The sequence below is a fragment of the Hydra vulgaris genome, chromosome 02 (assembly GCF_038396675.1).
Source record: "Hydra vulgaris chromosome 02, alternate assembly HydraT2T_AEP".
Lineage (NCBI taxonomy): Eukaryota > Metazoa > Cnidaria > Hydrozoa > Anthoathecata > Hydridae > Hydra > Hydra vulgaris.
This window is the reverse complement of record NC_088921.1, coordinates 37,534,656-37,606,744: the sequence shown is the minus strand read 5'-3', so window position 1 is coordinate 37,606,744 and position 72,089 is coordinate 37,534,656. Positions and strand designations below refer to the sequence as shown.

The 72,089-nt window shown below is 26.2% G+C and overlaps 2 protein-coding genes and 2 long non-coding RNA genes across 4 annotated transcripts; 2 read left to right on the top strand and 2 right to left on the bottom strand.

Moving 5' to 3' along the window:
• The first annotated feature begins 17,513 nt into the window (after nucleotides 1–17,513).
• LOC136076509 (uncharacterized) lies at nucleotides 17,514–28,596 on the top strand. The gene is made up of 3 exons (XR_010636327.1): nucleotides 17,514–17,613; nucleotides 26,297–26,414; nucleotides 28,161–28,596. It is a non-coding gene; the product is annotated as an uncharacterized LOC136076509 (long non-coding RNA).
• Nucleotides 28,597–32,222: 3,626 nt separating this feature from the next.
• On the bottom strand, nucleotides 32,223–40,362 carry LOC136076915 (uncharacterized). The gene is given in 6 exon segments (XM_065790778.1): nucleotides 32,223–32,465; nucleotides 35,537–35,641; nucleotides 35,825–35,890; nucleotides 36,012–36,080; nucleotides 38,215–38,344; nucleotides 38,347–40,362. Coding segments are annotated over 6 exon segments (2,010 nt in total). The 5' UTR covers nucleotides 39,856–40,362; the 3' UTR covers nucleotides 32,223–32,334.
• A 2,605-nt stretch (nucleotides 40,363–42,967) lies between these two features.
• Nucleotides 42,968–58,151, top strand: LOC136076914 (uncharacterized). Its single transcript, XR_010636683.1, has 3 exons — nucleotides 42,968–43,104; nucleotides 47,071–47,139; nucleotides 57,837–58,151. It is a non-coding gene; the product is annotated as an uncharacterized LOC136076914 (long non-coding RNA).
• Nucleotides 46,710–53,131, bottom strand: LOC136076913 (N-lysine methyltransferase KMT5A-like). Its single transcript, XM_065790777.1, has 9 exons — nucleotides 52,846–53,131; nucleotides 52,309–52,359; nucleotides 51,007–51,103; nucleotides 50,342–50,507; nucleotides 50,070–50,261; nucleotides 48,981–49,042; nucleotides 48,634–48,691; nucleotides 48,070–48,134; nucleotides 46,710–46,762 (listed from the first exon to the last, which is right to left on the bottom strand). The coding sequence occupies exons 1-5, from the start codon at nucleotides 52,852–52,854 to the stop codon at nucleotides 50,240–50,242; spliced, it is 345 nt and encodes a 114-aa protein (XP_065646849.1). The 5' UTR covers nucleotides 52,855–53,131; the 3' UTR covers nucleotides 46,710–46,762; nucleotides 48,070–48,134; nucleotides 48,634–48,691; nucleotides 48,981–49,042; nucleotides 50,070–50,239.
• Nucleotides 58,152–72,089: the final 13,938 nt, after the last annotated feature.

The window sequence follows — 72,089 nt, the reverse complement described above, 5'->3', positions numbered from 1 at the left end:
TTACATCTAATACATCGTCAAATGTTAAATTGTTCGTTTTTTCTTTTTTTCTTTTTATCTTTGCAGCTTTTTTTTCAATGGTTTTAAAAAAGTGTCAACATATTCGTTAAAGTTTTTATAGTAAATATCTTTATCTTCTTCGTTAATAGGAAATAAATCTTCTTGCTTTACTTTGTATGTCGTATTTAAATCGTCTACTAGTCCAACTTTATAAATATAAACGGGTAAGTAACCTTCTACTAAAGGGCTGGAGCGTTTGGAGACTTTCGTAATAATTACTTTTTTTGTATCGTCTCAATACAGATAATTGCGAACAGTCAATTTGCTAAAGGTGTCTTTGACATCTATTTTATATATTTTCAAATAACATTCAGTTCCAATAGATAAAGGTTTATATATTTTTAGTTTTTTATTTTTGTATTCTTTTTCTACACGGTGTAACATGTTGGAAGAAAATCGTGTCCTCGTCTTTTGGCGTTGCGGTATTGATCGATTAAACGAATAGCTTTACGTTTTGCGTTGTCAGCGTCCAAATCTTCAGGACTGATTCCACTGGTTGTTTTTCTTTTTTGTTTAATTCTTGTTCAATATCTTCGATAAAAAAACTCTAATTTTTTTTGAAGCGCGTTTTGCTTACTTAATTTTTGATAAAGTAATTTTAAACGACTAATCGCTGATTCAGCCAAATAAGCTTTTCCATAATTTTTAGAATGAAAATGATAAATTTTTGTTCTTCACACTACTGGTCCATTTTACGATTAAAAAATTCACCACCTTGATCTGTTTGTAGGTAAATACTTAGTTTCTCCGCGCAGCGGCCTTGAAAAAAAAATTTTTATCGTCTCTTTTAAAATCTTAGAGGTCTCAAAACGTAAGAGGTGTCAAAACGTAAGAGGTGTCAAAACGTAAACTTTTTTATGAGGAGATTGAATTGTGTTTAAAGTGGCAGCGGGGGGTAAGGCGTTTAATGTAGATTGAATAGACGAAAGAGGTGTTGTATATCGAGTATTATCTTGAATAGGGAATTTTTTGAAATTTCTTATTATTCTTAATGATTCGCTTTTATTTCTTTGATCTACTTGATTGTTAAATTCGCTTTTTTTATTTAAATTTACAATGGTTTTAAAAGTATGAGTCACCTCTAACATTGAGGTATGTTTTCCTATTTTCTTGATCGCTTCTTAAACTAGTAGCCAAATCACTGTTAAACAAAATGTCTAGAAATAGTAAACTGTTCAAATTTTGTTAATAGCTGACTTCGTCTGCAATTTGATTTTCAATATTGATGGCGTCTGCATAATTAAGAGATGACGGTAAATAGTATCTTTTGATAAGCTGAGACAAGTCTGTTCTATTTGTGTCTTCAGATTCTTGATTATCTTCTGGGTTCTCTTGTTCCTCTAATTGTTATAATTTTTTATTGTAAGTATCCATGTTGTGAGCATTTTGGGATAATACTTATCGTAAAGTTAATAAAGAAGAATCATTTAAATTGTAAGGTTTATATCTATTCATGTTTCATAAAAATACAAATTATTTTGATAATACAATTCTTTTTGAAAAAAATCAATATCAAATTGTTGTCTTAACAAATCAATAACAGATTTTGTAGGTTGTAAAGTGTCAAATGAGATCAATTTATTAGAATAATAATTAATAATTTCGTGATAAAGTTTAAAACGAGAAGAGTTGAAATATTCTTTTAAAACGTCGTAATTATGATAAGCAAAGTCATATATTGCATGATTTTTATATTTCATTTTTTCTTTTTTCATGATGACTGTACCATTTTTGTTGAATTTTGGATATGGGTATAAATATTCTTTGACAAAGAGTTTAAGTTCTATACAATGGGTATAATCTATACTATGGGTATAAATATTCTTTGACAAAGAGTTTAAGTTCTACACAACGTATTTTTGAAAAGCGTTTTTTATTTGTAGTGGTTCGTGATCTGATAAAAGTTCGCATTTTCACATTTTTACAGCGTTAAAACGCGTCAAAATTTAATTGATCCATATTTTAATTTCGTTTTCATCAATGTCTTTTCTTCTGTTTATTTTGGGTGTAAAAATTTGCCCTCGCACGGCCAGCATTTGTCTCATTGCAAGTCGTTTACTTGTTTTGTCTGTTTGATTGCATAGTTCGTAATCGTTTTGTAAAATGCGTAAAAATTCTTTACTTTCCTAATCATTCAAAATCTGAACTGGATTATCTTCCGCTATCTGAAGATTCGTCTGATGATTCGCACAATCCATATCGTTTTCTTCTTTCAATTCCTTCAAGTAAAGGTGTCGCTCTTTCGCTTTTACTCCATTTGCTTTTTTTATCGGATTTTCATTTTCGTTATTTATATTGTTTTTAACATCTTCGTTGGGTATATTCTCATTCTCTTGATTATAATTGTTATGATGAGATTTTAGATAATAATAGTTTTTTAAATTTTGCGCTCTGACATAGGGAAACGATTGAAAACGAACAATTTTTTGTTAACGCTCATGTCTTTATAATCAAAGTCTAATTTACCTTAAGCGTCTCTGGGATAAATAGTTTTTGTTCTTTACTTATAACTTGAGTTCTTAAATGTGCTACCGAGCAGTTTCTTTTAAATAAAGCCAAATGACCGTGTTGATTAGATGTTTCTTTTAATAACGAATCGTTTATGACGTGATGGATTTTATCAGCAGAACGAAAATCACTTTTAAATATTTTTTTAATTTCACTATTGCTATCAAAAGAAATAAAGCATTAGTAATGGGATACTAAATTGTTCCAACATTGACTCAATTTAGAAGGAACGGAATGAAAAACTGTAATGATGCCCACTCCGTGATGTGATCTACTAGAACATCCATTAGTATATTGTTGACTTTTTAAACAAAAAGCACTAATGTCATCAAATAAGAGTATCTTTTTCAATAAACGATGATCACTGTTTTAAATACCATCTTCAAACTTCTAAAGTTGTTACATCTAATATTTTTAGTCTTTGATTATATCCCAGATGTCTTAATTCTGGTATCAATTTAGTTACTCTTCTTTGAACTTTTTCAAGTTCTTTGATATCTTTTTTATGAAACGGATTCCAAGCTTGAATCGCAAACTCCAAATGAAGTCTTACGTACGTAAAATAAAGCATTTTTATGAGGTATTTATCTTTATACCTAAAAGTATTATTTAATATTGCACAAATATTGTTTGCTTTACTGGCAGCATTCTTTAGTTGTCTTTTCTATTTCAAATCCTTAGATATAAAAATACCTAAATCTTTTTTGAGAGTAGACTTTTCAATTTCTTTTAGTTGACCATCATTTTTCATGAAATAAAAATATCTTTTATTACTCACACCAAAATGCATTATTTTGCATATCTCAAATTCAAACACAAAATCATTTCAAAATGACATTTTTTATGTCATTTTGAAATGATTTTGAATCAACCTCGGTATAAATAAAAGCAAAATTTTATTGTCATTGGCATACAAACAGCATTTATTAAGAAGTTTGTTTGGTAAAACGTTTATGAATATCAAGAAAAGGAGTGGGCTATGCATTGAACCCTGTGTTACTCCACTTAATACATCAGCCCAATTTGCCTTGCATTTTCCCATCATTACCTGTTGTTTCCTATTTGATAAGAATGGTTCAATCCATTTAAGTGGCATACCAACAATACCGGAAGCATAAACCTTAGCACATAATTTTATGTGTGATACTTTTGAATGCTTTTTGAAAGTCGGTATAGAAAACGTCAATTGAAATACCATCTAATAAAGAAAATCTAGTAAATTCGTTGTACAGCTCTTACCTTTCAGAAAGCCATGCTGTTCCTTTGCTAATAGCTTGTTTGTTATTAAATGCTTCATTATATTATCAGCAACTATTCTTTCTAATATTTTGAATGGTATTGACGTCAGAGATACGGGTCAGTAAATTGTTGATTTTAACTAACTCCCTTGTTTCAATAAATGCTTTATATTAGCCAAATTAACTTTTCCAAATATCAGGTACAGTACTATCTTCTGTAAAACTTTTAAATATTAAATAAAGAGGACATGAAATTAATGAACTGCATTGTTTTAGAACAAAAGGATGTACAAATTCAATTCCAATTGATTTGATATATTAAAAACCTTTAATCTCTTTCTATATCATTTTGCGTTATCTCGACAGCTTCTAATATAGGTTTAGTTGACAGTTTTCAATACTTTTGTTTACATCTTTATTTTCTTCATATACAGAATGGAAATATTTATTAAATTCTTCAGCAATAGCCATTTGATCAGTAACAATTTTTCCGTCACTGTTCTCGATGATGTAAATTGGTTTTTTAACGATTTTTTCTCATTAGTATATGTATAAAGTAACTAAAAAAATCTCCCTCTCAAATAACTAAATGTTTTCCTTTATTTCGTTTCTGATTTCAATCTTTAAAGGATTAATTGAGTTTTATTTGATTCATGTTACCATTTTGTTAATTTTTTTTTTTTTAACTTACTTTTTGATTTGAGAGCAGTTGTCATCCATTTTTTTTATTATTAGTTTTTGAGTTTTCAATTACTGGAATATATTCTTGTGACGCATAATTGTAATGAAACAGAAACAATTCATACTGTTCATTGATTAATTTGTTGTTAAATTCCTTAGCCCAATTGAGGATGTCAATGTACTTTGAAAATAACTTGTAATTACCTTTACAATTTTATAAGTTTATAAAATCTTAAGTTTATTAGGCTTCTTAAGTTTATTACTCAGACTAGACTCTTTTCATAAATATTTGAATTTTAATAGATGATGACCTTGTTTTGCATCACCTAAACAGGATGAGTGAACCATGGAACAGGCTTTTTCTTTATCATTAGTAATTAGAAAATCCAAAATATTTTTTGACTCAAAGTTTGCTTTTTGGTATGTTGGATCACGCAATGATATAAGAAGCAATTTTCAAGACAATCTATAAATTTATTAGCTTAAGAATCACTCTCAGTAGGAGAGAAAGGAGAATTAATTTCAGACCAATCAATCGTGTTATAGGTAAAATTACCGGTAATATTTAAATCACTAAATACTTTACGATCAATACTCAATTTAGAAGAAATTATCGATTCCAGAATGGTATTGTTATATTCCTGAGTTGCTAAAGGTGGTCGATATATACATCCAATTAGAACTTTTTAATTACCAAAACATAAACAAGTCTATATCTGTTGAATATCACTACAATTTAGTTGCCTAATAGTAATCTCTATTAAATTTATGTTGCTCTTTGCGTAAATACAAACTCCACTAACCATGTTTTAGCTTATCTTTTCTAAAAATGTTATAATTCATCATGTTAACATTCAATCCAACGGTAAACCATGTTTTTGCGACACAGATGACATCTGGTATATAAATATGTGCCAGAAATCTTAAATCGTCAATTTTATTATTAAGAGATGTGGCGTTTGTATACCACATTATCAACTCTAGTTTAGAAGTACCCTTTAATAAAATAGATTTTACTGTTTGTCTTGATTAATTGTGCTATTTTCTGGCGAAATTCTACAAATATTGTATATATTTTTATATTCCATAAAAGTTAATGACTCGTAATTAATTAGTTTTGATTTCCAGTTATTTATAAGTGATTGCTATTTAACAATTTTAACAATTTTGTCATTACGTATACCTAATAGTTAATCAATGGTTGTAAATTTTCAAAATTTTGTTTTTTGCACTGATCTCTTAAAAATTTATCATTGTATCTTTCAGCCTCTGTTAAATTAGGGTTAATGAAAACATTGCTAAACTTGCTGGAATTTTTTAAGTTTTTTGCAGCTTTTAAAATAGAGTTCCGTTTGTTTTTATTGTTAAGGATAACAGTTGTTATCCTTAACAATAAAAGCGAAAAAACTTTATCAGTTTTTGTTTTGAGGTTTATATTTTGTTTAGTTTCAATTGTTGCGTTTATTGATTTAAATACATCAACAATCGTTTTTTTGTCTTCCTCTTTAGCATTTAAGTCTAAATCTTTTGATGCATTAATTCCAAAAATTGTAACATTAAATTCTTGTTACGTTCTTTCTTTTGTTTTGGCAGCAACAACATTCATAATATGCAGTTGCTCCTCTGACATTTTTACTGATGCATTTACACTAACAACGCTTGCCCAAGATATTGAAGTTGATTTACTAGTAGATTCAACATTTTCTAAAACTCTAATCTTTTCTAACAACTTTACTCATCAATCGGCTTGTTTAGTGCACCGATTATTTTCTCTTGCTCTGCTTTAAAATTATTGAATTCGGTTGTCTGAACATTAATCATGATTGAATATAAACAATAACTTTAAATTAACAAAACTTTTTTTTTCTAGTTTTAGTTTTATTTAACTTGTTTACAATTATTAAATAACACGTCTTCTAGCTGTTTAGGCGGAAGTCTTATCTATTTTAACAGTATTATAAAATATTTATATTATAAAACAACTGCTTATGTGATAATATATAATAAAGTAATTTTTGAAAATGTATTTTTTTTGCAGTCCATTGGAACAAAACTAATAAAATGTTTTTAATTTTAATTTTTAAAATTAGTCTTAAGTAAATTCATCTATTTACGACTAATATATATATATATATATATATATATATATTTTTTTTTTCTTCAATAAAAGTGTAAAATAATTATAAAAACATTAAACTTTTTTGAAAAATAGTATTGTTTTGTGAATAGCGCTATATGTCAAGGATTAAACAATGCTTGGCTTGAATTAGGTAATAGAAAATTGCAAAATCTGGAAATATTTCTGGTCCTCAAATTCATTTAATAAAAAGTTATATCAAAGCTGTTTGCACATAATGTGAGACATGAAAAATCAATTTTTGATTACGGAAAAGCTTAAAAAATTATTTATTTAAAAATTAAAACGTTTTAAATTAGAAATTCATTAATTGATAATTGATTTTTAATTGATTTTTGGTTTGTTTTGTTTTAAAATAACTATAAATAGAGTTTAAATTAGTTTTTACGTTTTATTTACCTTCTCTATTTAAATCTTGGAACTCGCGTGAAATACCTTAGGCCATTCTATGAATCAGAAATAACAAACAAAGAAAAGAATTTTAAAGCAATTTGCATTACTTTGAAATCCTTTTCTTGCTTTGTTATTTCTGATTCATAGAATAGTTCATAATTTGCAGTGCTTTATTAATAATTTGTGTTTTCCTGATTCACAAAGTGATTCATAATTTGTAGTTTTTTATACTCTTTAATAATATAGTTTGTGGTTTTTTCAACTCTTTTATACTCATGCCATAAGTAGAAAGGTTTCTACTCATTGCATGAGAAGAAAATAGACTTTGTTGCTTGAGATGGGCAGTTAAAAAGTTAGGATTGATAGCAATGGCAGGCAAAATTTTATAAAACTTTATATATTATAAGTTTATGCATACATTTACTATAAATTAAATGCTGTCTTATATATATATATATATATATATATATATATATATATATATATATATATATATATATATATATATATATATATATATATATATATATATATATATATTTATATATATATATATATATATATATATATATATATATATATATATATATATATATATATATATATATATACGTGTATATATATATATATATATATATATATATATATATATATATATATATAATATATATATATATATATACACCCCTGCCAAATTAGGAGGAGCGCCAAATTGACCATTGAAAGAAAAAAAAAGTTTTTTTTTTTTATTTAGTGATATTTTTATTTTCAAAATGATTTTTTAAACTAAAATCATTTTTAAAATCTGTTATTTTTTTCACTACCCAACAAACATGTTAGCGTTGAATCAACATTGAAAACCGGTCGCAAAAGATGTTGCGGAAACGTTGACAAAGTAATCGATTTTGCAAAGATATGTAACGTTGTTTAATAGACGTTGATTAAACGTTATTGTGTAACGTTGAAAAAACGTTACGAAATGACGTTACAAAAAAGTCGCAACTAAACGTTAAAAAAGCGTTATATAAAATGCGTTGAATAAACGTCGCAACTTAACGTTGAAAAAACGTTACCTAAAAAGCGTTGCATAAACGCTGTTAAAGCAGTCTATTTTGCAAGGATTTATAACGTTGTTAGTAAAACGTCAATTTAACGTGACTCAAAGACGTCGAGTAAAGGTTGAAATATATCGTTGAATCAACGCTTAATTGTGCTGTAGAAAATATTGTAAAATATTATTTAACGTAATAAAACGTGGCTTTAATATATATTTATTTGACAAATAAAACTAAATTGTAGGTTGAACTCTGCTCTTGCAATATTTCCAAAATCGTTTTTTAATGCAAACAGTAATATACAATGATAAATATAAAAAAGCTTAAAATATACAATTATTAGATATATATATATATATATATATATATATATATATATATATATATATATATAAATATAAATATTTTCGTTAAGATTTATGTGTGTGTGAGTGTTTGTATAAATATTTATGCAAAATATAAAAATACAATTTACAGAATATCGTATCGATAGGACAGGATATCATTGAAAAACAAAATCTAAATCAAAAAATAAAACTTGCACCATTACCCGTAGATGTTGTCCGAAAGTTTTTTCCATATTTTGTTGACAATAGTAAAAATTAAAATGCAAGACCGAAATTATTTTTTTTATTAATTGATAGACTGCCTGCCCCAACCAAACCCTCAGTCGATGTAACAACACTCCCTTGCGGTTCAGGCTAAAAGATAGTAGATGTAGCAGCACTTCCTTGCGGGTCAGGCTATTTGTCAGTCGATGTAGCAGTACTCCCTTGCGAGTCAGGCTATAAGATAGTCGATGTAGCAACACTCCGCGCATGATTTTCAGTAAAAAATAAATAAAAATAAAAACATTTTATAAAAAATTAAAAATAAAAAGATTTTATTAAAAAAAATAAAAATAAAAACATTGTTTATATTGTTAAAAACATTCAGAATGTTTTTAAAACATTCTGGTCAATTCAAAAATATCAAAAATTTGCGTTTTTGTGGTTTTTTTAAAAAACGATTTATTTGTAATTAAATTAATGGTTTTTACTTTCGTCCAACAGGCAAATGTTGGATGAAAGTCAAAAGTAATTAAAAGTGACGTATGTGTTGGCGTAAGAATCACTTTCTTTCTTCCGCTCTTCCCAAAGATAACAAACTATAGATCTATATATATATATATATATATATATATATATATATATATATATATATATATATATATAAACATTCAATAAACTTCCAGTTTTTTGAAATGGCACTTAATAGAATTTTCTGCTTATTCGAAGTAATTTTCATTTCCTGTGAATTTTCTTTAACAAACTCATGCAAAAGTCGTTATGCAGAAATGCAGTTATTCGAACTTGCAGTTATTAGAAACTTTGGTTATTCAAAACAACTTTTTGCTCCCCTTGACAGTAAAAAACACATTTAAGCAACAAAAAATAAAATAAAAAAAATCGACTATTTTTTCGATAAGTTCTAATATTTATTGTTTAACAAGGATAAAACTTAAGAAACACCTCGTTCCTAGGGTCTTTATCTTTTTTTACTTTCTACTTTTATTAAAATTTGTAAGTAACTTAAAGTAGGTCATTTTCAGTTATTCGAATTTTGGGTTATTTGAAGTAAATTCTTATACCCCTTGGAGGTTTGATTAAACAGGAGTTTACTGTATATAATGAAATTTGCTAACTAACAGCTTTTCTGTCTAAAATAAATGTGACCAAAGTAAGAAATATCTACATTTTTTCTATGAAATATGTTTTGTCAATACCTTTTCACTAAAAAGGATTAATATCAAAAATATTTTGTTAAAGTTATTAACAATTAGCATTTTAAACTTTAATTTTTGGAATTTATTGTTAGAAAAAGTAAAACTAATAATAATGGTTTATCATCAAAATTATTCATTGGACATCAGATCTCGGGTCACTTGTGATCGAAAAAAGGGCCTAATCTACAAGCAACGTGTTGAAAAATATTAAATATCAGTAAATGGTGTTAGGAAGATGTGTATAAAATATGAAACAACTGGTTCTGCTGAAAATCAGAAAAGACTTGGTCGCCCCATTAAGACTTCAACAAGAACCAATATCTTAATTGCACTGATAGAAAAAAAAAATTAACAATAACCTCAAAACAGATTGTTGAAAATTCTTATTTAAATGTTTCCTGTCGAACTGCAACTAAAAGACTTAATTTAAGTGGTTTAATAATTTAGGTGGTTTAAATAAACCTTCTTCAGAAAAGTAAACCCCTCAATAGTCGTATAAACAAAAAAAAACTTTTAGCTCCTGCAAAACTGCATATTAACAAGAGTCAGGCATTTTGGAACTTAGTGTTATGGTCTGATGAGAATAAATATTAAATATTTGGCTTTAAAAAACAAAAAGAGTTTGGCGCAGACCTTGTGATGCACTCTTAGATAGAATTCTTACAAAAACAGTCAAGCATGGAGGTGGCTCACCTATGGCTTGGGGATGCTTTGATTCAAATGGTGTGGGACGACTGGTGAATGTTGAATGTATAATGTCAGGGAAGTTGTATGTTGATTGGCTTTCAAAAATTTATGTCAATCCATTAAAGAATTGATTGCAAATTTTTTATCAAAATGACAACGACCTCAAACACACATGCAAAGTACCAAAACAGTTCTTCAAAAAAAAGTAAAGCTAACATCCTTAAATGGCCGCCACAAAGACCGGACCTTAACTCTGTTAAAAATATATGGGTAATTTTAAAATCTAAAAATACCTCCTTCAAAAAATATTTAAATTTAAAAATCTTTTTAATTTTAATTTTCAATTCTACAATTTTAAAATCTCAAAATACCTCCTTCAAAACGAACAAATATAAAATAATTATTAAGAGGCTCTTATTGAAATTTGGAATTCAATTGATGCTGATCTCACATCAAAGCTTGTAAAAAGCATGCCAAGAGGTTTAGGACCAGTCGTAAAAGCAATAAGTGGCACAACAAACTAATTAAAATGAAAATCAGACATGATATTCTTGCATTTGTAATAAAATTTATTGACAAAACATTGTACGTTATAAAAAAAATTTTGATGCTTCTTTCCTTAGTCACATTTACTTTGGACAGAAAAATTGTAAGATTGCTCATTTCATTTAATAGAGTTACTTTTACAATGAGTTAAAAAAAATTATAAATACTTTTCTTCTTCTTTACAATCAAATTTAAAAAAAACATAAAATTTTTGCAGTTATGTAGATTACGACATAAATAATTTTTTTTTTTTGTTTGAGTTTTGAATTATATATATATATATATATATAAATATATATATATATATATATATATATATATATATATAGATATATATATATATATATATATATATGCATATATATATATATATATGCATATATATATATATATATTTATATATATATATATATATATATATTTATATATATATATATATATATATCTATATATATATATATATATATATTTATATGTATATATATATATATATATATCTTTATATATATATATATATTTATATATATATATAAATATATTTATGTATATATATGTATATATATATACATATATAAAATGTATATATTTCTTATATATTTTTTCATAAATTCATCCATATATACATGCAGAAATAGATATTATTAAAATAAATCAAAATATGCGATAAAAAATAAATGTTAGAATTTATTAACTCTATAATCAGGTCCTAATGTTTTTCCTAATTAAATTAGAAGTTTTTCAAAAAAATAGAAATAAATTTTTTTATCCAAACGTGTTTTTATACAAAAAAAAACATAATAATGCATACTTTTATTAATGGTTGAAGAATTTATACTGAAGTATTTGCTTGATAATTAAGGTAAGGTGTTTAAAGTTTTTTAAATAAATAAAAAGTTGAGTCTGTTAACAGACTAAATTTAGTCTGACTTATTATGTTTTATTTATTTTGATATTACTTTAAACATCTGAATCTTATTAAAATTAAATGCTATTTGTAACTTAGAACTAACATATTTAATATAACTTTGCAATTCATTAAAATGGTCAACTTAAAATAAATAAATCATCAACAAAAATAACCTGACAAAACCGAATATACCCTGAGATTTATGTATAGAGATTTATGTTTAGCAGCAATAAAAAAAAGTTATAAAACATAACTTTATTAAAATATTTTTTTTATACCATCTGCATGCATTCTATTAAGTTTTCCTTGCCTTTACTTTACGGCAAATTATTTTTGTAATGGCTAGTTAATGAGACAATAATTTTTAATGTGCCACATCCTCAACGTTGTCAAAACAACATTTTATTAACGTTGGCAAAGTAACATTTTTTCAACTTTTTTCAACTACCACATTTTCAACGTTGGTATATGTAACGTTGAATAAACGCTGTTTCATAAATAGCTTATATACGTTGAAAAAGCAGCTAATGTCTAACGTTGATAAACTTTGCGACGTTTTTACAGTGATTATTTGCGTAATTTTATTCAATGTTGAATAAACGAGATTTTTTGAGAAGGTAATATACGTTGAAATTTATACGCTTATTTAACGTTGAAAATGTGACGTTTAAAAAGCGGTTTATTTTTAACGTTGATAAAGCGTAGATTTTGAATCGTCTTTAAAGTGGCTTTTTGCGTAAGTTGATTCCACGTTGAATAAACGTTTTTTTTGAGACGCTTAAAATACGTTACAATTTCAACCCTTTTTCAGCGTTTAAATTTACCGCGATTTAGTATACAAAAACAAACATTGATTCAACGTTGAAAGCGCGTTGTTTTTGTGACTGCAACGCTTTTTCTACGCTGCGACCGGTTTTCAACGTTGATTCAACGCTGACATGTTTGCTGGGTATATGAAGAGCATGTTTGATAGTATCGCAATTTTGAGATCAATCTCAAGTGGTTTGAAGGTCGTTTATTAAGTTTACTACGATCAAAGCAAACAAAATGACGTAATTTGAAGAATAGAAGAACAGAACTGCAAAAGTAGATAAAGAAGTGAGAAAAAACTATTTCTAAAAAATGAAAAGACAGAAAGCAAGTGGATCTTAAAGCAGAAAAAGTGCTGCAAAAAGAGAAAAAGGAGTAACTTAATCCTAATCTTTCATGAAAACATTTGTGAAAAAACAACATTTGTTAGAAGGTAAATTAAATAATTGGGAAAATAAACTTGTTATTCCTCATAAAAAATATATGATTTGTTAATTTTGTAGTTGCTTTAACAAATACCAATGTTACTCCTTCAAACTCAATTTCTTCTACAAGTACTGATTCAACCTCTGCTGTATTTACTAGCAACTCAGCTTCAAGTAACACAGTTTCTACAGAATTTATTTCAGAAGTAGAACAAGAAATAGAAGTGTGTCATAATGGAATTTCGAAAAAGTTGCATGCAGACATAGAAAAAGATAATTATGATCAAGTCAAAGAATTAGGAAAAAGCAAGTCTCGTCATGATATTGGAATGAGGCCAATGACAATTTCTCATCTTTTTGAGATGCAATGGTACAAATTGGAACAGAGTCATTGCAAAATCAAAACTTTCCCTTCCCAACTGATGAAGAAAAAGAAAAGAACATTGTCTAAGAAACAGTTTACACGTACACTTCACAAAGGACAAAAGGTCTTAAGAACATGGTTATGTTATTCTCCTTCAAAAAATTCCTTGTTTTTTTTTACTGCTGTCTATTTAATAGAGAATCTAATTCATCAACAAGAAACAGCTTTGATCTTAAATAAAGATTTTCTCACTGGAAGCTTAATCCACGAATTCCAAATCATGAGGAAGCTCCGCTTATTGTTTAGCATTTTTAAAGTGGAAAGAATTGTAAAGACACTTCAAAAATGGTGAGCTTTTGATGATCAGCTTCAGATTCAAGTCACTAGAGCTGCTCAGAAACGGAAGCAAGTTTTAGATAAATAATCAAGCAACTATGACAGGAGCTAATTCTGGAGTCAAAAACGAATACTAGACTTAAATTCATTAGCAATATTTGTCCCTTGAAATAACCACTCTTTAAATTTGGTTAGAGTCCATGCTGCACATGCAAATAGTCAAAATGTTACTTTTTTTGCAGCAAGCAGTTACCTCCATATCAACTCAACTTGAGGAGGTGTTGGCAGCTTTGGAAATGTTACGTGATTCTTCTGGAGGAACGCTTGAATCACGAGGTGGTGCTGAACTTATTCTTTCTGCCATTCAAAGGTTTAAGTTTTGGCTCTTTTGTACTTCTGGTCTGAAATACTTCCTTCATTTGACCGAATTGAGCCTTTAAAAGAAATGTTTTAATCTCGCCTTTGGTACTATAATGATCTTAATGGCATTAAACTTTTTGATGACTTTAAAGATATTAATGTCTCTCTTAGAAGAGCTAAATTGCAAGAAAAAATGAACTTCTCTCCAATAGGACTCCTTACCTACACTTCATCTTTGGGACTTGAATCATATATGACTTTAGCTACTGCTTTACAGATATTTATAACTTTACCAGTCTCAGTTGCATCATGTAAACAATCTTTCAGTAAGTTGAAACTCTAAATCTAAATCAAAATCTAAAAATCTAAATCGTATTTGAGTTCTGCAATGTCACAGGATAGATTGTCAAACCTTGCACTTTTTTTTATTCAGTATAAATTTGCTTCTGAAATAGATGTTATTCTTCAGAGTTTTGCAACTATAAAATCAAGAAAAATACAATTATAGCTAAAACACCTGTGCTCTATTGACTCTATGTTACAAAATATATTGTAATAATAAATGTGTAATGTATATTTATTTATTCATTTGTCACTTTAAAATTCACTTTAAAAGAATATTAATTTTTTTGTTAGCAGGAGGGGGAAAGCCAATTGCCCTATTTGCCCAAGGCGGCAATTTTTTTAAATATATTTTAGATATAATAATATATTTACAATATTTCGTTGACCTATTGTGGTCAGCGTCATTAGGTAATGATAAAAACGTTACAAAACAACACAAAACCAACCGTTTAAAAAAGAAGACATTAAAAAGCATAAAATATAAAAACCAATCAAATAATATAATATTGACGTCAGTTAAATTTTTGTCAAAATTGGTCCACACGTTTTTGTTTTCACACTATCCCCGTCATCTCTATTGAGAACAATTTGCCCAATACCTATCTCGTGTCGAATTCTTGCTTTATTTATCTTCAATGATTCTCTAACTTATCTTATCCTGTATTCTGGAATGACTACCAAGGTTTTAGGATGCAGCCAATCAAAAGTACCACGGCATGTTCTAGAATGTTCCGTGGTTCCTGAACTTGACCATTTTTGATTTTTACAGGCTCTTTGGTGTTCCGCACTTCTTGGAATGATTTTCCTTTTGGTCTCACCAATATATATACTTCCGCATGAGCATTTAAGCTCGTAAACACCTGGATTCGAGTTCGGTGGAAGTTTTGTTTTGTTGTTGCATAGTATGTTATTTAAATTGGGAAGTAAAGTAAATATAACTCTGATGTTTTTTTTTAAGCTCTCTTTGGAATTTAGTGCCAATAATAGATATGCAAGGTAGTTTAACAAACTGCTTATTTAATTGTTTAGATGTAGTAGTTTTTGAGACGCGGTCAATATAGTTTTTGGTTTTTTAATAAGACTACTTTTGTTATAGCCGTTTTCTAAAAACGTATTTATGAGGAAATCACTTTCTTGTAAGAGGTATTTTTGGTAGCAGATTTGTTTTGGTCTACAAAGAAACCCTTTGAAGACGCCAGTAATTATGCTTGGGTTGATGTTAGAGTTTGGTTTTATTTGAACATTGGTTATCGCGTCCTAACGGTGTATTTAAAATTCATAAAATCCGTTCATTGTATTTGTAATAGATATATCTAAAAAGTTAAGTTTTTTTTTTCGTTTTCAAGTTTAAGAGTATATTTTATGGAGGGGTTTTGTTCATTTAAAGTTTTTAGGAACAGTTTTTGTTGTTCTTTGGAATCGAAGCGAGTATGGGTATCGTTTGCATATCTTTTGTAAGTTACTGGTTGGAATGAATTAACAAAGGCTAGATTAAGGACTCTTTTTTCTATATTTTGTAAAAATGCCTCATCCATGACTACCATCGACGATTAACCAATTACACCTGAATTAGGTAATACTTGGATTTTATCTTCATATAAAAAGTAACACTTGCTTTGTGAAAGTTCAATTAATTGGTGTATATCTAAAAGAGTTAATTTAGTCCTAGTTTTTAAATCCTCTAAATCATCGTTCAATATGCTAATAATAACCGGTATTGCTTCATCGATCGGTATAGATGGATATAAATTTACTACATCAAATGAAACTGGAATTTCATTAGGGTCAATCTTCCATTCTTTGGCATTGTTGACAAAACTACTTAAATTATATAGTCAAGTTTTATTTTTGCCTAATAATGGTTGAATGATTTTAACCAGATACTCGCATGTTTCATAAGGTGGTGTGTTAATAGTGGATGCATTGGGTAGTTTTTTTCTGGTTTGTGAGCTTTAACCATTCCATAGATTCTAGGTGGAACGCAATCTGATGGATACATTTTAAAGTAAGAGGCATTGTCTAACTTACCATGTTTTCTTTATTTACATAACAGTTTTTAAAAAACAGTGGTGAATGTGGGTGTTGGGTCGTAATCAATAACTTTACTTTTTTTATTTGTTCTTCTAATTTATCTTTTGCTTCATTTTCGTTTAATAAAGCAAAACCTGCTTCTTTGTAAAAAGGATATATCTTTAGGTGTGAATGCTTTTTTAGGTTTTTTAAAGAAAGCCGTAGTATTTTGTTAAATTATCTTTAATTTTAGTTTTAAAGAACTAGTTAGAATTTTCGAACAGTTTTGTCGAAGAATCTCTGCCTGTGTTTGTTTATTGTGTTGTTCGAGTTCTAAGGCGCAAGTTTGAATATTACTGATGATGTCCATATAAAGGATATTCTTTTGTGATGGGACAAACTTTGGACCAAGATTAAGTAGTTCAGTAGTTGCTTTATCCAGATTAACATTTGTTTTCAAAATTGATTTTATAATTGATATTATTTTGCAATTTATAGTATTTTTGTTTCATTTCAGTTTATTTTTTTAATTAATGGTTTTTAAAAATTAAATATAAAGATATTATTATTATTATTATTATTATATATATATAATATATATATATATATATATATATATATATATATATATATATATATATATATATATATATATATATATATATATATATATATATATATATATATATATATATATATATATATATATATATAAACTCAATTCCCTCTTTTATGGGGGTTTTTTTTATGCGATTTTGAAGTTATGCGGTACAACAGAAAATTCTTTAAATCATTTAATTTTTTTATGGCTTAGTGCGTAATTGATAAATCGTTTAAAAACAAAGCATTGAAATTCTTTTCATATTTTGTATGATGTGTAAACTGTAATGTTTTATGCAGCTATTTATTACTATTAGTATTAGTCAGTAGAAATCTAAACTTTGAGAAAAAGGTTTTACTTCAAAATAAGTTTTTTCAAAGGAATTGTAAGTTTTTAACGTTTTTCTTTCTTTAAATTCCTTTTTTTTTTTGTTAATTTTAGAAAAATGTGTGATAATAATAATAAAAAGCAAAAACAGAAGAGGAGTGCAATTTCCTCAGAAAAAAAAAAGAAAATTTTGGATTGTTTGGCAAAAGGAGAAAGATCTACAGCCTTAGGTAAACATTTTAATTTAGGCGAATCTACAGTTAGAGCAATAAAAAAACATCAAGCAGCAATTAGAAAATCTGTCATTTCTGGTACAAACTTGAGTGCTAAAATCATCATACTCAAGAGACACCCTAATACAAAAAAGAAAAAGGCGCTCGCAATTTGGATTAAAGATTTAACTCATAAGAGAATTCCAATAGACGGGCATTTAATCAAACAGAAAGCTCTTGGATTTTACAAGCAATTGAAAGAATTAGAGCCATCTGCATATTCAGATGGGAATAATGCAAAATTTTCGGCCAGCACAAGATGGCTTACTGGTTTTTTGAAAAGATATTCTTTTCACAACCTGAAGATAAAAGGTGAAATCACTTCTGCCGACAAAGAAGATGCTTGAAAATATCCTGAAAAACTAGCCAAAATTATCGAAGATGGCGGATATTATGCCAATCAAAATTTTAACGCAGACAAAACTGGATTATTTTTGAAGAAGATGCCAACCCGTACCTACATTGCAAAGTCTGAAAAAACTTCAAGTGGCTGAAAAAGATCGAGTTACTTTTTTGCTTTGCAGTAACGCATCTGGAAATCGAATGTTGAAAACGCTGCTTGTAAATCGATTTTTGAAACCACGTGCATTAAAAGGTAAAGATCTAAAAATACTGCCCGTAAATTGGATGGAAAACAAGAAGACCTGGGTGACATTTTCACTAAATGGTTCGATAAATGCTTGTACCAGAAGTCAAAAAATACATGAAAAAGAAGCCTCTTGAAATTAAAATCCTATTCATTCTTGATAATGCACCAGGTCATGCAAATTTAGAACATCCAAACATAGAACTAGCTTTTTTCCTCCAAATACAACCAGCCTTATTTAACCATCAGATCAGGAAATTGTTTCCACCTTTAAGAAATACTATGTAAAGCTCGCTTTTCAATTCATTTTTGATAAACTTGAAAAAGAACCAACCACAGTTACTGAAGTTTGGAAAAAATTTAATATTTTGGACTGTATAAACTATTCTGCCTTAACAATTGCTGAAATAAGACCACAAACATTAAATGCATGTTGGAAACTAGCTTGGCCTAAATTCGTATCAAAAAGAAATGAGTCAAATCAAATAATAAACATATCATCAGAAATTATTTCATTGGCCAAAGAAACTCGTGGAGTAGGTTTTGATACTTTTGGTGAAAACGATGGTGAAGAATTGCTTGTGGACGAAGCCCTAAGTGATGATGACGTTTTGGAATGTGTGGAATTAGTTGCTATTGAAGGTTTGAAAAAGAAAATGAACCAGAAGTAAAACCTGCCCCAATCACAGTAAATTTAATTTGAGAAGATCTCCAACTTTCCAGTAAATTAGAACATCATTTCCTAGTGAGTCATAACAATTCAGAAGGCGCCTTGAAATTTCAATGTGAGCTGAAATTTGTCCAAGTTGTCCAAGTCTGTCCAAGTTTGAAAATGTATTTGAAGTGTTAATTAATGTTAAGTAATAATACCCTATATCCTAAACAATACTGTCATTAAATTAGTTCTTTTTATGTTTTATTACATCATTATGTGTTAGTCTAGCTAACAAAAAAATTAAAATCTGAACACCTTACAACCTGGTGTTTGGCAAGCAGTATTAAAAAATTGCAAAGAAGCAAAGTCTAAAATAAAATCGATTTTGAATAATAAAGTTCTGATTTCATTTTGACGGTATGTGTTGCCAATTACGGTATGGTGAGTGTAAAACTGTTTGCTTTAAAAGATAAATCAAACTTGATGCATTTAAATGTAAAGCCATAACATCACAAGATATTATCAATGAACTGCACGGTGAATATTTATAGACCTTCTATTATAACAGAGTATTTCATTTTGTATTTGTTTCAATTTGCAGTTTAATTTTATTATTTATATAATACATTCCCTCAGGCATTCAGTACTCACGCATAAACATACACCAAATATATATGCTAAAACTTCAAATAAATAGCATGTTATAAAAAATCAAATATATAAATGTATTATCAAAATGAAAAATTAAATTATTTTAGCTTAAAATTTATTTGTATGTGTTTATTAAAGATATATTTAAACTTAAGGTAAACATTTTAGCAATGCATTTTAAAATAAAACCAACCTGAATCGCTATCTCTAACCCGTTTAGTATTTTCTGATTTAAAAATTGTTTTACCCATGTTTTTCTCATTTAGATCTACCAACCTATTAGAACCAGGTGTATGTATTGGTTGAACCCAATTTTCTTGATTTAAATCTCTAACATTTGTTTCAACACCAGCTATAAATACGTAAAGAATAAAATTATATAAAGTCTGCATTATGATACTGATATTAAAAATTAAAAAAACTCAGGGTAAACTGGAGTAAAGTGAACTTCTTTTGATATTAAAAAAAAATTATTAAAAGAAAAAGTCTAAAATCTTGAGCTTTTCAAAATTTATTATGTATTAGTTACAACTAATGAAACAAAATACTAAGAATAAAAATTAAAATGACAACAATAAATATAATAACAATAAATATATATTAAATATAATAACAATAAATATTTAAATATATACAATAAATATATAAAAAAAAAGCTCACTTTTCACTTTACTCCAACATTGGCGTAAAGTGAAGTAATTTTGTATATTGTCTTGTTGCTTCTTTGATTTGATTTATCTTTGAACGACTTCATTAGCTTTATGGGTTAATACTTTAAATGCATCTTTTGATGTAAGACGCTCACCTCCATAGCTACATTTTATATTATTCATTAGCCATTTATTGTATGATCTAACATCACTCTTTGTGGCCATTGGCTGTTCTTTCACTTTACCTTATATCATCTTAATTTCAGCAATACGATCTACTAATCGAATCTAATCTAATATCAATCAATACTAATGTAATCTAATATCAATAGCTGATTTTTTTCTTTCTTCGTTCAAGTCTTTGTCTATTGGTATCAAAACTTTGTTACTTATTGATGTTTTTTTAACAAAATATTTTCAAGTATTCTGATCATTGGTGTCTGAAGTGATAATATAGGGATATTATTATTACAATAATTTGTTTTCTGAGAAAAAGAGTGTTCATAGATTTCAGAAAGAATTAACTTGTCGTATGCAATAGCAGATGGATCTAAGGGAAAAATTCCAGTTTTGGCAAATGATTGTACTCTTTGACTTTTAAATTAGCAAAAGGATATATCATGTAGTTTTTGTAATAAGATGGAAAAACAGATTTCCCAACCACCTTAAGCCTTGACACGCCATGCAGATTTAATTTGGCAAAAGACTCCCATATCAAGTGGCTGAAGCAGATGCGAACAGTGTCTGCTGGCAAAACACAAAATAGTTATATGATCTTCAGTTGCTTTTTTAACAGTTTCTAACTTTAAAGAGAAAGCAATATCGTTCCGCAAATATGGTTAAAGCTACAAACTGTTAAAAAAGCAATTTAAACATGCTTTATTAACTGCTTTTTTTCTAATTCATATTCAAAATCAAAAATTGTAGATAAAACCAAAACAAGATCCTATTTAGCATCCACAGACAATCAGTTTTGTCATCCTACACTAATTTTTGAGCATTTTTGTCTAGAAAATGACTTAAAACTGAACTTTTGGGAACACCATATTCTTTAAATGTAGCTTACGAAGACGTTTTTTTTTCTTTGTTTTAAACTTTTAATAAGCATTTTGCAAAAATCAGATGCATTTGTTATTCTTCAAGATTTTATTTTATTAATGTAGTTTTATTACTTCTATAATAAATTTAAAAAAGTTACTAAAACAAATATTGAAAAGGAAAAAAATAAAAGAAAACAATTTAGATGCATAGATATGATGTTTATTGAGTTCTACAAATGGTATTTGATGAAAAAACGTAACAAAAAGAATAGTTTATTTAACCCACATTAGTCAGAAAAATGAAGAGTAAAGTGAACTAAATTGATTTACAAACTACAAACTTAGTTGCTTTATGTTGTGATAAAAACTATGACTTTTATAAATTTAGCATCCTAATTTAGTAAATGTATATAAGTAATTTACCTGATATTCGCACAAATCAATAATGATAAATTTTAAGTTTACTAAAACCTACAGCAAAATTCAACAATGGAATTTTAAAACTTCCACTAAACTTGTTTATTAAAATGACTTTTAAATCAAAACAAACACTATATTGAAATTTTTATTTTTAAGAAAAATTTGCACTATGCAAAAATAATGCTAAAATACAAACTGAAAGGTTTTTAAAATGCAACAATAATTTAATTTACATATCTAGCTAACATTACCCCAAATTCACTTTACCCCAGTTTACCCGAGTGAAGCCAAAGTTTGATTTTTTTTTATTAATAGTATACTAAGATTTTTTACTTGAGTACCAAATTTTTAAAATAAGCTAAAAAAAAAGATATCGACAGCTTTTAACAGTTTTCTAATGTATTTGCTGTGCACTCGAGTGATCTGCAATAGTTATAGTTCAACACAAAATGGCTAACGGATACTTGACGCATCTTTTTTTTAAACTTACGTAACTAAATTACTGAAATTTATTAAAATACAGTAAATTTAGTCTACTAAAACAATCAAAGTCAGAAATGTTATTATGTATTAAAATGTATATGGATGTTTATTTTCAGTCTATTTTTTTAAATATAAAATAAATTCTTTCGTTTATCAGCATTTATAACAATTTGATTTTGTTAGAGATTAAACTAATAAAAATATGTTGTCATTTGACTTTTATTCCAAAAATTTGCATTTAATGAAGTAATGACGGTTTTGCAAGAAACAATTACTTTTATTTTTAAAAAGTTATTGAGTAATAAAGTAAAAATTTTAAATATTTAAATAATAAAAACTTCGAAACAATTTATTATTATACCAGAAATATTGTTATTAGCCAGCAAAAATTTAATAGAGTCTACAAGTAATCTATTAAAAATATTATAATTTAAATAATAAATACGCAGTTTCACTTGCGTTATTAAAACAATATATATATATATATATATATATATATATATATATATATATATATATATATATATATATATATATATATGTATGTATGTATGTATGTAAAAAAAAAAGAAAAAATATATATATATATATATATATATATATATATTTACATATAACATATATATATATATATATATATATATATATATATATATATATATATATATATATACATATAACATATATATATATATATATATATATATATATATATATATATATATATATATATATATATATATATATATATATATATATATACATACATATATAACATATATTACCTTTTTTTTTTTTGTGGCAAATGTTTTTTATTTACAATTTTTTTTTTGATGATTTAACCACGGTTTTTAACAAATGTGTTGAAAAATTTGGTTTTTTATAGAATTGAAAATAAATAACTTTTTAAATGCGTTTTGCTAATATAAAAATGTTAATATAAGATTAACTAACGCGTTTATCTTTTATTAACATTTTTATATTAGCAAAACGCATTTAAATAAAGTAGATAATGATTTTGTTTAATTGTAAAATCATTGAAAGTTTTATAATTTTTAAATATATTATTTACTTATATAAGATTTTTTTATAAGTAAAAAAAATAATAAAAAATTTCAAAAAAATACTAAATTTATAAGAAACGACTTCAAACAGCAAAAATCCCTTTATTAAACTTTATTTAAGTATCACTGAAGTTTTTGTTGAGAAGAAAAAAACAGACAAAACTTTTCGAAAGCCGTTTGAATTAAATAACTTTGATTTTTACTTACGTTTTTATAATATTGAAAGGCATTTAAATAAAATAACAAATAACTGATTATGATTTTTTATAAAAACATTTATGAATAATATATACATTTTTTTATTTATATACGTATTTATTTTTTAGTATATATGTTTTTAAACAAAATAAATTTAAATAAATTTTTAAATAAACAGTTAAATTATTTTTATTTTTGTGCGAAGAATTGATAAAAATCTTTTTTTAAACTCATAAATGCGTGCGTTTATTAAACAATCATCAGTTGTAAGTTGTTACTTTATTTAAAGTGTTTTGCATAGTATTGTTATAAAATCATAACAAAAATAAACGATTCCAAGTTATTAATTCCAAACATAATTCTAGATAATCTTATCATTATAGTTTATTATTTATTCTAGTTAATTTTTAATTTTACTTTTGCTACTTTAGTTAAGTTATTTTTATTTTGTTTTTCGTTTTTTTTTTTTTTTTAATTTATTTGTTTCTTTTAAGTTTCTTTATAGTTAAGATAATTTTTTTTGCGCGTTTTTAAACTTATACAAATTTTCAAAACATATTAACACTTGCGGTCAAGTTGAGTAAATTCAAATAATATTTGCGTGGTCATATTATGTGGTGAGATTGCAAGCCTTCCTGACTAAGCCTAATATAAATATATATATATACATTTATATATATATATATATATATATATATATATATTAATATATATATATATATATATATATATATATATATATATATATATACACATATATATATTTATATATACATATATGTTTATATTATACGTACATATATATATATATATATATATATATATATATATATATATATATATATATATATATATATATATATATATATATATATATATATATGTATATATATATATATATATATATATATATATATATATATATATATATATATATATATATGTATATATATATATATATAAATACATATATATACATATATATATATATATATATATATATATATATATATATATGTACGTATAATATAAACATATATGTATATATAAATATATATATGTATATATATATATTTATATTATACGTACATATATATATATATATATATATATATATATATATATATATATATATATATATATATATATGTATATATATATATATATATATATATATATATATATATATATATATATATATATATATATATATAACGCTACTTGATCCCAAAGCAGACAGTATTAAAAAGTTGACCTAAAGCAGACACTTGAAATCTTGGTCCTAAAAACAAAATAGAAATGAAGTTCCTAGTAAAAACATATTAATTTTGCTTTAGAAAACAAATTTTGTAATTAAACTCACTTAAGATGCAAAAAAACTAAATAAAAAATTTAATGTCCGCTTAACGTAATATGAAGAATAATTTTCATACTAAAGGTCTGCTTAACGTAAAATTTTACGCTATCTTAACGTAAAACATCCTTTTATTCAGTGTAGCGTTTTCTTTTATTTTTGATCTCTTCAACGGTATCTCGCTTGTATTTTCTATGCAATTGTAATATTGTTCTATCAAGTCACGAAGTTTTATAGCTACATATAAATAAATTTTTCCTTAACACTTCGTGCAAGGATTTATTTTTAAGTTTTATAACTATTATGTAAAATCTAATAATTAAAAAGAACTTATTTCCAAATTTTAATAACATTCTAATTTACAAAAGCCATTTAAAACAGAGATTCTTTTAAGTAGTTTGATATTTAATAACATAAAACACAGCTACTAACTAATTAAAAATAATCACCGTCCTAGGTAATTTTTAATTTAATCATGTAATGTTTCAATATAATTAGCTCAGACCGTCAGACAGCATAAAATAAAGTTTTAGATAGTGATTATGCAAAAGGGTAACTATTCTTAATTAGACTTATATTCATCTATAAATTTTAAGTTTCATAGTACTTTCTCTCAGCATTCGAAAATTATAAAGTTTAAACCCCCTCAATTTGAGAGAGTTAAAAATTTTATATGGTCATAGTTTTAGAACGCTGTGAGATAATTTTTTGCACAGCCTCGTTATTTGACATAAGTATAAACATACAAATGTTTAGAGTTTATTCCATTTCTGGAAGTTAGCTACCTCAACCACCAAAAAATCCTGGATCTGTCGCTGTCACACTCTGCCCTCAAACTTCTCAGTGATATCAAAATGATTCGCAAAATAAATGCGGTTGATATTATTCTCTTTGTTGATATTTTCTTACTTTACAGTTACAACAGTCTGCATCTAACAACTAAAACATTTGGTATCAAATCCGTATATTAGATTAATATCAGAAATCAACGTTTTTAGCACAATTAATTGTGCTAAATAAATACAACAAACAATACTTTAAAAACGCAAAATAATAGTAAAAATATTTACTAATAATTTGCGTTTTTAAAGTATTGTTTGTTGTATTTCAGAGTTGTCATCAGAAAACGTTAATTTATTATAACTATTGTTACTTAATGTTAATAATATTTTATCAAATAGTCTTAGGTTATTTATATAATGGGTTCTACATATGTTCTGAAAAATTTGTATGTCTTTGTTTATTAAATTATTTAGGTTCAGTCGTTTCTCGATTATTAGTTTACTAATCTATGCTTTGAGACAATATTAACGATAAGTGGTAATTTCTTTACTCTGAACTAGATTTTATTTATTTTATTAATTGTAGAGGAAGCATCGCGATAGCAGAGCTAATCAAGGCGAGTTCCATTAGCACTAAAGCTCCACTCACTCACTGAGTTGGCAGAGCTGGGATTACAACCTACAAACCTGCTATGGACGTTTTGGTAAGTATTGAATAATGGCAAGGAATTGTTCAACTGAGCGATTCCGACTTATCTCTATTATCTCGACTCACCCGTACATTACATTTAACAGAAATCAACTGAAATTAAGATTTCATTACTGAAACCCATTAAAAACTCTTTTATTTTATCTACGTGGGTGAACGGACTTGATTTCAACAACTCTATAAAATATAAAAACACTTGGGATGTAATAAAAAATGTCAAGGGCGTCTTGGCTATAGGGGCCGTAGACACCTTTTACATTTGTCTAAAATATAGTATTAAAATATGTTTACTGTTAGTCAAAAATATATGCACGGGTTTTTTAGTTATTCCATAACTTAGAATACTTTATATAACTATAAAGTATTTAAAGTTATCATTTTACTTAAAAGTACATTTTGTACATGCACGTGCAGTACCGAGAAGTTTTACTATTGGAGTCGGAAGGTGAGTTTCCACTCATCCGCTTTTTCTACAGGAACGGAAAAGGAAAAAGAAAAATAATCACGTGAGCATGCACAGTTTTCCTTGAGACAAGTTAAAACTTTTATTACGCATGCTCACGTGATTATTTTCTTCTTTCCTTTCCCGTTTCCGTAGAAAAATGGATGAGTGGAAACTCGGCTGGAGTCGCGATTTTGTTTAGCGATTCCGACTCCGCTAAAAATGTCGCGACTCCGACTCTACGACTCCGACTCCGCAGCCCTGTTTAAACTTTAGTTAAAATGAGAAAATTTTTCTGCGTTAAGTTATTTCTTTAATTTTATAAAAAGTTTTTAACATCAGTTCTCTATTAACGCGGCTGTTTCAAGCGAGCTTTGCGGCTTCTTGTTATTTTTAAAAATCATTTACTTTAATGTGCTACTTAAACTCTTATAACTTTTAAAGTATTAGAAATAAATTTGTTCTGTAAAAAGAATTTAAATTCCAATAAAATGTTTTAATTTATAACACTTAACAAAATAATAAAAACTTTCCTCAATTTTAGAATAAACGCGGCAAATAATGAACTTGGCTAAATTTTAGTAATTTGTTTATACTTTTTATCTAAAAAAAAACTAAAAAATTATATTTCAGATATTTATGATCGAATGTACACATTGTTAGATTATCATAAAAATATTTTTTTTTTTCACTTAAACCAAACGTTAACTTGAAACAAGCATTACTTAAGTCAGTAAAGCAAAACAAATTTTCGCAAAATTCAAAATCCATTACAAAAATGCCTTTAAGATCCGCGAAACTTTATTTAATTATTTTTTTTTCATTTATTAAGCCGTACAAATATTTTCAAGTTACGTGTTTTATAATGTATATAAAAATGGCAAACTTTGTTTATTTCATAAAGTATTTCGGGGCAGTTCGAAACATTTAAAAATTAAGAGTTAACTACACAGTCCCGGAATTAAGCAAAAAACTAATTAAGTGTAAATTAAAGTCTATTTAAAATTAATCTTTTTATAACACGTGAGTAAATTATTTTTAATTGGATATTTTAGGGGATTTAAAAAATAGTAACAACTATCTCATGTTTCCGACCTTACGGGGCAAAACGAGTCAGCAATTTTTATGCAATTAAAATAAAAAATATTGAGACTTAAAACAATTATTTTTGTGATAAAAGATAATAAATATAACTCATAAAAAATATGAGAGCTTTAAAGCCACTATATTTTTTACTATATATATTTAAGCTAATTTTAGCTTAAAAAATCAAATTTCATTTTTTTTGATTCTATTTAGGTGCCCCAAGAAGTCCCTACAGTCTTCTCACAGAGCACCGCGGATGAGCATTAAATTGGAAGCTCGCGGTAGGATTTGAACCACAGATCCTTTGTTTCCGAAGCAAGTGTGCTACCACAGCGCCACGGCTACTCAGTGTTTTGGGCTAACTCATAGTTCAAAACTTAATAATCGCCCGAAAATGTTACAAACAAATACAAGACATATAATCATGGATCATAAAATGCTCAGATCGTGGTTTACGCACAGTTCATATTAAAATAGTTTTTGACTTAGCAAAATAATCTTTGCTGTACCATAATTTGGTGTACACTGATAGCTAGATAGCGAGTTGTGCATTCAAACCCGCGTTGATGCCAATAAAAAAGAAGAATTTTTTTTGTGCTTATCTAATGATATTATGTAATAAAAATTGTAATAAAGAAAAAAAAACATTGTTTAAACTCCTCCTTTATCAATGATAAGGTTTAAGCATGTATCCTACTACATTACTCAAAAAGGTATTCTATTATGACTTAAAGGAAATGTTTTTGATACTTCGGTATCATTAACAGTGTTTATAATTTTTTCTTAGTCCTAAATGTACATGATCATCTAACTCTGTATAAACAAGTTCCAGTTTCTAGTTTGTAAGTTTTTTTAAACACAGTTAGAAAGTATCATTTTACAAGGGTAGCAATTGACGTCTATTAAATGCGACCTTAGAATAAAATTCGTAATATTTTTTAAGTTTTTATAATTTATCATTTATATTATAAATAAAAAATTTATAAATAATAATCAATAGTATTTCACATCACATAACGTGAATCATGAAATGCAACTATATATCATATTATTATAACTGTTTCTAAGTTTTTGGGTGACGCTTTTGGTAATTATTACTTTCAAAAAACTGTTAAATAAGAAAAATTTATAAGTTATAATAGCTAAATGAACTTGTTGATATGTAGAGATATGATATGAGCAGGGATGCGGAATCCCAAAAAGAACTCCGGATTTTAAATTCACAAAAAGATTACTTCATCCTAGTTTTTGATATCCAGAAGCTCTAAAAATATAAATAAGTTTATGGACTACAAATAGGAAAAAATTAAGACTTTTAGGTTAGAGGAACAATCATTTACACTAAAGACTTTGAAAAAGTAGAGATATAAAGCCGGAGTCTATTTGGGACTCCGCATCCCTAGATATGAGTTATTATATAATAAGCAGGTATGTAGCAGTTATTATATAATAAGCAGGTATATAGGTATGACAACTTTAGCAATCAAAATGTTATTTGAATGAAACTTTGACAATGTATATAATTGAAACCTGGTATCAAACAAAATTATTTTTTGTTTAAACCGTTTCTCATAAAAATTCTTGCATTTTTTTAATTTTCTGCTAAATCATACTCATTTTACTCTGGTTTTATCTTTCAGCTAACTAAGCTGAAAAAAACCAGTTCCTTAGACTGCTTGTCGGCTGAAAAAGTATTACACAATAGCAATTTATTTCTATTTCTTTACGCTTGAGCATTTTTATCCCTAGTCCCATCTTCTTCTATATTCGCCCGTTGCTACTAAAGAATGCGATTAGAAAAGAAAGACCTTGGTTAAACTTTAATATATATTTATATACTGATGATAAAAAAAGATAAATAAAAAACAAAAATTGATTTTGCAATGGGCATTGTAATGGATGAGGTTAAAACATCTCCTGAGAAACTTTGACGAATTTTTTTTTTTAATTTAGATTAATGTTGTAATTAGTTGAGCAAATGTTCAATATTAAGCGTTATTTTTTGTAAATTTAAAATAGTTCGCATTTATTTGCAAACCGTTGCATTTTATAAGCATTTACGGACAACTAAACATGCTTTCCATTCCATGATCCCATAATATTTTTAAATTGATAGTGCTACCATTTTTTCTATTGATTGTACTACCACTTTATGGTATGTTCTGATTATTTTTGTTATTCTACATTGGTTAAAAGGGCAATGTAATTAATCTATAGAATTTTTATATGGTCTTTAAATTGCTTCTTAGCTCTAATAACAAGCTCAGCCTAATAAATGAATAAAAAATTAGCCAAAAAATGAGTTAGTAAAATTTTTTTTTATAGTTAGCTTTGAGTCAACTACAAAATATTTGTTGTAGATATATTGTAGATTATTTTAATAGGGTTACCATATGTCCTCCTTTTCCGCAAGTGAGTTTGCTAAACTATATGTCAGTCAATCATACTAGAATTTAATCACGGAGGCAAACGTAAAAATTAAGAACTAGCTGTAATTGGCAACTATGAGCAAAAACATATTTTAACGCGCGCTTCTTCGTAAAAAGATGTAACCCTAATTTTAAAGACCTGATTTTAAAACTTCGTAATAATCTTTGTAAAATGAACAAAGTTTATAAATCTCCTGAAAAGCTTTGGTACGCTTTTTATTTAATGAAGCCAAACATAAGCCCAATTTTTAATGATATAAGTCATATTTATATAGCTATGTAATTTAGAGTAGCCGTGGTGCAGTGTCCTAAACAAAAGCCTCCTAAGATAAAACAGTGTAAAATAATGTTGGTAGCAAACAAAAAAGTCAATACACGATCTTGAATACTGACAACCTCATACTTAAGTCACAACAATTGAACATGGTCTTGGTATAATGGTCTAAAATGACTTAAAAAATCGCACACATGTTGAAACAGCAGCATCGACTGCATACCGTGTATTAGGCAGGCTGAAGAAGGCTTTTCGTAGTAGTAGCTTAGAACAATAGCGCACATTTAAAACAGTGGCACACTTCTTCATGAAATCTGACATTAGCACTCTTGAAAATTTATGTATATTTAAATTTATTTTCTGTTTCTGTTGCATAGAACAAACTGAAGTAGGATTAACAACTGTTAACAATGATTGGCTGAAATGGAGGCCCTTGGCAGCTAGTTTGTCTAAGACCGACTCTCGATTTTAATAACTACCAAAATAGTTTTTCTCGAACAATCGAGGTTTCAGTAGTTTATCAAATTCTTTCAAAACAAAATATTATATTTTATTTTAAATATTATATTTTATTTTTAAATTTTTTACAACTATAACTGAAAAAAATTGGCGGCAAAAAGCTCTAATTTAACTTTGAGTCCATCTTCAATTACGTCAGAAAACGACGGTACTGAGGCATTATTAATGAATCATACCATCGTCATTTCCAAATAGATTTAAATTTCTGCTTTAGTTTGGCATTTCAGTTAGAAGTTTTTTTAAATTTTAGAACCGCGTAATCAACTTTTAATATTTCTAGTTATTGCAAAATCATTTTTGTTAGTAGTATTTTAAAAACTATTATAAAACTTTAAATAAATTATAATTAATTTTTTCTAAACTTTCTTAAGTGCACTCTTGGTAATGGAAAGTGAATAGTCTAACTAAGTTCTTTTTTCAAAAAATCGAGTTAGAATTCAATATGTACAATACAAAATTAAATAGAAAAACTATTTTAAATAGTTTTAATTTTATTGGTTTATTTAATACTAAAAATATTTTTAACAAAGACTTGATTAGTATAGGCAAGGAGTATTACTTTAGTTTAACCGAGTGGAAAATTCTAAAGATTTTGGGGGCTTTATGACAGGTTTTTTTTGGGGGGCCTCCAAGCCACCTGCCATGAAACTGATTTCTAATAACACGAAAGGAAAAAAAAAAATACATGCTAAGTGTTTTCTCTATAAACCTAAAAAAACCAAGTCACTTGGTTTGTTTAGGTTTTGGTTGGTATGTTTTTTACAAAATAAAAAAGTTAAATCTTTCACTTCAACATTTTATAAATAACAATATTTTAAAAATACAACTTGTAATCAATTGCAATTACAAAAATCTAAATTATTAAATTTGTTTAAAATAATTTTATCTTTGTTTATTTATTTGTTATAATATAAAATACTATTTATTATATTTGTTTATTACACTATATTTATTGTATTTATTATAGTATGATTACGTTTAAAATTAAAATATTTTCAAAAAGATATTTTAAATTATATAGTATATATAATATAAACATTATAGATTGATAAGCTTAACGAGATAGAGAGTGTTTCTAATTTGATATTATTGAACTATAGGTGAGAAATATAATAAAAAATGATTAAGCAATGAAAAAGTATATAAAGTCTTCAGTCTTAAATTTCTACATGTTCATAATTTTTTCTCGATGTTTTACTACATTTCTCCATTTCTTCCTCTCATTGTTTAATTTTGTTCGTATAGTTTTATATGAAAATGGAACAAGTTCTTGAAACTTTTCTATATATTTGCGATCTAAATACATAAATCATAATATTTAAAGGGATCCCAAACCTCTTAGACATGTTGTGTTTATTTTAAAGAGAATGATAAGAAAATGTTTGGGCTAAATTTTTTTGATTGAAACAAAAGAATCAATGCATACCAAGAAAATCTAGTTTTTCTATTTTAGTTGGAGCTTGCCTTCTCTGTTTTGTTGTAGGCCAAAAAGTCAGCATATGCCACACTCTTTGTTTCTAAGAGTTTCAGTATGTGACGTCATTGATTTTTTTTGTTTATGTAAAAGATCGATTATGCAAACAAACAAAAAAGTCAATGACGCCATGTACTGAAACTCTTAGAAATAAAATGGGCTTGAATAAGTTATCAAGTCTGTAGATTGCAGCATGTATTATGCAGTGTTAAGTTTTTTATGTACTAAGAATTTTTAAGTTTTAAAATACTTGCAAAGCAAAATTACAATACTTAAAAACCACCAATAGCAATAAATCTGAGTAATTAAACTCAAGTAACATTGTTTTACCAATGAATTAAATGTAATTTTATTAAAATAAATTTTTATAGTTTCATAAAGATGATTTATAAAGATGATTTGAGCTTCGTGGTTTCATGCTTAACAGCGTAAAAAGTTAAGGTTGTGCCTTTTATATATTCAATATCTTTATCTTCGATGCAAATGTTTTTTTGTTTTTTTTTGTTAAAACATATGCATTGAAATCCACAATTATGTTACAAAGAAAGTTATTTTGTATTAAAAAAATCAAATTTTTTTAAACAAGTTATTTTCAAAGAATTCTTGACATCATGAACCATCATGAATATTATTTGTAAATAATGTTCATATTTTTATATAGTTAAAACTTGAAAAATACTGATATTTACTCATATATAATACAAAAAAACTTGAACTTAGCTAATCCTAATATTTTGGATACAGTTGTAAATGGCATAAACTTAACTGCAAATCATAACCTGTCTAATTTCATAAAGCATCTTCGATAAAGGTATATATTCAAAAACTCTAAAATTTGTTTTGAAGAGAATAATAAACTATTAACTGCTTCCATTGATAAAAAAAACTCTGCTCTTATCCAACTGTAGTATCTGGTAGACCCCAGGTGAATTTGATTCTTTAAAGTAGAAAAACAAAGAAAAAGAAACATTGGCGCAATTAATTGCATCATATTTATCTTAAGAACTATTGTTTGCACTTAAGAACTATTGTTTGCATCAGGGTAGTGCTTGCGCCAAGATGGTAAAGAAAAAGAAGCTAAATCTGTTTTACAATTATCCCAATATATGAGTTGAAAACTATTACTGGCCATTTTTTAACACCTAATTACTTTAAAACTCATCACACTACTTTCTCTTGGTATTCTGTTAAAAGCTATTTCAAAGTCTACAAATTACGTTTGCAGATTTTTTTTGTTTTTCTAAAGACATTTTTGCCTTAGCTTGCCTTACAAGAAATATAGTTTCTATTGTTCTCTATTTCTTGGCCTAAAACAACCTAACTGCATATGATGGTATATTCACTGGTTCCATGGGCACCCGCAGGATTTTTTGATGTTTCAGGTAGGACACTTTCACACATTGTGCAAACTCCAAACTTAAGTATGTTCATACCTATGACAAATGAGGAAGCCTTGCAAAAACTTGGGTTGGTGGAGGCCCGGGAACAAAAATGCCCAAAATATTTCCATGCCCCCCTCTTCCTCCTCCTCTACCCAAACGTGAGGGTACTAATGTTGTACATTTTTTAACTTTACTATCTTAAACTTAATTTAAATTTATCAAATGATTTTTAATTTTGTAGAAAAATATTGTAAGTTACAAAAGTTACGACCATGCGAATTTTCCAAATCCCTCAAAATGAGGGGTAAAAACTTTGCAAGGTCATAACTTTAAAATCTGGTAATAAATTTAAATTTAGTTTAAGATAAAGTGGAAAAATTTACTACATTAGTACCATCACGTTTGGACAGGGGCGACAAATGTTTTAGGGCTTCTTTGTTCCAAAGCCTCCGCCAACCCAAGATTTTGCAAGGCTTCCTCATTTGGCATAGGTATGAGCATACTGAAGTTTAGAGTTTGCACAATGTGTGAAGTGTCCTATCTGAAACATGAAAAATCATGTGGGGGCCTATAAATGCTTCCTATTTAGTCAGTAATGATTCTTTTTTTAAATTTCATTACTTTTTCAAGTAATTTTATTTTTCTCTCTAAACCATATTCTTTACCTCCTTTGTAAATCTTTACTCTTCAATTTTTCCTCTGATCATTTAGAATTTTATTTTTAAAAGGGCTTCATTTGTATTTTTTTAACTTTTTAATCCAGCTCTTAAACAATCTAAATATCTTTCAATCGCTTTAACAATCTTAATATACTTTTCAACAAAATCTCTTATTTTTATAAACATTTTTTTTTCCGCTCAGAGCAATTTTTTTCTCTGAACCTTTTTTGTATATGGTTTGTTTTTTATTTTGTAAAGCTAAGTATTTTTATGGTACGCCATCACTAAAAAGATTACCATCCTAGGTTAATAAGCTCCTCTTGCCCTTATCTCACTAAACTAAGGTTTTTATTTCAAAATATTTCATTATTCAGATGAGTTGCCTTCACCATTACTAAAGAGCCTCATTTGTCCTAAAATATTTTTTTTTTAAAATCAGTTATAATCATGACATTATATAAGCAGATAACTCCTTTTAGTAAGCATTGTAGTGCTCACTAAAAGGAAATCTCACAAAATTTTTTTTTCACTTTGAAGTGCTTAATAAGTGCCCACAAAAATTTATCCCCAATAAATAATCTTTAATAATAATAAAGAAGATGATGATGATCATAATATCAATAACAATGATAATAATAATAATAATAATAATAATAATAATAATAATAATGTAATAAAAATAATAAAAATGTTCATAAATTCATCTTGATATTGTTTCATTTGTTTTGTATCAATGCATTTGTTTCATACCAAAATGAACCCATCCAAGCATGATTTTGTCTCAATATTAAATTATCAAAAAATATTAAAATAATAAAAAATTTTAAATAACAAAAAATTTTAATATCAGACCTGGCCATCCTGCATCTTTGTCTAAGTATTTTTCAAACCATTTAACAAACAAGGTTTCATAATGAACTGTCCAGCGACAATATAGTCTATTTTTTTCTTTACTTTCTAAAACAAAAGTAAAGAATGAGAACTTTACCTTTGATAATTTTATAGTACAAAAGTTTAAATGAAATAATTTTTATTCTCTAAAAAAATGCAATTGAAGTTTTCCTAATACTAAGGCCAAATTTTGATTAAATTTTTATTAAATTTGCTTAAAATAGAGAGAAAAAATTTTTTTCAGCTTACCAAAATTTGAATTTAATTGCACTAGTTCATTTTTAGCATTTTTATCTGAAATTGAAAATTGAGGACCTAAAATGTTAATAACATTTATTAAGGTTTTAATAATTTAAGTTTTTAATTTATAAAAATTTAAGTTGGTTGTTATGACTCCTCAATTTTTTTAAATTTAATAATGTAGCTTTTGATTTACCTTTCTTATTTTCAGCATCACATTTTAAGTTATCTGACTCATATAACAATTCATCGTTGTTATCATTTTCTAAATAAAAAATATATTAGCTGTTTATTTTTAATTTATTTAAAGTTATTATTTCTGTAAAATTCTTTTCAATTTACTAGTATTTTACTTTCATTAATTACCTTAACTAATTTTCACTTATCGATTAGAATAGTTTTTGAATTATGAAATAATTAAAGTATTTGTTTTATCAGGGGCGGAATCTTATGGTTGCCCGGCAGCACGGGATGACCTGTTTACTCAAAGTGCAACTTAGATTTTGAATAAAATATCTTTTTATTAACTAACAAACTGTCTGGTCAGCCCGGCGGGATGACCAGACAATTTGTTAGTTACAAATGAGTGTTTATTAATAAAACCCGATTTTAAACTATAAAGATTTTATTCCTTGTGAATATTTAAAAAAAACCTTTAAAAAAGCATTTATAGTACGCAATGTTTAAAAATAAACATAACTTATACACTACATGTAAAAATGAATATGGTGCAGTGCATTTTACATAGATCATCCAGGTCATATTTTTAAAATCCAAAAAATTGTTTGGGTAAAATATCCAGAAAATAACTTTAGTTTAGACTGAGTTATATCCAATTTTTTTTTTCAAACTTTTCCTAATTTTTGTATGAGTGATGAGTAAAAAAGCCTAAAAAACAAAAATATTACACAAATATACACCAAAATTTATATATATGGTAAATGTTTTGGGTATCCGGAAAACTGAAAGTTTAGAAAAATATCAGGAATTCCGGAAATATCCGGAAAAAGATAATCCCTGATTATATAATTTTACTAAACACAATATAAAGATGCCAACTTGAATTAAGTTAGACATGCACGCAATTCAAAATGTTTCATAGTGTGACTTAAAAATGTTTTAAAGAAGGTTTTTAAAACATTGTTGCATTTTGAAGCATGTTTTTTTTTTATTTCAAAACGCAAATTTATTCCACAAAATGTAAATGTTACGGTCACATTTTAAATTATGTTTTTTTCTCAATTCAAAATGAATTTCAAAATTACAATTTCTTCCAATTTAAAATACTAACATATCATTTTTTTAAATGTATTAGTCACATTTTGAATCATATGAATGTGTACATGAATCATAATAAATTTGAACCTTTTGTTTTTCATTAGTAAGATTTAAGTATTTATTTAAAATTTGTCAAACAAAATTAACGTAATAAAAAGCATTATTAATCATGCATGTGGTAGTTTTTTTTTTTTTAAATAAAGCTTCATAAATTAAATTACATTAAAAGCCTAATGTTTTAAACATTCAACTATTTCAAATCTGATTGAAAATTGAGAATAAATTTATTTTTTTAATAAAATTATTCTATTTATAGAATTATTTTTTTATGAAACTCTTTCCATTTATAAAATGTTTTAAAGAAAGTTTTATAAAAAAGTTTTATAAAAATTAAAAAAAAAGTTATTATTTTTATAAAAAGTTTCTTTTTGTTTATGGCTTGTAACTTGTTTGCTCCACGCTATTTTATTCCTCAATATATTTCTTTTTATTAATAATTTATTTTTTATACAGTTTATATTAGTGGTAGAAGTAACAGTTCATATTAGAAGTTTTAGCAGTAAGTCGTATAAGTTTTTTTTTTCAGTTTTTTCACTACAGAAAAAGTACCCAAAAAATAAAAATATAGAACTACTGATTATCATAGCAGATGGCTCAACTAGGAAAAAAACTGACATTCCACATCAGGTGATATATAAAAATATATAAAAAGATTCTTATATTATGTTTATTACATAAACAGTTCACTTTTTTAAATTATTTTAAGAACTTTTTTTATACTTGACATCACTCTATTTTTGCTAGGTTAAGTCTTGCTGGTACCATATATTTTGTAAAGGTTGTATTCTTTTAAAATAATTTTTATATTAAATTATGTTATTAAGTTTTTGTTCTTTTTATAAAATTAACAAAAAATGAATTTGTCAAATTACTTATTATATTTATATAAAAGCAATGGTAAAACATCTATTGCAAAAAGTGTGAAATATTTAAATTATTTTCTGAAAAGAACATCAAAATTGACATCACAAATTGTTTAAACAAATGATGCACAAAATTTTAAAATTAAAAGATTAGTTAAATTAGTTGAATAAAAATAAGCTAAAAATTTTTTACAATACCATAGTTGTTAATAGGTTGCATATGATCTATTTTAGCAAATTTAGCTGGACTTGCACATAGTTGACCTAAAATATTTTTAAACCTAGTGTAAACATCTAACCTTAAAAAGTAAATAATTAAGGCTATTATAATAAATGTATAAAGAGTAAAATTATAATATTGAACTTAATATCTATATCAAGGCTAGACAACCTTAATCCAGTTTTTGCAAGCTGCATTATTGCAGGTGGTGCTTGGTATATGTGTTTGTTTATGGCTTCACTATGACCCATACGGTCATAAAACAAGTTTCTTTCACTATCTGTCATAGAAACCGAAGCCATTAAAGTATTGATTCTGTGTCTGTTTGTAGTTGCAGTAAGTCTTTTTTTGTTTTCAAGGGGTAGATTTTGACAAACACTAGTTAGTGCATGCCACCCAGAGCAATGGCTTTCTGAATTTTTTCCACTTGCAAAAACGTATGGATTTTCGAGATGTATTCCAACATTCATTCGAATTTTAATGTCTGATAAAATTCGCATTGCCTCTATTGTGTCTAGGGGAATAAAAATTGAAACATCTCTGTTTCCCTTTCCAATTTGATAAGCTATCTTGGTCTTGCTAGTATTGCTATCACAATTGTCTCTTTGTTGATCCAGCCACACCTCTTCATCAGCATCCTTCCAATCACTTAGAAGCAATCTTGCAGGCTCACCACCCCTTCTTGCATTAAATATTGTCAACCTTGTAACTGTGCAATTTCTTAACAACACAAAGTAATGCAAATCCCACAAGATAATTTTGTTGTTAACAATTTTTTTAATAGTTTCTATTGTGTCATTTCTAAGAAGTTCTATGTCATTTTCAACTGGCAAGTTAATTGGTTTTTTGAGTTTTCTATTTCTTCTTGAAACTAGATCATAATTTGCATCTGCAAATATGTTGTCCTTTTCTAGTTTAAAAAGTTTTAAGAAATTACAAATGTCATCTGCTACTTTATCGTTCTCTTGGGCTAAAAAATGTCCTACAAGCTTTTCAGCTGCATTTAATATTAAGTAGCATAAAGCATGTTTTAGTCCTGATTTTTGTTCTTCATTTTCAGTTGAAGTGTAATTTGAAATAGCTGATGAGAGATGTCTAAAATTTAACCTTAAAAACATGTCTGTTGCATTGTTGTATACAGATTTAATTTCAAATTTTTTAAAGTTTGTATACAAGTGGGCCAATCTCCTCATATCTGCTCTTACTGATCTTCTTACTTCATTTTGTTTATCTTTTTTTCTTTTTATTTTATTATAAAGACAGGATCCAATCATTAAAATAGTTTGATCGTTTTTTACAATTTTTACAATTTCATCATCTTGTAGTTTTTCAATTATGTTTTTTTTAAAATCTTCACTTAAATCTTTTATACAATTATTATCCATAGATGTAATTGGCAAATGGATTACAGAGGTGCAAGAGTTTTCACTGCATTGATTTTGGTGTCTTTTAAAATATGTGCGAGCATAAAATCCAAAACATCCGGTGCACATTATAGGTTCAGTGTTTGTTTTAGAAACTCTCTCCCGTAGATAAGTTGGATTTTTCTCTGATAGCTGTTTTCGGTTATATTGCATAATACCAGTTTTTCTAAATTGCTGAAAAAGCTTTTTCTTCATAATTTTGTTATTTGGTTTTATATTAATAAGTTTTTCATTTTTTTGGTGCTTATTCAAAATGTGTCTGTTCAACTTGGTATGCAGTTCACCACAAAATGGGCAGACTCTTGTTGGTGGTTTTCTCCTTATCTTTTTAATAAATTATAGTAAGTTATACAAAATGTTTTTAAAAAATCATTTAAAAAAAAATTATATCACATAACTTTTTGAAAAAAATGGTGAAAAAATGGAGTGTACACATCGACTAAGTAAGTTTTAGGCATAGTTTTTTTTTTACAATCAACATGTAGATACATCAACTGAGGGTTTTGGCTTGGTCAGATGCTGTTTTAATGAAAAGAAAGTCTTCTCTAGATTTAAAACTAAAAAAAAAATCTTGTGTCACAATATCGAGAACCCTTCCTCCTTTAACCGTGACATAATATATGGACAACCCCTTACAAGATTTTATAAAAGTTACTATTTATATTCCTTTAACCTATATAAAACTTAAGTAAGTTTAAAAGTTATTACCTTTTTCAGTTGTGATTTTAATATAGTTTTTTCAACGGGATCAACTTCTAATTCTAAGATGTAATTTTAGTTTAAAAAAAATGATATTTACTTAGTTTTTTACACCTTTTCTAAATTAAGTTGATTAATAACACTACCTTTATTGTCTAGATTGTTATATATTAAAGGAATATCTTTCTTTACAACTGCATCCATATATTTTTTAGTCTAAACAAAATATAAGCAAAGGTTAAATTCATATACAAAGGTTAAATTCATATTTATTTTTTTTACTATACCTATTATCATCTTTTTTCTAATAATAATTTAACCTTATTAACTCCAAGCGATTAAATAAAAAAAAAAATAGAGCAAACTAAATGCAACCACAAAAATTTAAAGAAAATTTTTATTTTAAAGAAAATTGTTAATTTTTGGTTAATGTACATTTTTATTTATCAGAAGCAAATACATAGATACAGCATGTTGAAAAATGAACAAAATTGACAATGTAAGTTTATTTCTCTCTGTATACTCAGTGGTAGTGTGATTACTAATTTCTTTAGTCTTGTTATCTATTTTATAATTAGATATTTGTAATTAAGGTGATAAAACCGTTGTCTTATTTTTTCAGTTATAGAAAGATTAAATGTATCTCTTTCAATATATTTTTCAGTATATTTATATCAGTATATTTTAAGAGCTGAATTAAAAAACACCACATCATCTTAATTTAAGTTAGTTTAATTAGCTACAAATCTATATATCACAGTAAAATTACAAATGATAAAAAGATTTTTTTTTAAAGTATTTGTTAATAATGTTAACTATAAACAATTTTTTTTTTCAAAGTTAATAAATATCTGAAGATGTATTTTTATTTAATTCTTTTGATTTATTTAGTTGTTTGTTTGATTTAAATATATAACTTCATGTTAATTTAGTTAAAAATTAATTTTTATATATTTAACGCAATTTATATGACTTCAAGTTTAGACTAGGTTAACAAGATATAGCTTACGCTAGCCCCCATGCTCTCTTTATTGGGTTTACATTACCAAAATTATTATCTACTGCAAAAAAAAATACTAAGAACTTATATAAAGTCCGTTTAAATTATTGGAGGTTTTAAACTTTAGCAAGATTTTCAAACTCCTCTATTAGCTTTTTTAACTAGTTGAAACAACTTTTTTTAACAATGATAGTTTTTCAAAGCATTAAATATATTCTAAGAAAATATTTTTATTTCCATTTAAACACTTGATTTTTTTTTGTCATTTTTATATTTATAAACTTATTCGTATTTTTATTTATGGTTTTCATGGTATTTTTATTTATTAATTTTCATGGTTAAAATTTTTATTATCAAGCTATTGTAAATTTTAAATCAATTTATTACGTTTTATGAAAGAAAAAAAAAAAGAAGATTGAAACTGGTAGCTTGAATAAAAACTTACTCTGTAAGTGACTTGTGTTTCATACATTTTTTAACTCTCAAGCATGTTTACTTGACCCACATAGTAAGTGACCGGGGCCCCGGCTAAAAACAGAGGTTTTTGCAAACCCGGCCCCGGCAAAACAAATACGATTTGCAGGGGTTACTAGCCGGAACTGGATTTTTGTTGCTGTTGTTGTTGTTGTTGTTGCTGTTTTTTTTTATTTTGTTCAAGTTAAAATTCGTTATGAAAGTTTAAGAAAATATAAGAAAAAGTCACAAAAATAATATATACAAATATAATATAATTCATAAATATTTACAATGACAATATAAGAAAGAACAGTAGATCAGTAGATAAGTAGATCAGATAGATATATGGTGTCTTTAAAAGATAGGAAAAAAAACAATGATCTTAGAGAGAGTATGAGAGTAGTATTTATATTTATAGTGTGTATCAGAGAAGATGATAATAATGCCAATGATTAAGATGATGATGATGATTATCATAATCATCTTTATCATCATCATCAACTGTATGCTTGAGGATGATGATGATGATGATGATGATGATGATGATGATGATGATGATGATGATGATGATGATGATGATGATGATGATGATGATGATGTTGATGATGATGATGATGGTATTATGATGCTGATGAAGATAATGATGATGATATTATGATGGTAATGATCCTGATGATGTTGATGATGATGATGTAGAGATGATGATGGTATTATGATGCTGATGAAGATAATGATGATGATATTATGATGATAATGATCCTGATGATGTTGATGATGATGATGTAGAGATGATGATGATGGTGATGATGATGATGACGATGAGATGATATACCTTTATATAAAATATATACCTTTATATAAAATATATCATGAATTTTAAATAACAATAATATATTTATAAGGAATATCAATAGTAATTCACCCCCGGTCACAAACCCGGCCCCGGCTATGTTTTATCAAACAAACCCGGCCCCGGTCAAATATCAACCCCGGTCGCTTACTAGACAGTTTGTAGCCTAATTAGATTTTATTACAACATTTTGTTACTAACTATTTCTCGCGACTAAGCAAAACCATGAAAATATGTTATCTTATAATTATATTATGCGTGCTATATATGATTGTGTTTGTTTTACATATATGATATGTATGTTTAGATATATAACAATAACCTTACTATTAACATACAACTTATATTTGTCTTGATTGGGTATACAACATTTCAAAAAATTATTCAAGATGAACCCGTTGGAGGGAGAATATTTATATTGGAAAAGAATGTTACAAAGGTATATAAAAAATTTATATAGTTTTTTAGATTTTTTTAAATAAGTGTTACTTCTTTTTGAACATATGATTTTTGTATAAGTATTTTAAAATGTCATATTTACCTATTATAGAATCTTATATATCAGATGACCAATGGTCATCTGAAAAATAAGATTTTTTAACATGCATCTGTTTTGTGCAAGAGCTAAATAAAATTATAACTTAAAGTGAATTCCTAAATAAAAAGATAAGGCGTATCGTATTCTGAAACTTTCTTATTTTTGTTTAACAATTACCTTTTTTTTTAATTTTATGTAGACCGTTTATCTCTATGAATTTTTGACACCAGACAATTAAAAGTTAGAAATTAAACAGTTAAGCATTTAGATAAAGAAAAAAGATATCATTAATAAAAAAAAGTAATTTAAGTGGTCACAAATTGCTATTGTCTGAAAGAAGTTGGCAATCTTGAAATTTTTGAATTAAGGAAATTGCAATGGTTTTTTTTTTAGGTATTAGATAAATATTGCTTGTTAAATTAAATAATTTTTACAAATAAAATATTTCACTTATAACTATTTAGTTGTAAATTTAAAACGCCAGATTATTTAAATGCTATGTAATCATGGAGTTGAAACTTAACTTACAACTGATTTTAAACTTTTTTATATTTAAATTACTTGCAAACCAACGTTATTGAAAGAAATTTATTTTTCTAAATCTATCTTTGAATTTTATTATTTGTATATTATTTTTTGTGTAATTGAGCATGTCTTTTAAGCACTCGCTAGGACTAGTATTTAAAGTTATAATTTCCCAAAACTAATCAAATTACCATCAGACTAATTAAATTTTTTTATTTTATTCAAAAAGTTGTTCAAAAACCGTACTGTATAGAGTTAAATTAAAAAACTGTTCTCAAAGCATGATGAACTTTACTAAGAGTTTTATTTTTTAAAAAGGCATTTTTTAAAATTCATTATTGTGATTTTTTTTAATTAACTATTTTTGAAATGTTGGCAAAATATTATAAAGATATTTTTGTTTGAAAGTTATTAAATTAATTGAATATTAAATGTTAAATAAAAATAAGTAAGACTTATTTTTATTTCAAATAAAATACTTATTTATATTTAATATTTATTTTAAATGAATAATTATTTTAAATAAATTTTTTTTTTTCATAATTATATATATTAAATAATTATTTCAATCAAGTATTAAATAATTATTTCAATAAAGTATTATATAATGCCTTGTATATGAATCGTTTAGTTCTTTGCATTTCAATAAAGTAGTTATAATGCCTTGTTTATAAATTGTTTATTTCTTTGCAAATCAATGTTTGGTTCTTTACAGTTCAATTCTTTCCAGTTCTTTTCAACTTCAATTGAGTTCTTTTTATTATGCAAATGTAATGGTTATTTACAAAATATGACAAAATTTAACTTTTAGTTGAAATTAAAAGATTATTAGTACCTTGTGTACTTTAAAAATAATCTCTAACACTATTTAGTTTACACTATGTTACTCTATAAATTTTTAATGATGTTGAAATTTTTTTGTAATGTTTAGCATTTTTATTTTTTATGATATAATTTTTTTTTAACTTTTGAATTCTTTTCATTATTTTTAAGTCTATATTTATATACAAATCATTATCACTATAAAATTTTCTATTATAATCTATCTTCAAAAAAAGAAAAGAGGCAGGGGGAGAGCTGCTTTTTCCCCCACAAAAATCAAACAATCCAACAAATTTGAGTTGATTCAACTCCTGTTTAATACGTTTTCTATAAGTCAGATGCCAAATTTAATCAATTTTTTCAATCAGGACTAAGGGCTCCAAGGTCAAAGTTGATAGACTCCAGAATATCCTTTTTTTAAATCTTTAATTAAAAACTAAGCTAAACTAAACTTAAGAGAACTTTAAAAAAAAAAAAACCCAAAAAAAAAAAAAAGTAGTTTTTTTTTTAATTACATGTAATCTTATTTTTTATAGATGTTTAATATAAATATTTCAAAATTGTTTCTATGGTTAATTGTATGAACAACAACAACTTTAAACAACAGTTTTGTTAAAGCAAAATTAGTGCTAAAACTAACGTCATGTATCCTCAAATTGTCCTGTCTAAACACTCTGTAATAAAAAGTACTGGTTTCTACCCCCATTAAAATAACTTTTTAAATGGTGGCAATAGTTTTGTTTTTCTAAATATGGTTTAAAAATTACTAATAATACTGCAGTAAAATTAATTTTTTATACAATATAAAAAAATTAATATTAGTGCAACTGAAGTTTTTTTAAGTTTCTTATTTCAATTTTTGCATACTCAAACATAAACAAAATGTTGTTACACTCAAGTGATGAAATAAAATTAATATAAATAAATAAAACAGTTTCATTATTTTGTTATCTATGTTATAATATACACAAACCTCTGTGATTGGCAATGCAGGTAATGTTTCTTCCACTGGAATCTTTTTTTCGATACCTAAAACGGCTAAATTCAATAAAAAAGATTAATGCCTATATTGAAATTAGATCTTTTTTTCAAACTCATTTTTATGATTCAGTTTCAATTGTCCTCAAATCAACTTCATTTGTTTAAAAACAGTTATTTTAACAGTTTTTGTTAAAATATTTTAGTGTTAATTTATAATATAGTACTTAATATTATTTGTGTGTGAAATAATACTAATAATACTAGATAATAATACTTAGTGTGTGTCTTGTTAGTGTGTATGTGTTGTGTATAATATAGTACTTAATATTCTTTGTGTGTGGGATAATACTAATAATACTTAGTGTGTATGTTGTGTTTTATTACTTTGAAGTATTTATGAAAAAAATTTAAACTATACCTTCTTTGATTTCTTCAACCAAAGTTATATTTTTTGAAGAACAATCTTGATCCTAATTTATTACAAAAAATTGTTTTTGAGCCAAAAATATATCAATAACTTTATCTTGGTTAATTAAGAATACAAAATCTAAAAATAGCATCATTTTTTTTTTGTTTTTAAACTAAATCCTAAACTGATTTCATATATTATACAGTAGTGGTGTAGTGGTAGAGACTAGCTGTGTTTCAGCGACGAGCTGAGTTTCTCAGGCATTCCTTCTATAAAATTTTTTTTTTAGTTTAGTTTTTTTATTTTTTTATTCTGTGGTTACAACCCTCTCCCAGCTCTTTAACTTTAAAACACAGACCTTTGCAAAATAGGCCGCTGTTAATCCAATTAGTTTGGCCAAGTTACTACCAGCAACCCAATTACAAGTTGGACCCAGTACTACCAGTGACATAGTAGCAATTGAACTTGGAACTTCTTTGCAAAGCAAGGGCTTGACCACTACTCCACTATTATATTGACCACAACACCACAATTACATTAACGTAAACATTAATGTAACATACAAATAAAATTAGAACACTTTTTTTGTATTTCAAGCTAAACAAACTTAAACCTCTAAACTTGTATTGTGAAATGACGAGTTAGATATTGTACATTCCACACAAAAATCGATGTTTAAATTTGTAAAACAATTTCAGAAAACAATATTTTTCTATGTTATAATTAATTCCTAAACTTTTTTCTATAAAAACTTTTTTTAAAAGATATACCTTCTGATGGTTCACTATCTGGTGCATTATTTTTTAATGTAGAAGAACAAGCCTATATACATATAGATATAGATATATATGTAAACAACTTTAAAATGTATTCTACAAAATAGAGTGCTCAATGTTCTTAAAAGAACAGAGCAATTATAAATTAATTTATATATTTACGTAAATAGGTAAATATGCATTTATTTATTTTCTTTGTTGAAGATAACAAGATATGTAAATTTAGGACCCTAATATCAATAAAGTATCTTATGAAAACTCTATTCATAAGTACTTAGCAATTTTGAAATCCTTGATTAACATTTCATGGGTTTGCTGAACATATGAACATATACTTTTTCACGTCTTTTTTAGTTCTGCTGTTATCAGTTTGATGTTGTTTTACCAATCACAAACTGATCAACTGAGTTAATGGCAGAGTTGGTAAGATTAATTTAAACTTGTAAAGATAATGCACAGCTTTTGTTTTACTTTTAGAGAGTTTGCTAATTTAAATTCTGTCATAATGTCATCATTGAAATCTGATTGCCAGATTAATTAAACACTGCAGTTTTTATTTTAAAACATTTCTCAGGAAAGCTGTATATACACATATACACATATTGTGTGTATATACAACTTTTCCTTTTCAATAATTAATTTTTTATAAAAACTTTAAAGCTTCTAAAAATTTTTTGGATGTTAATGCAGGATTTCAAGTTTACATTGTATGGGTTATTACTAGCATGTACTGTCGCCCTTGAAAAGGATTATCATATTCATAGTAATATTATCATTAGATATTTCATTGGCATTTGGGTCCTAAACTGAAAAACTGCAATAAAGCTAAAATAAAATAAAATATAATTATTTATTTTACTTTTTTTATTTATTTGCTGTTTTAATAGAGATTCTAGATAAATAATAATTGCAAAATTTTTCGTTTCAGTGCTTGTTTCAACAAAAGCTTTTAGTTTTAATTAAAAGTAATAACTGGTTTATTATTTTACTTAAGTCTTTTATTTAATATCATTATTAATATATTATTAAATGAAATTAATATCTCTTGATTGTCTAAACTTATAAAAATAAGAATAAAGTAACACTAAAATTGAAGTAATGTGGACATAAGCAAAAATTAAATAGGATTTTACACTTCTGCAAGTTTTAAATAGTATGGAATGACTTATTTTCTACCTTAAAGAAAAAACTTGTTTAAAGAAAAAACTTATTTTTTGCAAGTTCATTGTAATGAACCATAATTTTAATGATTTAGTTTGTGGTAATTTACTTAAAGCTTAAACTTAGATCACTATATTTTTATTTAAACATGTATTTTTATATTTTCCAATTCAATAAGATAGAAACACAAACCTCAGAACTTGTTAAATTAGCTATAGCAATTTTCAGAAAAAAGTGTTTTTCTTCATTATCTAAATCTATTTAAAAAAATCATTTTTAATAGGCATAATATACATTAAAATAGAAAAAATTGTTACGGTTTTCTATAAAAATTTAACATAAAAAAACCAAAGTTAAATAGAAGTAAAAACTCTTATAAAAAATAAATTCACTCATATCATACTAAGCGATTATAGCTATTTTGAGGGTTGAGAAGCAATACCTTGTATCTGCCAAAAACTAAACTATTCAGGAGAGCATTTAAATGGTTAGATCTATACTACAACAAACCATGTAAACTTTTTTAAAATATATATGATACAAGGTGTTGCGGAATAATTTAGAAATGGTTTAATACAGCAAACCTCAAGTATCATTATAACCATCATTATAAATAGTTTTTTGAAAAATTTCTAGCTTGTTAAAAAGTAATTGTATTTTTTATTTACATTTATATTATGCAAATCTGTCAAATCAAAAATTTGTGTCAAACCATAGAAAAAATTGCTACATTAAAGTAAATTTTTTAAACAATACCTAGTTGGGTTTCGTCATCTAATTCAGTGTCCTTTGTTATAGAAAAACAATTGTGAACCTAAATATTTATGTTTATTTATAAATGTTTATGTTTACTTATTTTAATAAAAAGAAAGCTTTAATTTACATGTTATGTTTGAAATTTATAAAATGGTAATACTTGTTTATTGCTAGAATAAATATTTTTTGGTGCTCTTCTTTTAATAATCATAATCAAATATAAACAAAATGCTTACTTTTTGCATACTCAAAAATAAACACAATGTGGTTTTGTTTAAAAGATAAAAATGCGAAAATAAATAAAAAAGTTTCACTATTTTTTTATCTATGTTATAATATACACCCACCTCTGTAATTGGCGATATTGGTAATGTTTCTTCCACTGGAATGTTTTTTTCAATACCTAAATCTGTTAAATTAAATAAAACAGATTAATACATATTTTGAAATTAGATCTTTTTATTCAAACTCATTTTATTGTCAATTGTTCAATCTCATTTTAATGTCAAATTCAGAGTGTTGTTTTTTATTTTATCAATTTCTAGTAAAAACTTTGAAATTTTTGTGAAAAGAATTTAAACTATACCATTTTTGATTTCTTCAACCAAAGTTATGTTTTTCGAAGAACTATCTTGGTCCTAGTTTTGAATATTATAACACACTTATTATTTTTTTAACTGAAAAGTTTACTAAAACTAATGAAAATTTAAGTTAAGAATTTATCAAGAACTGTTTCTTGGTTAACGGACACAATATCTAAAAATTACATCATTAACTTTTGTCTCTTTTTACTAAATCATAAACTGATCTTATATATTATGTAGAGACCTTGTTCAAATATACTTTTAGTTTTGGAGTTAAAGAGTTAAGAGAGGATGGTACACACAGTATTAAAAAAAGGAAAAGAGTAGCCTATTTGACAATAGAGACCCTTTGACCTTGGTGAGATAAACAGAAAAAAATAATAATAAAGCATATGTAATGGTCCTCTATCAACTGTTATCTCGCTCTTTAACTCTATTTTTTGTTTTAAATGTAACTCCAACTTAATAGTGGTTGCTTGCAGCTTTGTTGAGAGTGAATTTGATTAGAAAAAAATAATAAGAAGAAGAAGCAAGTTTTACTTTTCTGGTCTCTGTTATAGCTGACTTAGTGGCACAAGACATGTTTAAGACATCTAAAACGTGTTTTAAAACTTATTAATATATTTTATAAACATATAAAACAGGTCTTGTGCCCTTAAGAGACAGAAACATAATTTCAGGAATTAAATTTTAGTCTATTTTTAAATATATTTCATACGTCATTTTTACATAGTGGTTTACCTTTGATTTAATTCTTTTTTGATGTTTTCTTTTAAACTCCTGTAAAGACGTAAAGAAGTAGATGTCAAAAAAAGTTTAATATAATTTTTAAAATGTATTTTTAAAATTTGCCTCAGGATGCCATGATAAATTATCAACACCATAGAAATACAGTATTTCTTCATTTGGTTCAATATCTTTTAATGCAAACAAGCATAATGATGGAGTGTTTTTGATTAAAACTTTTTTCATCACAGCATTTGGAAAATATTTAGAATCATTAATGTAACGTCCAACATAATTTAATGTAATGTGGCATCAATACTAAACAATTTCAACAAAGTTATAATGTTCTCACCATCAATTTTTTTAACACAGTATAATTCAATAAAATTTATAGTTACCTGTATTCAATATTATTGTGTATAAAGTCATAAACGTAGCTACCAGCGTTTGTTTCTTCGTAATATTTTATTTTATCATTCATTTCCTTTTTTGGCACTAAGTCTCCTCTATATTGAGCAATGAACTGACCTTTATAAATTTTTTCAAAAGAAAAGACGCCAAAACCTTTATTTAAAAATGACAAAGATATAAAGAAGTTTTAACAGCTCTTTACAAATCATAAAATAATTTGGAAAGCAATACTGTACATTTTATTGGTACACCTTTAGCATTTTTATTTGACTTTAGGACACCTTTGGGATTTTATTTTATTTTTATTGGGACATCTTTGTTCTATTATATATATTTATATAATATAAATGTATGTGTAAGTGCGTTATCTCAAATTGCCACTTCGTTTTGATATAGCTGCTTTTTTTTCTTTCAAACGCTCCTTAAGGCATATAATCCCTATTTTAAAAATATTGATCTATTTTTAGTATTTCCAAAGAATCATAATTTTCAATTGTTGTAAGCAAAATCAAATAATTAAATAAACAGGTCCTTTATTGTAAAAATTAGCTTTAATCTTTCAAATTATAATTGAAAAAAACGTTGGAAAATATCAAGTTATGCAATTTTATGATAAATTGAAACACATTAATAAAAATAATACTCCATTTACCTTTTGTTTTGTCTATTAGTTTTTTGTATAAATTTTCTGGGTCTTTTTCCATTTCTATATAGCTCTTTGCAGTTTCAATTGGAGAAAGGCGTCTTTTCTGTTTTTGAATTTTATTATTATCTATATTTTTATATTAATACTTTTTTTAAATCAAATTATTAAATTAATTTTTTTTTTTGACATTTGCATTTTGACATCATTGACAAAAGCATTTTTTTTTGAATGTTGCTTCAAAGTGTTTTAAAGGTATGTTTTTAACACCAAGTTATTTTGTGTGTAAATAAAAATAAAGGTGGGGTTAGTATATTTTAAAATGGCATAAGGTATTAAGTTATACATAAAGTAAGTTATCCCAAAAAACAATTTTTTTTAGTTTTGGTGGATTCAAAATATCTGTTATTTGATAAATATTAGATCAATAAAGTATACCAGAAAAATGAATTTTTATGCTCAAAGGCTTAAGTGTATTAAATTGTTTTTAAAATCTAAACTTTTAACAATCAAAAAATAATTAATTTATAAAAATTTCTAATTATGTTCTGAGTTAATTTTTTATGATTACATCATTTATTCAAATTGGTATAATAAAAAAAACATATGTTTTGATACAGATTTATGAATGTTTTGTTTTACTAATCAGATTCTTAATAAAATGCACCCTTATCAAATATGTTTTAAAAAATCCTTCGAAAAGGGTACACTTATTAAAGTAAATATTGCAGTCCAAATCAATATTATTTATTTATTTTGAAGAGAACTGTGATTTATTGTGAAAAATTAAATAGAAAACTGTAAATAAACAAATACTGTAAAATACTTTAAATTATATTAACTATTATATACTGATAGCGTATTTAACAAAGTTTTGTTCATTGTTTAACCTCCGATTATTTTAACCGTTTCGAAATTGCATCTAGTCTATTGAGAAAACAATGGTACAAATATTTTATTAAATGTCCATTCTTGATCCACAATAGTTACAAAGAATGCAAAGTTAATCTAAAATCAAAATGTTTTTATGTTTTCATCTGAAGTAGAAGAAAATATTACGTCTAGTTTCATCCGACCGAGTGGTCTTTCCTCACAAACAATAACCTTCCCAAACAGCAACAACTATTTTTATTATAGTAATTTATATCATTCCATGGATGGAATGATATAAATTACTACAATAAAAATAGTGTTGAGTTTTTACTTCACCTTGTTTTCAATATTTCATGGTTTTTATATTCATAGATTATTATTTTTATTTATTATTAAGTTATTTTTCAATTTTTAGGAAATTTAACAAAAAATACTTACACTGATAAATTCACTTCCCTTTTCATTTATTGAATGAAACGCTTTCAATAGCTAAAATTTTAAAAACATTTATTTGTAACCTTTTTATTAATATTTTAAGTTGTTTTTTTAATTAGTTTAATTAAATTTTATTATAAAATAATATTTTAATTATATTTTGCTAGTGCTAAATATTATATTATGTATATTAGCGCTTATAGGAATTTTAGGTTTCCAATTTTTAACTCTTGTATTTTCCAATTTTTTAACTCTTGTATTTTCCAATTTTTAACTGTTATAGGATCACAGATGTCAAGTATGTCTGTGAAATCACAATACTATTAGCCTAATTGCTTCCCAAGAGTTTACAATGTGTTCCTTTTTTTTAAATTTTTTTTAGAATATTAATTTTATGTCATATTCTTATTTATAACATTCTTATTTTGTAAATTTTATTGTACAACTCTTAGGAAATGTGTTTTTTTTATCAGAAAGTCTCTTGGAAATCTTTAATATATAAAAATATTTTGATAGTTACAAATTAAAAAAATCATTTACACTTTTCATTGATAATCTTTCTTCTGGTGATGATTTCCAACCTTTTATTGCTTTTATTGCTTTTGTTATTTTTTTATTGCAATTTTATTGCTTTTGTTATTTTTTTAATATCTTTTTCATTGTTTTTGTAAAGAAAACTAAGTATACAAGTATCTGGTCTTTCATTGTTTTTTATGGCTTGGAGGAGTAAAACATCATTGATTATAGGAAGATTTTTTTCCCATGGCAAACATAGGTTTGACAAAATTTCAAACTTGAAATAGAAAAGGCATAAATGTCAGTTAACACCGAAAGTTTATTTGTATTTCAATCTAAAAGCTCTGGCGCTACATAACATATTGTTATTCCTTTTAAGCTGTCATTGATAGTGCATGTGACTGTGTTTTTTATTGTTGTCATATCACCAAAATCTGATATTTTTATTATCAAATTTTGAATGGAACCACAGACCAACATGTTAGTTGGCTTAATGTCTCTATGTATAATGTTTTTTTCGTGGAGGTACATTATTCCTTCGCAAGCTTGCGTTAAATATGATGTTCTTTCAGTTAAATTAAAGTATTCATTATCATTAAAAATATTTATTAATTCTTTTAGAGAATAGACAAAAGTGTCATGGACATGAACACAGCATATTTCAAAACACAGAGCTGTTGGTCGAACACTACCCAATAAAGTTAACAATATTTTTATGCCAAATTTGTCTTAGCTCTTCACAGACTGTAAAAACTTGTTTTTTTGAAAACTGTGTCTTGAAAACTTTTACTGCTAACTGCTGTTTCCTTATGTTTGATTGGTATACTTTAGCAGCGCTGCCTTCACCAATTAGCTGGTCAAAGTTAATTGATAGTTCTGGGATTTCCAGGTGTTGCACTTTTTTTTCCAATTCGCTAATTTTAAAAGTAAAAAAACTCATTTTTTTTCAGATACAAACTGTACAAAGTTAGCTGTGTTGATAAATCAGGTTGCTGATCAGACAGCTGATGCACAATCCAAATAGCTAAAGAAATAAAATGTCATATTCAATTAATAGTATTTTCAATCATTGAAACATCTTAAAATCATTTTTTTCTGCTATTTTAATAAGCTTTATATATTTTGGGATTTGGTGATTTTTTTCTTGTTACAATATAGGGTATTTTTTATAAAAAATTTCAATTTATAAATCCAAAATAATATTTTTTCAAAAACACACAAAACTATTTAATTCAAGTGTGGCTTTTGGTCAAATGCGCATTATTTAACAGCTGTTTTATCATAATTTCAATAGGATTTAATATGCTGTTATTAGTTTTTATACTTGATTTATAGTGAGAAATAAACGAAAAGCTCGTTTTCGACATCAAAATTTGCTGGGTCAAAGATTTTCGAAGCCTGTTTACACTGAAAGTTTTTGTTTTTATCAGTGACTGAAGTAATTATTTTCTAATTTTTAAGGCCTATTTTCACTGAATTTTTTTTTAGTTTTTAGATATAAATTCTTTGTTGATAACAATTAAAAATTAATATATGGGGGGTGGGGGATCTTAATAAACTTAGGATGGATGGTTTAATAACTTTTAAGAAGTTTAATAAATTTCCCAAAAGTTATTAAACTTTCCCCCTCCCCCATTTTATCAAAGACTCAAGGTTTTCTTTTTATCTATTATTTTATATATTTTTATCTTTTTGTTTGATTTAACTCTACCAATTAAAAAAAAAATCAAAAATATATATAATGATCAGATGAAAAGATAATTGTATTATTACCCGACTAAATCAGCTTTGTTTAGTTGGTAATAATAAAAAGTTTGTTTAGTCGGTTTTAATAAAAATTTTTAGTTACAATTACATTTTTTAGTCAGCCCGCTTGCATATTTTGAAACCCTATACATACTCAGAAAAAGCAGAAATATGAGCACTCTGATTTGCTGATTTTGAAAGAGAGGCAAGTGCGCTTTTGTTGAAAAATATAATTAAAATCAAAGCAAGCAGATTTAAGAAATAAATTTCAAAGAAATGATAAACTAAGTTTATCAATACAAGTCTTGTTTTATTTATTTTATTTTAGTACTCTTCAGAGCATTTAATATCAAAATCAATCTGTATCAAAATCTGTTTGAACAAGAGAATTTTCACTCGTAAAATCTCAAATTTTTAATAAAGTTTATCTGGTCATGGAGATTTTATCTGTTGTTAATTGTATGCAATAAAAAATGTTTTTAAAATAAATTAGAAAAAATCTATAAATGTGTTTCTCATAAAATATATTGTCCTTGGCCTTGAAGCATACTCAAATACAAAGTTTATACACAGTTTTACCAGACTACTGGTGAAGATATGCAGTTTTACCAGACTACTGTTGAAGAACTTTATTTATTTGATTATAAAGTGTCGAGCATTAGAGTCGTTGATTATAAAGTGTCGAGCATTAGAGTGTTTTCAAAAAGAAAATTGTACTGATTGCAAAACTAGCTTACATAATCCACGTGAATATATGATTTCTAAGAAGATTTTGTTTTCCTATTTTGTTTCAACCTTAATTTTGATGAAACTGATATCTTTTTTATTACATAACTCTAATAAAACATCATCCTTAAACCATTAAACACTTTGTGAAGATTTAAAAGGTTTGGCAGGCTACCTTTACTTATATAAAAAAGATGACTTTTGGATATTTTGACTCTCTATTTGGAAATTTAACAAAATAAGTAAGTTTCATGTTTTCCTTCTGAACAGTAATTGTTTGTACAGTTGCATATAAACACTGACATTACAAGCAAAAAGAATTATTGATGGATTATGGCATCAAAAAAATGCAAATGGTTGTGTCCTTTTTTTTGTATTGTAATAATTGAAAAAAAATTAAATTAAAAAAACTAAGTTATAAAAATTAGACAAATTTATTGAAAAAGAGTAATGAATAAAAGATAATAAAATTATTAGAAAACGGAACTGATTTTTTGACAAACCTAACTAAAGCCATTTTAGGTTAAACAGCAATGTTTTTTTGTTTAATCTAAAATGGCTTTAGTTAGGTTATAGCCTTCATGATTAGTAAAAATATTTATTTATTGTAGTAAAATTATCTGAGGTATCATTATTCCTAACAAATTTTTATTTTTGTTCTTCAAAAGTATTTAATGTAAAATAATGTTATATGATAATCTAGTAAGTATAAATTTATTAAAGTTTATTCTTTTATTTAAGATTATTTAAAATCCATTGCTGTTAGAGGGTAATTTTTCATTATTTTCTTTACCAATCATAGAATACAATAACCAGTATTTTGTTCAATTTAACAGCTATATCTAACAAACATGTGTTTTGTCTGTAAATTCTTTAAATATGTAATAATGTAAATTTTTTTAATGTGTAATAATTTAAATTCTTTTAATATGTAAATTCTTTAAATAGTACATTCAACATGATTTTGCATGTGTGCAATTTTCTTTTTTCTACCTCTTTACCCTTAGGTTTCCATTAAGGTGGGCATGTTAAGAGTTATTCCATTAGGTGATTAACTAACTTTTTGCAATTACTATATACTATAAATACAAATATTTGGCAATTTAAATATCAATTTTTTTCTGATAATTTATAATGCTACAACGTTTTTTAATCTGTTAATTACTTGTTAATTATAAAAACCTTTTATTTTTATAGAGTTAAACATTTAAGTTTTTGCAAAAAGAAAATTTTTACTGATGTTCTAAAGAACTAGCTTACATGTTCCATGTGAATCTTTTTAACCTAAATTTTGAGAAGGCTGGTAAGGGGAACTTCTAAAGGAATACTTTTAAATTCTCCATAAAAGTGTGGTATGTTAAGAGTTATTTTTTTACCAAAAGTTTTGGTAATCATTTTGCTATATCAACACAAACTTGTAGACATCAGGTCATAGACTTAACGCTACAATGTTTTGTTAATCTTTTATTGCAATACAATACTTAGGCCAATCCAAATCAGCTATTGCTTACAATTGCTTTTAATTTGAGAATATTGCAAATTACCTAGGCTAGCTATAACAACCAACTACCAATTTTCTCAAAGTTAAAGTTTTAGTAATGTATATAATTTATATATTATATAATTTATATCATAATTACTCCAATTAAGACAAAGTTCTGAAAATCTATAAGGTAATTTTATTTTTATATTTTTCTAGCTGAATGATAGAACTGAATGTGAAAAAAGTTATAGCAAGTTACTAATATTCTATTTATTTTATTGAATTATAAAACTGTTTTGAAAAATCTATCGTATGAGAATCGCAGCATAGTCAAATTTCATCATTTGGTTTCATCAAAGTTATTAAAACCGTTATTAATTTTATATCACAGTTATCAAAACCGTTAGAGAAACTAACTATTTTTTCAAAACCTTTGTTTTTCAAGAAAATGTTTTGAAAAGCACGGATGTTTTGATTTGAAAAATTTTGTAAAAGTATAACTACTTTAATGAACAAAATTTGATAGAAAAATCAAATTTTCGGTTATTATTATTTGATTTTTTTATGCGATTATTTATTATTTTTTTTTTTTTGTAAGCATTCAATACGCTTTTTGACATTTTTTTAATATTTTAACAAACGTGTAATGCCTCTATTTCAAAATCAATTAATCAGATTACGCCTCTTCTGAGCCTGTATAGGGTTTCACAATATGCAGCCCGCTTTATATATACAGCCTCTTAGTTACGATTCTGTAAAATACAATTTTTATTTTTAACTTCGTTCGTTCGCGTTCCTTAAATAGGAACTTCGTTAACGCGTTCCTTAAATAGGAAGTATCATACGCTATATACAAGTAAGTATTGTTTAATCTTAAATTATCATTTGAATCGTTTAAGTTTTATGTAGAAATGTTTAATAATTTAAAAATCTATATTAATTTTATGTAGAAATGTTAAGATTTATGAAAAATGCTAATAGAAATGTTTAATAATTTAAAAATGTTTTAGATATTTTGGTTCGGCTTTGTTTTTTAGAATTATTTTTTTTTTATTATTAGTTTAAAAGATTGGAGCATCAATAAAGCTTAAGGTTCGTATCTATTTTTTTAATTGCAGTTTATATTGCATCTTCGCTGTTAACGAAAAAGATAATTTTTGTGTTTTATGCAAGAAGTCTAGGGCTTTGTTTGTATTTTTCGTTGTTTATTTATTTATTCAAATGTTTTTTCTTCTGGAAAAAAAATTTTTCTTTTTTAAAAAAGGAATAAATTTTATTATTTGTTTTCAAATAATATTTGTTAACAGACTTGTTTCAGTTTTCTATCGAGCTTACCAATTTTTCAGTATTGTTTTTTAAGTTATTTAATCCATCATAAAATTTTTGTGATATCAGCCAGTGATAGTTCTTTAGTTAATTAAATTAAGTTGAAAAAAAGTAACAAAACAGTAACAGCTAAGTAAATTATTTTTTCAAGAAGAAATAAAAACTTATTTCTTAAAATTTATGTTTAATTTGTATATTTTCTAAATTAAGAGCAATTATATTTATTTATGGAATGAATGAGTTATTTTATTTAAAATATTTATTTTATAAATAAAACACTGCATTGCTATATTTAATAGTGTTAAAGGTGCCTCTCATTCACGCAGTCTTTGCGCATTATATGTTTGAATGTGTTACTGTCAAGGGTGTACGACTCTAAAAACGTACACAAGGGTGTACGGTTTTACTTTTTAATTAACTAAATATATTAAAGATTACCTAATCATGTCTGCTGGATTTTGTGCAGCTGTTAATTGTCAGCAAAAACGAGGGAAAAACGTCGATAAAAATGTGTCATTTTTTCGATTTCCAAAAAACAAAAATAGGTTGATTCTAACGACTTTTTAAAGTTTCTTTTGTTAGTTAAGAGATTTTCAGGGAGTATTATAAAAACTGCATGATTTATACCGTTAACTGTTTCTGGTATGCACGTTTCAATCCTTAACTACCCTCTGCAGTATGCTAGAAGGTTTATAACATAACTGTATGGTAGACAACTTTTGAGCCATTTTTGGCCCAAAATTGTACAGCTGTTGTATGGATTGTTAACTGAGCTCTGCAAGTGCAAAACAACTCAGACGTTCCTTCTAGTATTGAAATTAATTGATATATATATATATATATATATATATATATATATATATATATATATATATATATATATATATATATATATATATATATATATATGTATATGTGTATATATACATATATATATATATATATATATATATATATATATATATATATATATATATATATATATATATACATGTATGTATGTATGGATGTTATGTATGTATGTATAATTCTTTTAATTTCAGATGTAAAAAGTGGGTTATCAATTGCCGCCGTCAAGATCTTGACAACAAAACTTCAGTAGAACTGAATAAATCATATGCTCTGTGCAGTGAACATTTTGAGCCAACCCAGTATTACACAACAAATATTGGAGGCAAAAGGACTATTTTATCAGCAATCCCAACCATCTTCAATGTACCAAATCCTCCTAAAAAAATCTCTGTCAAAAGAAAAGCACCTATAGAACGATTTCTAGTTCAGCCAAGAAAAAAAAGTAAAAAAACCACAAGTAATCAGTCTGAAGAGTTAACAATTTTTCATAGTGCAGACACTGCACATTCAGAAGAATCTGATGATAAGGAAAAAACCACAAAAAAATTGAGAAAGCTTCAAAAAGCCTTACACTTAAACCGTGTGAAAATTTATCGGTTAAAAAAAAAAATATTGTTTTTAAAAGCGCATAATAAAAAATGCAATGGATCAATTGAGCATATTAGTGAACTTGCAAAGAGATACCTGTCCAAAGATCAAGTTAAATTTTTTGAGAGTCAACTCAGAATGAACAAACGAACAAAACAAGGAAAGAGATGGACAATTCATGATAAACTGCTTTCGCTACGGATTATGTATCATAGTCCACAGGCATTTCGCTGCTTGAGAGAATTTTTTACTTTGCCAAGTAAGACAACACTTCTTGTTTTCTTGTCAAAAGCATTTGGAAAATTACAGCCTGGATTTTCTGCAAAAGTTTTTGCATTACTCAAAATGCGAGTTGATTATATGAATGTCCGTGATCGCAATTGTTGTCTTGTATTTGATGAGATGTCAATCAAGCAACATATAGATTATGAAAGGGATCTTGATCATATTATAGGCATTCAAGAAGATGGAAAGCCATTAAATCAAGCTTTAGTTTTAATGATTCGCGGTATTGCCACAAAGTGGAAGCAGCCTGTTGCATATTTTTATAGCAACAGTTGTGTTCGTTCAGAAAAACTATCAAAAATAATATTGGAAGCCATCGATAAACTGCACTCAACTTGATTAATTGTACGAGCTTTAGTGTGTGACCAACATACAACCAATATTTCAGCTTTAAAGTTACTAGGATTCAGTGAAACAACTCCATATATATCTCATCCTACAGCTCAAGCAAAAGTGTACATAATCTTTGACCCTCCACACTTGATAAAAAATCTACGAAATAATTTGATTCGGTATGATATAACTACAAATGGAAAAACTGTGTCATGGAAATACTTACACTCTTTGTATAATATAGACAAGCAAAACCCAGTTCGACTTGCACCAAAGTTGACAGAAAGCCACCTGGAACCTGGACCATTATTATCTATGCGAGTAAAATTGGCAACACAAGTTTTCAGCCATCAAGTTTCAGCAGCTATGTCCTTGTATATAATTGCAAAGCTTTTACCATCAGATGCTTTGGCAACATGTGAGTTCTTTAAAAAAATTGACACTCTTTTTGATATGATGAATTCTAGAAAGTTATTTGCCGACAAACCAGCTAGATGTGCATTAACTGAAGGAGAGACTATAAAAAACTTGGAAGAAATCAAAAATTGGATTTCAACATGGTATTTTGAAAAAGCTAGGAGCCAGACTGGTATTTCCAGCCATTGGGGACTAATAACATCAATAAACAACATTATATTATTATCCAGAGAGTTTCTTGCAGAAGGTTTTCCATTTATTTGCACATCCCGTTTTAATCAAGACTGCATTGAAAATTTTTTCTCAATAATACGAAGTAAAGGCGGTTGGAATGACAGACCAACGTCAAAACAGTTTAAATCTGCATACCAAAATGCTTTGGTACTTTTATCTACTGAGCAAACTAAGTCAAACACAAATTGTGTTTCAGAATCAGATTTCTCAGTAGCAATAACTTTAGAAACATGTGTTAACCTAATTAATGAAAAAAGTAATATAGTGAATAATTCACTATTCAATGAAACAAAATTAGCACACAAATGTAATGTAAATCCTCCAATGCAAATTTAGGGTTCAGTTTTACAAATTTATTCTGAAACTGTAGAACCGATTCTGTGTTATCTTGCTGGTTGGCTAATCCAAAAAGTTTCTTTATGTCAATTATGCAGAAATATTTTGTCTCAGCCACCTTCTGAAATATCTGGTAATCCTTATGAAGAGTTTATCAGTATCAAGAATTGTAATGGAAGAATTAATTATTTACAACCAAATTCTTTCTTGTATAAAGCTGTACAAACTATGGAAGCCATTTTTCTTATGCACATTAAGAAAATATTTGCATACAAATACCTAGCAGGAACTATTATTGAAGCAATTAAGAAAGACTGCAAATTTACTTTCATTTATAATCTTCATCCTGAACATGCATTGCATTTGGAAAAAAAACTGATCCCCAATTTTGTTGATATGCGGATTTATTATTATGTCAAGTTTTACAATCACAACATAGCTCCACGTAAAAAAAAATGTCCTAAGAAAATGGCTCGTGTTATTCATAAGTAGATTATATACTTAGTTGAAAGAAACTTAATTGAAATTATTTGTTACTATCATACAGTTATGTTGCAAACCTACTTGTATACTGTAGAGGGCAGTTAAGAATTGAAAGGTGCATATCAGAAACAGTAATGCATAATTCAATAAAACTTATGACAGTTGTGTATTTCTTTTTAAAATAAATAGAAAAAACATAATTATTACTTACTTTTACCAACGTTAAATATAATGCCACTTTTTTTATTCAAATAAATAACAAACGTAATAGTATAAAAACTATTAATATACTACTATGCTTAAATTATTTATTATATTTCAGCTCCATCAGCGCTGTTGAAACAAAGCATTTGCTTTTAAAGTAAATTAAACCTGAAGTTGTCTTTGTAAAAGTATATTTGTTTATAAATCTGGCTGTACTAGGCATCCCATAATTCCCGTTGACCGAATTACACTAAAATCCGCGAGTCGTACACCCTTGGTTACTGTGTTCACGTTAAATATGTTTCATATATTCATAAAAGTTATTACGCGGGAGTGTTTTGATTTAGTTAGTTTTTTCTCAAAGTACCGTAAGTTTTATTAAGTCTCTAAGTTTTATTAGGTTATATAAAGATTTGTGTTATACGAAGAATACGTGATATTTACGTAATTATCGAAAACCCTTAGTACGTCACGTATTGTTTCAATAGCCATCATAAGATGACGTGTAATTTTAACTTCAGAGAAACAAGTTTAATTTTTTTAGTTGATTAAGAAGAGACCAGGCGTAAACATTTGCTAACATTGATCAATTTGAGGCAATCAAAACGGAATGAATCAAAACACAACAACAAAAGTATTATTTTAATATTGCTATCTTTTTCTTTACTTAAAAACGTTTTAAATTTTTAAACAAGTAAAATTAGTAGTAAGAATTCTTTAGTATATTGTTATAGTCATAAATGTATTTTTCCTGACTTTAATATCTTATTAACCTATCACGTGTAGTTTATTACCTCATTTATTAAGTTACCTTAAGTAATTGATTTTTCCATTTTGGCATTATAGAGTTATACCACTATTTTAGTATTTTAAATTCTCTATCGTTAGATATACCACACAAGTTTAATAAATTAATTATTAATGAGTTTTTTTTTTTTTAAAAACTTTTCAACGCAAATATTTGTTCATTATCTCAAAATGATGTTTTGGACATTTCCCTTGTATACTGACGATATTAAACTCTTCATTATTTTATTAAATTGTTTTTATGATTGTATAGATCATTTTGAATGTTTTTACTTTTGCTATTAGTTTAGATATATTTTTAGTTGTGATTAAATTATCTTTAAGTAATCATTGTTAGCAAAGATTTTATTTATAAAATATTAATTAAAAAAAATAAATAAAAAACTTAAAAAAATGTTTTCCTAATCGTTTTTCTTATCGTTGCTTCTTTTTATAAGTTAAGTGTTAATATATGAGGCTAATGATTAGTTGCATTGAGACTTTCTTGCTTCTCCACTATTGTATTATATATTGTAAACATGTTATTGATATTGCTTTTTTTTTTCTTTTTTTTTTTTAGGAGTTTGGATATATATAAAGACAAAATTTAGCGACAAACTTCGAGAAAATCTACAACTTAAATATACCGAATTTTTAAAATATCTGCTGAATTAAAAAAAATGATATGTGACTGACTGCCGTGTTATTATTCAAGGGCTAGATTGTAATACTTGTCTTTTTTAGCAAAATGGCTTATCATATTTATCCATATATATTATATATCATCATTATACTTTAAAATGCGTTTAAAAAAATTAGAAGAAATGCTTCAGCGGCAAACAAGTTGTCATTCTTATATAATACGTGGAATATGAAAAACTTTTCAGCAGATTTGTCTTTATTTCTTAGCAGAATTATGTTTCGTGTCCTTTTTTCGATATTTTGAAAACGTAACGTTATATTTTGCAAAATTTCAATCCAAATGAATCCAAGTCTATTTTTTTTTATAATAGTAGGAGCGCGTTTAATATCTGGGGTTGACCCGTCAATTAATAAAATAAAGAATTTTGAGCACCACCACCATTGTATAATTTGACCCTTAAATTAACCGTTAAAGTGAAGATCTAACCATTTCTTTTTACATTTTTATTATTACCATAAATATGAATAAGGGATCGTTCATAAAGTACATACGATCGGAGGGGAAGATAGGGTTTGCAATTGGCGTAAATAAGATGGGCAGTGGGTCAATCATAAAAGTAAGTAGACTAAATATTTAAAAAAATATCATAAAATGTTGGGTGGATGTGTTAAAAGCGGAGGTACTTTTAGGGAGGAAGAGGGTACACAAAAGAGCGTATGGGAAAATGTGGGGAGGGGAGGTCGAATTAAAAGCGTTCGCGCTTTATGAACAACCCCTGAATATTAGGGAGTAATTAATATCAAAAATATAAACAAAATAATGATTTTGTAATTACTTCTTAAGTTCTAATTTATAAACTATCAAAGCTAAAAAATTTGTAAAAAGTGTAGTTTGGCTTTAGGCACGTCCATTAATTTATCATGTAGATAGATTTAAAAATAATTAACTTAAAAGGTATTTTAAACGCATATATATGTTTATTTATATATATTATAACATATATATGTTATAATATATATAAATATATTACTTTATTAATTTCTTTTATTAACGCATATATATATTCATGTAAAAAAAACAAAATGTTCTTTAAATTGTAATTAATTAATGTAAATTAATTTTTGTAAGGTTAATAATTAATGTAAATTATTTTTTTTATTGTCAAATAAATGAAATTTAAATGAATGCAATTTTACTTTTTTTCTTCCTCTTTTTTTCTTTTTTCTTTCATAAATGGTTTTGAGCAAAAAAAAATTTCCTTTCAGAAATGTTGGAAATTCGATTTAAAAATCGAATTTTTTTTGAGCGCCTAAAATATTTCTAATTGGCGGGAAATTTTGGACATTTTAGCCAAAGAACCCATACAAAATCCATTCAAAAAATTTTATTACCTTGATATAAAAAGGCATTATCGAAAGCAAAGTGTACACTTTGATTTTTTTAATTATTATTATTGAAGTTTCTACTTGAAATAAAGAAAAAATTTTGATCATTAGATCGTATTATTAACTATAAAGATAATTCAGTTATATCATAATGATAAAAGGAATAATTAAAACTATTAAAAGTATTTAATTTTATATAAAAATAATCAAGTAAATTAAATTTAACAAACTTAAATTGGCGGGAAATTCTTAGAAGTTTTGTCAATTTACAATAAAAATATAGCTTAATCATTAAGTAATTCACTCAAATTGTTTATAAAACTTACGAGCCATTTTTGTAAACTAAGTAGTTTATTTTATAATATGTAGGATTTGCAGTATTTTAAAATCTTTATTAAAGTACTTTTTTATAATGATTTTAAGGTGCTTCACCATTAAACAAGTAAAAAAATTGGTTTTTTCGACTTTTTAAAATAAATGTGAAAAATTGACAGAAGTCTCACGAGGAAAAAAAATACATATCTAAGCTGAAAAACATAAACTTTCTTAATTATTTTAGGTCACTATGTGTTTATTTAAAAAATTAAATTTTATAGAAACGTTGCTTAGGGGGAATTTTCTTGAAGTACTTTCTCTAATATATCCTTATTTACTGAAACATATATTTTTAGCCTGGTGGCTAGTACAACCAATTATAAACTAATTTTTATCTTTATTTTCATTTTTTGAAAAAATCACTTTTTGTTCTCAAAGTTTCTCAAATATTTTAAGATATTGTCAAAACGCTTTGAACTTTTTCCAAAAAATTTTAAAATTGGTATGGCTACAATGTGAACCTCAGTCAAACATTTACTAGAATATAATTAATTTTTTAATTTTTATGGTAGAGAAGTACTATTTAATCTTAATAAATTTTTAGCATTATTCTTGAAGTAGAGAGGCCAGTTGGGCAATTAAATAATCTCAAAAACTACGCGTTGCATGACAAGACATCTAATGAATGAAAGTTAAGTAGTTAAAATGCACAGGAGAGAGTGATTAGATAGCAATCGACTATGATGCATGGGCACTTTTCTATTTTTAACCAAAAAAGTTTTACAAAAAAAAAAAATTATTTTACTCTTAGGTTCTTCGAAGTTTTTATCTGCATCTCTAATGAGTTAATATTTAACAAAATTATTGGTCTTTTTATCCGATATCCAACTGTTCTTTTTAAAATCTAACTAATGTGTCACTTAGTCTAATAGGGATAAGTTAAGCATATTTGATAACAATTTAATTTCTTGCTTTTTAAAATTTTCTCTTACATCATTAAAGTGTATAAATTCGCAGCGGTTAGTTTTGGTTCCAAATCATAAAGTCGAGGTTCGATACCAACTCTGGCTAGACAAGCAACATTGGTAAGGAAGGAGGCATAAGTTTCCTTGTTAAATGCTCTTAGGTTATATGCTTTTCCACTGAGTGGTACTTCGTGACAAGACCGTGAGGACTTCTTGAAGTGCTTTAAGTACCACGCAAATATATAAAAGATTTATAAACTATAGACACGCTTAAATTCTATACCATGCAACTTACGCCTAAATTCTATACCATGCATATTCGTTTATCCATTGATACCCTATTGAGGCAGGTTGATCAGCCCAATAAACTTTAGACAATATCTTCTCAATCAAATGAGATAAAAGTACTTTTTTTAAATTAACATTTCGCAGAATAAACCATAATTCTAATAGGAAAAATTTATTTAAATCCGAAGCACCGTTCATCATCTTTCTTAGATTTAGTAAAAGTTTTTTAACAATACCCCTAACCCTGACCTTAATGTGCCATAAATATTGTTTAAACTCTTGAACAACCAAGAGACAAAGAAAATGGTCAGACTTAAAGTTAAAGTTCGAGTTATTGATTTTTATGGAAAACCGGATTTAAAGGAAAATTTTAAAAATACTTCGAGTTACTTGAAGTTCGAGGGTTACTTTTATCGGGATTTTACAGTTATACTATATTAAAAAGGTTTTTAAATAAGATATTGAGGAATTTTTAAAGATAAACTTGACAATCTTTCACAGAGTAACGTAGAAAAGCATTTAACGAGAAAGCGCACTCCTTCTTTCATATCGGTGTCGCAAGATTGTTTAGCCAGAGCTAACGTCGAACCTCTTGATTATGCGCCATAACTCTACCCACTTCGCCACGGCTACTGTTTTATGAATTTTATTTTTCCAATCTAGACTTAAAATTCTTAAGCTGATTAGATATATAAAGAAAATGGGGAATTTTTAAAGATTTTAAAATATGTTTTACAGCAAGTCAACTAATATTATTCGAAATTCATCATTTATTCAGTATTGTATAATACTTGGATTAGTCAATGAATAAATATTTTTCTTACTTTTTTTTTTTGCACCACATACTCTTCAACGACGGTAGTAGTGTTGTAATAGAGCGCTTGCATCATTGGCTTGAAGTTCCAAATTCGATCCATACCACGTCTAAAAACACCACGCTCAACTTGTTTTTCCGCGTTGCGGTTTTGTTTGTCAAGGTTTGTTTATCGGAGTTAAAAGAGTTGAGAGTAGTTTGTAACCACATTAAAAAAAAAAAATTAGGCTTCTTGATTTTAGTGGCTGTCTCGACATTGGGGAAACGAATAACATAAAAAAAAAAAAACATTTGAAAAAGTATAGTTTTTTAAGCAATGCGATAAATTCATACTCATTAAAACACCTGAAAAATTTAGAAACTTAATGAGAAGAATAAAAAGATATATGTTTACATTATTGTATTGTCGTATTTGATAGCAACATCAAAGTTATATCAAAATATCAGTATCATATCTATAAAAAACTACTTGTAGTAATATCAACGAGCCTCTCAGCACAAATACAAAAATATTACATTAGTACAAAAAGATTTATGTTCAATTTAGATTTTGACAAAAATATCATATCATTGTGAAAAATCAGATTGTCACGTGACATCAGATCACCCAATTATCATATATCTGATGTATCACGTGGTTTATCAGAATACTCGTGGTAAACCAGATTATCACTATACTTTGTGGTAAGTCTTAAGGTATATAAAAATCAAGTTTAATGTTTACAGCGATTCATAAAAAACACTTCTGAAGTATGAACATTCAAAATTAATAGCGCAACTACGCGAAGTTTTCAAATCTTTTAATTTTTCCAAGCCAGATCTTTGTGATTTAAACTTCCAATTGAGCTGAGTTTTAACTACTGCACGTCATCATCAAAACCAAGACATTTTTTGATGAAGTCTCAATTCTATTATTGAATTGTCATTTAGTTTAAGATGGCGTTGAAAGTATTTTCTATTCCCTTCTCTGGTGTCTAATGGTAAAAAAAACTTTCCAATCTCTAAATACTCAAATTTATATATTCGGATTCCCTATAATTACTTCAATATATTTACACTTCATAACATTACAATTATGTTACTTAATATAATGCAACGTATAATATATAAAACATAAAATTATATAACGTAGTTTAATAAGTTTAACAAAGTAAAACGTAGTTTAACAAGTAATGTTTCTTATCATAGAAATTTCTTCAAAAGTAAAAATAAAACAATTGTTTTTTTAAATGTAAACATTCTATTGTAAAGGAAACTCCTAGAACACTATTAAGTTTTATCGATAAATGATATATCATAGTTTTAAATGATATATCAAGTTTTATATAAGATATATCATAGAGTACCACTTTAAATGGTTAAATAAAATCAAATTTATAAACATATATAGTCAAAAGTGCTTAAAAAATATAAAGTCACATAACTTTTTTAGTATAAATTATATTCTTAAGTTTAATACATCGTGACGTTAGAATTATCTTGTTTTATCTCCACATTTTTTGATTTTTGAGATAAAACGATTAAAAAGAAAGACTTTAGGAGACGGCATATAAATTTTTTTTTTAAACTGTTTTTTTCGCTTTTTTACTTTTAACTTAGGTTTCAATGCAATAGAAAAACATTATTCTGAGGTACACAACACTATCAATAACTCAAATTTTTCAAAAAGTGGAGAACAAGATAATTCTAACGTCCACTTGATGTTTGTCAGACATCCACTTGATGTTTGTCGAATGTCTTGAGATGTCCAATGCCCATTGTTTTTGAGCAAAATTAAATAGTTTTAAAAGTAATATTTTCAAAAATGTTTATATGCCATTCCCAAAAAAAATGCTTTGGAGGTATGAATACACATATATGTTTATATTCATACCTCCAAAGTTTTTAAGGCCCTAAGTTTAGAAAAACTATCGAAATGCTTTTTATAAAACCGTTTTTAAATTTGGGTCTATTTTTGTCATTTTCAACAACTAGGAATAGATCTAAACTACAAAGTTTTAGCAAACCAGGTGTTTATTAAGTAGGATGCAGCTGCGGAAGGCCTTATTTAGATAAAACAGTTTAAACTTTATCAAGAATATTTTAATTTGCAAAATAATTTAAGATTGTAAATGTGGTTCCTCTATAATATCTTAGCATAAAAAACTCTACCAAGGAGCAATAAAATGGGATACAACATAATTAATCAAATTATCTCATTTCAACATATTCGTTGTATAGGCTAGTTTGGCGCTTAACCATCCATATATACAAAGACTTTGAGAATAGACAAGAAAATTAACAAGACAATAGAACAACGAAAGAAGTTATGATAGAAGGTTTCAAAAAAGACTTCGAAGCGTAGATAAATGCGCAGTTTTGAAAATTAAAAAAATATATTGTCGAGATTTTAAAAAGTGCTTTTTAGCTTTATATTTTTAAATAGCAAACTAACTAGTTATTAGCTTTACAGCAGTTTCAAAGACATTAAAACGCAATGTTTTAAAAATGCGTTTTAATGTCTTCAAAACTGGTAATAAAAATTTTAAAGTCAGTTTGTTTTTTGTTTTTGTTTTGTTTTATATTAGTGTTATACTTGATAACAAGGGTATCTATATTTCCTTCGCCGTGCCGTAGCAAGCCAAAACGACGCCCGGTGCGAGGCTGAAGTTTGACGGTCCCTCCCCCCGCCCCCCCCCCCCTTCCTTCAAAAAAATAAAAAATTAATAATAATAATAATAAAAGTTCAAGCTAATTTTCATTTTTATTAAACTTCAATAATAACAATATTTCAATATTTTTCAAATATAATTTTAAGTTTACTCTTCTGGCCTTCAGTAATGCGAAATCATTTATAACATCTTCATAATTAAGTGAGCTTGTTAGTATTGATTTAATTGATGGTGATAGACAAATTTGATAATCTGTCTCGGCCCATTGAAGACCTTTAATAGTTTTTTATTATCTTCAACTTAATAAAACTTCTTTCACAAGATTCAACTGTCACTGTTCACAATTAAAAAATGAGTTTCATTTGTGTAGAAAGCCAATATTCTTATTTCATTTACAACTAAAATTTAATCTCAGTAATATAAGAAAAACTAAAAAAACATAACAAAAATAACAAAAGTATTGTTTAAAGTTAACTACATTTTATATAACAGTTTGATATTTGATATATACTTAATATAATTAAACAAAAACTTAAAGGAAAGTTTATTAAAATATATAAATAAAAAACATCTAAAATTAACATAACAAAAACGTTAAAATTTTTAAGCTGGATGCAATGCAATAAAATCTGGATAAACGGTAAAATTGCAAGTTAATTGATGCGATGTCACATACATTCATTCATACATTCATTGTATTTACTTTCTACAATCTGTTTTTAAAATTACCTCCCCCATTTCTATGCAGAAGTTAAAATAGTTTATTGTGACGCATATGCAAAAATTATATGTATACAATAATTAATTATTTATGAGTAATGAAATAATACAATGATGATAATCCGTCCAGTGCGACTGCACCTCTCGCACACCCAGGCTCTGTTTTCTCGTACATTTTATTCTCACTCATCTTATCCGGTTTTTTTTTCGGTTTTTTTTTTGTTTATATCAGTTTTACTTCTTTGATATTTTTTTTCTGATTCCAATTTTTTTAATATTATTGTTCCTATTACTTTTTTTTTATTACTTGTGTTATTGTAGTTTACTTCAGTCCTTGTCTTAATATTTTTGTATTTTATTTGTTTATTAAGGTCCATTGACAAGTTTTTAATTATATCAGTAACATCGAACTTAACTTTATAAATTGTAATTAAGTTTGTAATTTTTAATTTTATGGTTAAATAAATAGAAATGGATAATAATATTTTACAACTTTTCCAACGCAGAAACGCAAGTTTTTACAATGAACAATTTTGACTTGCAATAATTTAAAACAGATTCATTTAAAACTTGAAACTTTGAAAAAAGAGTTTCACTGCGATACACATAAATATTAGAAGTATAAATAAATTGTTTGACAACCTAAAACAGTTCATAATACAATGTTTTTATTTATTTAGATGATTTGCCTAAAATAAACATGGTTCTCCGATAAATCACCTCAAGCAAGGTTCAAACTGCAGATTATACACTAATATCTTCTGAAAGAGAAAAAACAATAAAAGAGTAGGATGAATTACAGGAGAAATATCCGAAATGATCAAGCGAATAAAGTAGGAAAAGTCCTATGTTGACAACGAATTCTTTACAACTGAGACAATCAAAAAACCTTTTAGTCTATATTTTAGTCAATAAAAATTTAAAAAGTATTTTAGTTTTCACCTGTTTTAAACTGTTATGTTGTAGGCGAAATAAGCAAAACTTCAAATTACTCGAAAAAAATCTTCTACGGAATAAATAATGATGGGAGAAAAATATTCTGTATATTAGATCTAAGCATTAACTGTTAAAATTACAAAAAAAAAATGCGTCTACAAAACTCGTTTTCGATATAATGCTTTAGATATGTATCTTTTAAGTCGTCAATAAACTCATTCTTTTTTAGAAGTCTCCCTAAGGTGGTAGTCGACCTTAAAATATGAAAATTTCAAAATTTAATAAATTAAAAAAAAGGTAAATTCAATAATAATAAAAAAAAATATATAGTGTTTTTAAATGAACATTTGACTTACAGAAATCTTTCTATAAAAAACCTGAATAATTTCAAAAACAAACTGCAAATAGAACGATAAGATAACGTTTATTTATCAACAGATCCTAATATTGCGTTTGATAATTTCTCAAGCGCATTTTAAAATATCTTTGATAATATATGCCCAAAAATAACTACAAAAATAAAAAACAAAGGGTATTAGAATCCATGTATGACAATAACTTTAATTAAAGCATCAAAAAGAAAACAAAAACTTTACGTTAAATTTTTAAAATCAAAAAATAAAGATGATGAAAAAATTTACAAAAATTATAAAAAATTTTTTCCACATAATATAAAAGAAGCAAAAATAAGATATTTTTCTAATCAACTTGATAGGCATAAGTTCGATATAAAAAAGACTCGGGCTGTTATA

Coding starts and splice junctions, on each gene's coding strand:
- LOC136076913 (XM_065790777.1), bottom strand. Junction 51,104..52,308: donor AGGGAAGTGAATTTATCAGT/GTAAGTATTTTT, acceptor ATTCAAAAACAG/AAAAGACGCCTTTCTCCAAT. Junction 50,508..51,006: donor ACTAATAGACAAAACAAAAG/GTAAATGGAGTA, acceptor TTTTAAATAAAG/GTTTTGGCGTCTTTTCTTTT.